Consider the following 72,089-nt stretch of genomic DNA (forward strand, 5'->3'; position numbering starts at 1 on the left):
ATTATTACTAATATTAACATTTTTAACCAGTTTTAATTTTTACTATCTTTATTGTGATTATTATTATCAATGATTACTATTAATTTCTATTGTATTTCATAATAATAATAATTAACAGATTTGTTCCTGATATCGAGCTGGGGGAGGACGATGTCAGGTGGGGAAGCTTCGTGCAGGTTCCCCATGACAGGGGGAAAAACAACGGAATCCAAATACTGGTCCTTACTTGGGAAGCCAAGAAGGTCACTGGGAGGATGAGAAGGTTGGCACATGAGAGAAGGTGCAGAGGTGGAAAGGGCACAAGAGTTCCATTTATTTATCACAAAACACAGAACAGGACTGGGCCAGAGACTGAATTCTGTCTGTCTCCTGGGGAAAACCGGGTGCATGGCCTGAACTTTTTCTCTTCTGCAGGCAACAAGACCCGCAGAGGAAGGCTCCCAAGACCTTTTCTTGGAAACCTTCGGAGAAGGCGCTGCCAAATCGAAAAGCATCCACGGAATCTTGGATTTATCTGAGGGTGAGTGTCACCCTGGGTCCCTGTTCTTTGCTCCACTAGGTCACTCTGGTTGATTTACTTTCAGGTTCCCGTGTGTGTGAGGGGATCGGGGAACCCCTCTTCCCTGCCTTCTTGGGGTCAGGGACTCCACGATCCTTCCAGGTCCATTTCATTCCAGGTGAAGGCATCTGAAGATGCCGCATTTCCTGTTGCTTTCTTTCTGTGCAATGATGGCAAGCCTGCCAACAACATCTTCCTAGTGGCGTGAGGAAATTAGTCCCTCAGAGGCCCCAAACATGGAGGAGGCTCACCCCAGGAACATGCATGTTTTCAGAAAAGACGTCCTGGGAACCCTTGAACCACCAACCTGCCTTCAGAAGGGCATTAGTCCGTCCCACTTCATGGAAGGCTGAGTGGAGGCGCTTTGATCCAGTGAATGCCAAAGATACAGTCTTTAGAAAAATAGTGTTCTTAGATCATAGCTGGAGAGTGCATTTTTCATGGGTCTTGTCCCGATCAGCACTCACGTTGAGGATCTGTCCCTATTTCCAAGGACCGCCTGTCCATACCGTATTAAGAATTTCCTGCTGTGTGCACCTTGTCTTTGGATGTGGTTGATTTCCATGTTGGCTCCATGCCGAGGAACTTCTAACGTGTGTGATCTCCTTTCTTTCAGGTTGTAAGCAGGCCAATGCCGGTCAACACAGCCAATAAGAGGCCACACGTGGACCCTGCCCTCACTGATGGCTCAACTACCAAAATGTCTGACACCGTATCCGTCTTGGCTTCACTATCTCCTCTCAGAAAAGCCAGTCTGAGCTCCTCGTCAAGTCTCCAACCAAAGGCACGACAGACAGGGGCTGTGGCCGACATCCCTCAGCCTGGAGTCAGGCAGCAGGGCCCAGAGCCTCTCGTCGTGGTGAAGCCGACACACAGCAGGCCTCAGGGTGGCTGTCGAGAAGTTCCGCAGGCTGCCTCCAAGCCCCACGGCCTGATCCGGGTCATCAGCCCCCAGGCACAAGACAAACGTCCTGCGGTGACCTCACAGCCCTGTCCACCAGCCGACACACACAGCCTGGGCCTCGGCTCCAATCTCAGTTTCAGGCCAGGAGCCAAGAGACCTGCCCAGGCTCCGACTCAGGCTTGCCTGAACTTCCCCAAGAAACCGAGAATGGGTCCCTTCCAGGTGCCCGAAAATGCCATCCAGGGAGGTGAGCTGGGGGCCCCGGAGACTCTCCAACCTCCGCCAGCTGCAACCGAACTCAGACCAAGTCCGTCGCCCCAGATGAGCAGGGGGACAACCGCCCAGGTGCCCAGCAGCGACCGGCAGCCTCTGCACAGCAGACCTTGCCTGCCTACTGCCCAGGCCTGCACCATGTCCCATCACCCAGCGGCCAGCCACGATGGGGCCCAGCCTCTCAGAATGCTCTTCCGGAGACTAGAAAACGGATGGTGGAGCTCCAGCCGCCTGACAGCTCCCTCGTTTCCCTCTTCTGAGAAGCCGGGAGCCTTCCTCGCTCACAGCCCTCATGTCTCAGAGAAGTCTGAGGCTCCCTGTGTTCCCGTCCCACTGAGTGTCCTCTATGAGGACCTTCAGGTTTCCTCCTCCTCAGAGGACAGCGATTCTGTCCTGGAGTGAGGCTACAGGAGGCCGGGGCTCCATTGCATCCAGCTCCCGTGACTTGGAGGAGTATGTGGGACTGAGGCGCACAGAGCAGAGAGCAGACTGTGTGTGGTGACTCCCAAGCTCCCCAGCTGTGGTGCTTCTGTGGATGTTGGAGCCCAGGCCAGGCAGGGACCAGATGCAGAGACTCTGCCTCATCGAATTCTGGTGAGGGACATCGTAGTTTGCAGGGCTCTCCGGAAACCCGCCACCAGAAGCTTCTGTGCCACTGATTCGTTGCCTCAGAAACTGGGTGACGGCGACGTGCGGGAGTCAGACTTCAGCTGTGATGTCAGTAGGAAACTGGGGAATGACTGTGTGTTTGCTCTCCAGATGACTGAATCAGGGAACAGTTAGGGAACCCTGAGAGATGCAGGCCTTCAGCTGTGCCCCGCCCTGACAGCAGTGTTTTGGACGCTGTGAAGCGTTCTGCGCAAAGCGTTCTTCAGGTGTTTCCTCAGCCTGGAAAATTGGGCTCTGGAATGCCGTTGGAAATAGGTGTGTTTAATTTGTTTTGAAGTGAATAAAATTCTCAAAAAGATGACGTATTCCCTTTTGACTTTCATTCCGTGTTTGTGTGTAACTGATTTTCCAAGGGCTTGAAAATGTCTTGACTTGTCAGTAATCCAAGTCATTATGTCTCTGCAACAGAGTTGATTGAGGGGACCGCAGGTCTTCGCAGGACCTGTGACTTCTTAAACATCCACAGGGGCAAGAGAACCTCAGCCCCACTCTACCAACACGCACCTAGTCAAATTCCGCCAAGTGAATCTCACGCACGCTAACACGTGGGGAGCGTTGCTTGCACCACGAGTCCCCATTTGGCTCACCGCGATGCCACGTGTGGGGTTCAAACTGTTACGGCCCCCATTAAGTGGTTTCCGGATGTGCGTATGAACGAGGCACACTTTCATTCGCCAAGTAGAACCCAGTAAAGCTGAAGTAAACTCCCAGATTTGGGATGTACTTCAGAGGTAGAATATTCATCCCGTCTTCTTTCTGGATGCCTGAGCACCGGGCCTTTCCATGCTTCTCCCCCGATCCTAAGTGTAGCTGAGGTCGAGATTCACTGAAAGCTCTAGGTAAAGATATCCCACCATGCACAGGCTATCTCCGTTCTCTGACCTGGGAACAACTCTGACCAGGATTCCACATCTAGGAGGCCTCGGAACTGAGTGGGATTTTCTGAGCGACAGCAAATGGCTGCTCCCTTTCCGGCGCCGTTGAGGGTCGTTACCTTGATTATCCAGATCACCTAGAAAGTATCAGTATCCAGAATCAACAAGATCAACTCTCTGCTCCTCTGACAGCAGAAGGAGCATGACCAAAAGGAACCAAAGAGCGTGGCAGCAAACGATATGACCGGAAAGCTCGGAGAACAGCCACAGGGGGATGTAAGCAGGCGTTCCCACCTGATCATGAATAATTAATGAAGCGCAAATCCAGGGGGAATCGAGTTTCAGCAGGTGCAACTCATCCAACGGGAGATCGCCGGAGGGCCAACAAGATTCAGCAACTGAGAGTCGGGTGTAGTATCAAGTGGGACGCGACTGGTTCCAAAGCTCTAGAAGCCCATGGGGTCACTTGGACCACGTGAGAAAATGCCCCCAGTATGCTGGTTCAGCATTCTGACTCCTGCCTGTCTCTTCCCGCCCAGGGAACTTGGACCCTAACTTGGGCAGGTGCAGATGACGAAGGGCAGAATGAGGGGACGAGGCACCCAAGTTCCCCGACAAGAGAGTTCCGCAGAAAGTCCGCTGGATCTTCGCAAATCCAGAGAAATGGCAACGGGACCCAAGGAAATAGAGCCCCACCAGTGTCCTGGAGACTCTTCAGGCATAATGCCTGGAGCCGCAGGACCAGCTGAAAAAGGAGCCAGGCAGCGAAGGACAAAGCGGTGTTGACGTTCTTCATGTGGGTTTCCCAGTGCAGTCCAATTCACGGTGGTTTCCAAGGGCCTCCTGGAGGAGAAAGCACGTGAGGGTGTGGTCAGGGTTTTCTGCTGACACACTTACTGTGGGGAAGAAGGAGAAGCTCTGAAGATGGATAACGGCCGAGATTGCATGTCAAGGTGCACCTCCTTGATGACACTGAGGCCTACGTTGAAATAGAGTAAAAATGGTCCAATTACACTGTGCCTATTTTAGCACCTTGTTTAAAAAAAAAAAAGATGTAAAACAAGACAGGGGTACATGCACCAGTGCTACATACCTGACGCGAAACATCTATTCTTCAAAGCTTGCGGCTGTACAGGTAGGTTTTAGAATGTCTGTCCCTAGTGAACATCGTCTTAGAATGGGCTGGGCAAATAGACCTTTCCAGGTCATGTAATTGGATTAAGTTGATTAGGTTAGGGTCCGTTTCGCGTCAGGGGTCCAGAGGCAGTATAAAAGGCAGCCTGGAAAGCAAAGGTCCCTCTCTGCCCCTTCCTTCGGCTTCCTGAAGGCTGCACCGCTTCCAGCAGGGCTGCTCCAGCACCTGCCCATCTGAGCGCCAGCGCACCTGTCCATCTGAGCACCAGCCGAGGAAAGAAAGTAGACCTGTAATTTCAGGTTAGTTTCCCTGAACGACTGTTTGTTTCACGTAAGCCCTGAGGGGTTGGGGGAAAAGAGACAAAGGAGAGTGAAAGAAACAGATCACACTGGGGCTCGCTGGTGGGGTAGGATGTGTTCTCCTTATCCGTAATTCTTGGAACAGAAAGCGAGAAAACATTTCCATCTTCGTGCCTGGGATAAGAGCCAGATGGAAATGCAAAAAGAAATTTACTCCAGCACGCTGAATTGGCGGGTAAATGGAAAAAGAACTTTGGAAAAGGGTTGGTTTGCCCTTTAGCCTTGTAAGAAATTCATATGCCACTTGTTCAGCATTTGTTTAGATGAATTCGTATGGCGTGTGTAAAATACCAGAAAAATAAATAAAGAGGGGCTGGAGCTAAAGCCAAAAAGACAGAGCAGGAAAGACCATCACCTGCTAGTGTGGTAGAGAGGGAGTTAACTTCTCTCGATGAATTTGTGTTTGGAAGTTGCCAAATGAAACGGCAAGAGTAGCGATTCGAGTTCTGATAGGAAGCATCCCTTATCCCTGACTTCAAGCAGACTTGCCAAGGGGTGACATCGGCCATGCCCTGTAGCTTCGATTCTTTTGTCCCTCAGGGGAGAGAGAATCACTGTGTCTTCTACTGGAGTGAATGGTGAGAGACCTAAGTCCAGTCTCCAGAATCAGTTGTTTGGTTGGGATTGAAATCTCAACTCCAACTCCACATACCTAGGCCGTGGGCCGTGTGGCAGGCCAGGTTTACTCTTGGACCAGGTAGTCACGGCAGAGGAACACACAATATCTGAGGATGCACACACCACATTGTGATCCACAGATTTGACCGACGGGTGGTGAGGTGTCCTCATGACCACACCGTCATGGAATTAGCTGGGGGTTTCTTGTGGGTGTGTGAATATCCAATGTGCCTAACCATCGCTTTGCGTGTGTTTGTGTGTGATTCAGGTGACCCAACCATCAATCCCTGAAAAAGGCGGCCATAAAACGTCCAGGAGATGCAGATGATGGCACGTCGTGACCCCAAAAGTGGGGTAAACAGACTCGTGAGAGCCCAGACCCTCCAGAAGCAGCAGAGGGCCCCAGTTGGGCCAAGGGCTCCCCCACCCGATGAAGAAGATCCCAGGGTACGTGTAGCCCTGGAATCTTTTGGGTATTGAGGGGGGAGAAGGGGGCGAGTGTCACACGGTCCTCAGAGACTGGGTTGGATTCCAAAGAATTCTGCCAGCACCACCCGGGTTGCTTTTCCCATCCAAGGTGGATCTGGCTTGGGACCTCCTCCCCGGTCCGACAGGTCCCTTGAGACACTCTTGGGAACAACCTCCCTATCCACTCAGAATCCTGTGTAGCCAGGTTGGGCTGTGTTGCGGACATCGAGTTCACAATCGTCCCTGCTAGAATCCTGAGTCCTTCTTTTGAGAGTTCCTCCGTCACATGGGCTTTGGGAGGGAACATCGTAACCAAACCCTCCCTCCACTTAAGGGCCCCCATGCCGGTGTCCCCTCTTTGGAATCCTCACTCAGTTCTGAATTCACAGTCCGTCTCAATGTTGACATTGGATCACTGCCTGTGGCTTCAGCTCATTCACTGATATCACTTCCTTTCCACCCACAGGTCAAGTGCAAAAACTGCGGGGCCTTTGGGCACACGGCCAGAAGTACCAGGTGCCCCATGAAGTGCTGGAACGGAGCCCTGGTTCCCCAGACCTTTGGGAGAAAGGAAGGGAAGGAAAACCGGAAACCATGGAAGCCTCAGGTTCGAGGGAACCCTGAGCCCTGGAACAAGGAAAAGGGAGAGAAGGAAGAGAGACCGAGGTGAGCAGTGGGAGGGGTTTTCACCATCCTTAGGGTACTGCCACCTAAGGACACGGTGTCTCTGCACCTGCACACCGTGTGCCTTTCCGTCTCCAGGACAGGGAAGGAACGCTGCAGAGAAAGAGACCAGAGCTCCGTGTCCTCCCGGGTTCCCCACCCAGGAGCTCCTTTGGCTCTGGGAGATTCAGGGACGGGGGCCAGGTGGGGGCGCTTTGTGCAGGTTCCCCATGACAGGGGGAAAAGCAACGGAATCCAAACGACAATCCTTACTTGGGAAGCCTAGAGGGCCACCGGCAGGATGGGAAGGTTGGCACATGAGGGAAGGTGCAGAGGCGGAAAGGGCACAAAAGTTCCATTTATGTATCACAAAACACAGAACGGGACTGGGCCCCAGACAGGGTTCTCCCTGTCTCATGGGGAGAAGCGGGGAGCAGGGCCTGAACTTTTTCTCTTCTGCAGGCAACAAGACCCGCAGAGGAAGGCTCTCCTCCAGATCTTTTCCGGGACATCTCCGGAGAAGCAGCCGCCAAATCGAAAAGAATCCATGGAATCTTGTGATTATCTGAGGGTGAGTGTCACCCTGGGTCCCTGGTCTTTTTCTCCTCTAGGTCACCCTGGTTGATTTACTTTCAGGTTCCCGTGTGTGTGAGGGGATCGGGGAACCCCTCTTCCCTGCCTTCTTGGGGTCAGGGACTCCACGATCCTTCCAGGTCCATTTGATTCCAGGTGAAGGCATCTGAAGGTGCCGTATTTGCTGTTGCTTTCTTTCTGTGCAATGACGGCAAGCCTGCCAACAACATCTTCCTAGCGGCCTGAGGAAATTAGTCCCTCAGGGGCCCCAAACATGGAGGAGGCTCACCCCAGGAACATGCATGTTTTCAGAAAAGACGTCCTGGGAACCCTTGAGCCACCAACCTGCCTTCAGAAGGGCATTAGTCCGTCCCACTTCATGGAAGGCTGAGTGGAGGCGCTTTGATCCAGTGAATGCCCAAGACACAGTCTTTAGAAAAATGGTATTCTTAGATCACAGCTGGAGAGTGCATTTTTCATGGGTCTTGCCCCGATCAGCACTCACGTTGAGGATCTGTCCCTACTTCCAAGGACCACCTGTCCATACCGTATTAAGAATTTCCTGCTGTGTGCACCTTGTCTTTGGATGTGGTTGATTTCCATGTTGGCTCCATGCCGAGGAACTTCTAACATGGGTGGTCTCCTTTCTTTCAGGTTGCAAGCAGGCCAATGCCATTCCACACAACCAATAAGAGGCCACGCGTGGACCCTGCCCTCACTGATGGCTCAGCTACTAAAATGTCTGACACGGTATGCGTCTTGGCTTCACTGTCTCCCCTCAGAAAAGCCAGTCTGAGCTCCTCGTCAAGTCTCCGACCAAAGGCACGACAGACAGGGGCTATGGCCGACATCCCTCAGCCTGGAGTCAGGCAGCAGGGCCCGGAGCCTCTCGTCGTGGTGAAGCCGACACACAGCAGACCTCAGGGTGGCCGCCGAGAGGTTCCCCAGGCTGCCTCCCAGCCCCACGGCCTGATCCGGGTCATCAGCCCCCAGGCACAAGACAAACGTCCTGCGGTGACCTCACAGCCCTGTCCACCAGCCGACACACACAGCCTGGGCCTCGGCTCCAATCTCAGTTTCAGGCCAGGAGCCAAGAGACCTGCCCAGGCTCCGACTCAGGCTTGCCTGAACTTCCCCAAGAAACCGAGAATGGGTCCCTTCCAGGTGCCCGAAAATGCCATCCAGGGAGGTGAGCTGGGGGCCCCGGAGACTCTCCAACCTCCGCCAGCTGCAACCGAACTCAGACCAAGTCCGTCGCCCCAGATGAGCAGGGGGACAACCGCCCAGGTGCCCAGCAGCGACCGGCAGCCTCCGCACAGCAGACCTTGCCTGCCTACTGCCCAGGCCTGCACCATGTCCCATCACCCAGCGGCCAGCCACGATGGGGCCCAGCCTCTCAGAGTGCTCTTCCGGAGACTGGAAAACGGATGGTGGAGCTCCAGCCTCCTGACAGCTCCCTCGTTTCCCTCTCCTGAGAAGCCGGGAGCCTTCCTCGCTCACAGCCCTCATGTCTCAGAGAAGTCTGAGGCTCCCTGTGTTCCTGTCCCGCTGAGTGTCCTCTATGAGGACCTTCAGGTTTCCTCCTCCTCAGAGGACAGCGATTCTGACCTGGAGTGAGGCTACAGGTGGCCGGGGCTCCATTGCATCCAGCTCCCTTGACTTGGAGGGGTCTGTGGGACTGATGCGCACAGAGCAGAGAGCAGACTGTGTGTGGTGACTCCCAAGCTCCCCAGCTGTGGTGCTTCTGTGGATGTTGGAGCCCAGGCCAGGCAGGGACCAGATGCAGAGACTCTGCTTCATCAAATTCTGGTGAGGGACATCGTAGTTTGCAGGGCTCTCCGGAAACCCGCCACCAGAAGCTTCTGTGCCAGTGATTTGTTGCCTCAGAAACTGGGTGACGGCGACGCGCCGGAGTCAGACTTCAGCTGTGATGTCAGTAGGAAACTGGGGAATGACTGTGTGTTTGCTCTCCAGATGACTGATTCAGGGAACAGTTAGAGAACGCTGAGAGATGCAGGCCTTCAGCTGTGCCCCGCCCTGACAGCAGTGTTTTGGACGCTGTGAAGCGTTCTGCGCAAAGCGTTCTTCAGGTGTTTCCTCAGCCTGGAAAATTGGGCTCTGGAATGCCATTGGAAATAGGTGTGTTTAATTTGTTTTGAAGTGAATAAAATTCTCAAAAAGATGACGTACTCTCTTTTGACTTTCATTCCGTATTTGTGTGTAACTGATTTTCCAAGGGCTTGAAAATCTCTTGACTTGTCAGCAATCCAAGTCATTATGTCTCTGAAACAGAGTTGATTGAGGGGACCGCAGGTCTTCGCAGGACCTGTGACTTCTTAAACATCCACAGGGGCAAGAGAACCTCAACCCCACTCTACCAACACGCACCTAGTCAAATTCCTCCAAGTGAATCTCACACACATTAACACATGGGGAGCGTTGCTTGCACCACGAGTCCCCATCTGGTTCACCGCGATGCCTCGTGTGGGGCTTCACACGTATGTGTTGCACCGCAGTCCATTTCACAGTGGTAGAATAAATGTATTGGCTTTCTGTCGGTTTGTTGGCGGCAAAAACCTGTGATGTTGTTGCTTTTTGGTGGGAGAGTTTCACTCTGGAAAAGCAAATATTCTGAAGATGGAGGTTGTCCTAGATTGTATTTCAAGGTGAATCTACTTGATGCCAGTGAAGCATATTTTGGCATATAATACATATGGTTATATTATATTTTGTCTATATTACCTCATTTTAGAAAACCATTTTGTGAAAAATATCAGAGTTAGATATGCCAGTGTTAAATTTCTGATCACGTGTCCAGAAGCACTGTAAAATGCAGCCCAGAATGCAAAATTCCCAGCCACTTCTTTGTTGAACTCTCTGTAGAGCGGCATTGCATCCAGGGGTTCTCAAGGTGCACTAGTGTGGCATGAGCTGGTCTTTGGCTTCCTGTTGAAGTTGGAATCCTGCAGATTGTTTAGGGGTGGTGTCTGCTTGTCCCATCTTTCCAGGTCATCATTAACATTTCCTTGGCACCCACGTGGACTCAGAACTTACCTAGAGTCACAGGCAAGTCTGGAAAGCTGCCCTTGAGACTTCGTGCAGTCCATGATGGTTCCATGCCTCTGATCTGCTGGGGCACATTCTGCAGAGGGATGGGCTGGCATAAGCTGTCCCTGCCTTTCTGAAAATCACGGAGATTCCTGGTACCTGAAGCCACATAGAAATATCTGTGGAGTCTCAGGCAGGACAGGGATGCCATTCACACGCTCCTGTTCTTCCACTTAATGGCAGTAAGAGTGATTCCTGGGTTTCCTAAATGACTTCAAAACAATTTTGTTGACTTTGTTGTGTCAATGACCACTCCTGTTTCTGTGGCATCCAGTTCACCTGTAAGGTTTTTGGGGATTATGTGGAAACTCGTGCATTTTTCCAGAGCTTCACTTCATCCTGGATGCTCTCAGGCATGCACAAGGGGATTCCTGCCTTGGTGGCATCTTGGAGCATTGCAGGAGACCCCTTAGGTCTAGGAGGCACTAGGAGGTCCATCAGGAATTGGGAGGACATGTGTCTGCCCATCTGTAGTGTGAACTTCTATTCACCTTCAGAATGCAGATTCTTCCTGAACTAATAAATTATCTTCATCTTGGTGTAAGTAGCCACAAAAGAATAATTCATATTAACTCCATTAATAAAAATAACTGAAAATCAACAACGAAGATAATAACGACAATGTTAATTAGTATAATATTGATAGTAAAAATAAAACAAAGGCATTAGAGATTAGAGATTCCCTTAAGTGAAGGACAATGGGAAGATATAGGGATACATGAGTTGTTTGGACTCAGAGTCCAATGAAACGTGTTCCTCAAAGGCAAAGACAAGAAGCATAAGGAAAATACAAAGTTCATGGATGACCACCTGGGCTACCTTGGAACTCATGTGGGAACACTGCAGGCAAAGTGTATCTCGTCCTGGGACTGACCACCATCCAGCCCCCACTCACCTTCATGAGGTAGGATAGCAGGATAATGGGGATGGAGTCCATGAAAGGGATGCAAGACTTGTGTCACACCTGATTCAAAGAAGCACTGCTTATGACAGATGTTTCTCTCCTAACACTGTGTCACCTCTAACTGCCTGGCTGCATGTCTGTCCTCTGTTCTTCTTAGGTCACAGGAGGGACAGACATTACTGTCCACCCATCTGCATACAGAGCCATTGGAGGACGTTACCCTTGTTGCTTCCTCTTTGGAAAGGGGCAACATACATGGCAGATGCCATTCTCTGTCTCTTTGGAAAACGTTGCCAGCACATTTAAGGTTTACTTCAGCCACAGAAAGCCACCTGCTTCAAAGTCTCACCCTCCACAAGTGGCAAGCACACAATTATTAATGGAGGCAAGGGATGCATAGGCTTTGCCATTTGATTCAAATGGGACAAATAGGGGAGGTCTTCTTAGCTGAACAGAAGAAGTTGACAAAGTCAGGCTGCATTGCCATTAGACTTGTCCCTTTGCACATAAGGCTTCCCTCCAATCCTTTCCACAGATGTGGATCCTGACATTACTTCCTAATAAACATCCTGCACACTAAACTTCATCTATATCCAGCTCCCTGGGAACCAAACCTGTGACAAAAGTGAAAAGTTTCTAGGGAAAATACGGTTTCCTTATCAGACAGGAATCAAATTCTGCTGAGCTAGAAAATAAGGTAAAGTCTGATGCCATCTCATGATTTTTTTTATTAGGACATTACCACTGCCAGCAAGAATTATGTGCATCAATTCATGGGGACAAAAATCATATTGGAGTGGGATGAGGTTGTTGTGAGTTGAGGAGAAATTTTGACGAATGAACTTCACCCTCAACTTGAGTTCAGGAGAGGAGATGAAGATGAAAACAGCTGGAAATAAAAGTGTCCAAAAACATTTTTCTGGTTTTTCAAAAATCAAATTTCAGGTTGGGAGACACTATGTTTAAATTCTAAAAGGATGTAGCATACTGAGAGGAAATAACTATAGATAAATTATCTTTTTTGTAAATAATACACTTTATGGTATGACAGGAGACCAAGGGACACAACACAAATTTGGAGTTAAAGAAACTAACAGACATTCTCGATACTCAGTTGTTATGGCAGAGATGCCAGAGTGATGGATGTCCATGTAGCAATACTTTTTTTTTTTTTTTTTTTTTTTGAGACAGAATCTTGATCTGTAACCAGGCTGGGGTGCAATAGTGTGATCTCAGCTCACTGCAACCTCCACCTCCTTGGTTCAAGAAATCCTCCTGCCTCAGCCTCCCAAGTAGCTGGGACTACAGGTGCGCACCGCCACACTCAGCTAATTTTTGTATTTTTAGTAGACATGGGGTTTCACCATGTTGGCTAGGATGGTCTCGATCTCCTGATCTTGTGATCTGTCCAACTTGCCCTCCCAAAGGGTTGGGATTAGAGGTATGAGCCACTATGCCCGGCCCATGTAGCAGTACTTTTGAACTTAATGGCTGCAAGCATCCACCTCCAAACTTATGTATTATATTTGCAAAAGAGTACAAACCATGTAATGAATTTTAAAAGGAAGACAAGCCTGTGGGAATTCAACAGCCATGGCAATGTTTTGAACTTCTTTTTATTAAACATGTAAGAAGTAAGTGAAGTTCAAGACCTAACAGAATTGCCAGGAATTATTTGAAGAATTACCAAGATAACTTAGAGACTATGAAATCCTTTCGACGCCCTCTGGTGGAGTTTCCTCCTGGAGCCAGTGATTTTAAGCCAGAGGCAAATGTCTCTGCAGGCATAAGAATTCGACTCAAATGTATTATTCAATTTTAAATGAGATGACAATAAAATTATCTGCTATATAGTAACAACCTTTTTTTTTTTTTTGGACAGAGTCTTTCTCTGTTGCCTAGGCTGGAGTGCAGTGGGGCACTCTTGGCTCACTGCAATCTCTGCCTCCTGGGTTCAAGTGATTTTCCCACCTCACCCTCCTAAGTAGCTGGGATTATAAGCATGTGCCACCATGTCTGACTGATTTTTGTATCAGCAAAATTATTTCTGGGGTGGAGAGCTAGGGACCTTTATTCTCCCACATCCAAAAACATGTTCTCCAAATGATCTGTCAATAGAAATAACTGATACCTATATTTGCTAACTTATCTTTTTCTGTCTTTAAATTCAGAACTAGAGTGTGGAAAAGTTATATTAAGAAGGTTCTCTCAATTTTCAACACAAGTGATGGGCTAGGCACTATTCTAGGTGCTACAGATACACATTCACACACCCACAATAGTTTTGCCTTATTATCTCCTACATTCTAATAATGGAACAAAAGAAAAGTATAGATTAGCTTTTTATTTTTCTGAGATGAAGGTTAATTCTGTCACCCAGGATGGAACGCAGAGGCGCGATCTCAGCTCACTGCAACCTCTGCCTCCTGGGTTCAAGCGATTCTCCTGCCTCAGCCTCCTGAGTAGCTGGGATTACAAGCATGTGCCAACATGCCCAGAAAATTTTTGTATTTTTCAGAAAGACGGCTTTCATTATGTTGGCCAGGCTGGTCTCAAACCCCTGGCCTCAAGTGATCCATGCACCTCGACCTTTCAAAGTGCTGGGATTATAAGCATGAGCCATAGTGCCCAGCCAAAGAGAATAGCTTTAAATAGAAAGCATGAAAACAAAAGAAATGTATGCCCATCAATTTTATACTGTATTTGGCCAGGTGCAGAAGATCGACTTGTAGTATTATGGGGGAATAAGGTCAATTCACATCTAATTGTTTGGACAAGTCACCAGAAACCAAAAGTTGGAAGAGTTGTATCTTTTGAGGTGGGTTGCACAGGCAAGGAGCAAGTTGCTATCTCTCCAAAGTCTTAAACTGTTCTATTTCTCCTACTGTGGAAAAATGCATCTTCTACTTGATTTCAATTTATATAGGAAAATGCTTAATAAAACTAATAAGGGCTACATTCTAGGGACACAGCTAGACCACACATATACTGAACCTTGATTCTGGAAACACATCTTGTTCAATGTAATTGGATTTTCATGACAACAAAAATGTAACCCTGACACAATATTGGAGAGTCAAAAGGAAAGGACATTTTGGATTGAAATTTTTTATTTTAAGAATATGTCCTTGAGTTCTATTAACAATAGCTAAAACCTGGGAACAACTCTAATGTCTATCGAGAGGAAATTGATAAACAAATTATATGCATATTATAGAGCAATATTGGGCAATAACGGGGGATAATCCACTCTATTAATCAACATCTTGGATCAATATAATCTTTCTCACCCTGAGTGGAGAAAGCTAAGCTAAAAAGTGTCCTATAATATAAACAAATGTGTACAAAATTCTAGAACAGACAAGCCTAATATAAGCTAAAAAAAAATTAGAAAAGCCAGGTTCAGTGGCTCATGCCTGTTATGCCAGCACTTTGTGAGGTGGGTGGATCGCATGAGCTCAGGATTTTGAGACCAGCCTGGCCAACATGCTGAAGCTACTCCGTCTTTACCAAAAATACAAAAATTAGCCCAGTGTGGTATTGTGCGCAGGAACAGAAAACCAAATACTACATATTCTCCATTATAAGTGAGAGCTAAACATTGGGTTATACATTGTTTAGCTCTCACTTATATGGAAACAATAGACACTGGAGATTCTTAGAGGGAGGAGGGAGGGTTGAGTACAAGGCCTTAAAAGCTGTCTACTGGGTATTATGTTCACTATGTGTGTGATGAGATCATTCATACTCTAAACCTCAGCGTCACACAATACATCCATGGAACAAACCTGCACATGTATCCTCTGTGTATAAAATTAGAATTAAAAAACTAAAATGAACAAACAGATATGAGTAGGAATTTCTCAAAAGAGGAGATACAAATGGACGACATATATATAAACAATTCTTACCCTCTCTAGTCATCACAGGAATGCAAATGAAAACTACCATGAAATATCACCTCACACCTGTTAGAATAGCTATTATCAAAAAGATGGATGATAACAAGTGTTGGTAAGGATGTGGAGAAAAGGGAACCTTTGTATACTGGTGGTGGGAATGTAAATTAGTATGGCCAGCTTGGAAAATAGTATGGAGGTTTCTCAAAAAATTAACAATAAAAATATCATTTTGTTCCAGCAATCCCACTTATTTTATATATATATATATATATATATATATATATATATGAAGTCATTGAAATCAGTATGTAAAAGGGATATCTGTACTCATATGTTCTTTTTAGCACTGTTCACAATAGTCAAGATATATGAAGAAGACACACATGTTATTCATTCACAGATGGATGAATTAACATTTTATATATATATATATGTATGCACAATGGAATATTATTCAGTATTATATAATAATGAAACCCTGTCATTTGTGACAGCATCCATGAATCTGAAGGGCATGAAGTCATGTGAAATAAACCAAACACTGAATGACAAATATTGTAGATTACACTTGTATTTGAAATCTCAAATAAACTCAGAAGCAGAGAGTAGACTGGAGGTTGCCAGGAGCTGTGGTGCAGGTAAATGAGTAGGTGTGATTATAGTACAAAGTTTTAGATATACAAACATAAATAAGTTCAGGAGGTTTAATCTACAGCATAGTGCTTATAGCTATGAATGCTGTATTGCATACTTAAAATATAATAGGAGGGTGAATTTTATGTTAATTGTTCTTACTAATAGAAATAATAATTCGGATGGGAGGGAGAACTTCAGGAGGTGATGATTATGTTTACAATCTTGATAGTAGTGATGCTTTCAGAATGTATCCTTATCCTCAAACTCACTGAGATGTACATATTAAATTGGTACAGCTTTTTTAATGTACTCGTATCTCAACAAGGTGTTTTTAAGGGGGGGTTGGTTAAATAATTTAAAAAGGAAGGGTAGATGTTCCTTTGCCCTTCTCCCACGCCTTTTTTCTCCCTGCTGTCTAGAATTCAGAAATAATAGGTGGGAATTTGGCAGCCAAACTAGGGTATTTTCTAAAGTATAGCAGAGCAGATACCTGGAAGGGACCTGCATCCCTAATGACATTAGAAAGTATCTGTACTAGCCCTGAATGGTGTAACTACAGGTTAATTTTAAGTGACAAAGAAATCAACTTCTGCCTTGTTTAAGCAACTTCATTCAGGCATTAATTTTATAAACATGTAGAGAATACACACTCCTTATGAGCAGAAACAATGTTTATAAATAAAACAATGGTGATAAATAAAAGAAAATAAAAAGCAGTGAAACAAAGTGGTTTAATAGCTATACATAGTTATTTTGTTAAAAGATTCTGCTGCTAATATTATTCAATATTTTTGTATGTTGGTGCAAGTAAGGAAATTTACATTGTCTAATAAAAATTATTTATCAATTTATAAAACAGTAAACATTTCATAGAATGGGGCTAAGATTCTGCACTGCAAAATAACTTTCAGTTGATTTCATGCACAGTAATTATTGAGAATCCCAACAGATCTGGACCTACATAGGTGCTATCAAGACTTAAGGAAGAAAATTTTCCTGACTCTATCCATACCTCCAGTTAGTAATAGATCTAGAGATTCAGAACCCAAATCCAGACCTCCTGCTTCCATGTGCAGTGGCCTTTCACTGTCCTGTTTCGCTTCACTTGTTGAAGAGGATTTGAGAATAAAGGACCACATGATTCAACTCTCTCCTGAGCTCTGAGGAATATAGCCCTGTCCTGGCAAACAAGAAGCTCACACAGTAGTAGAGGAGGCAACTATACATTCACTAATCTAGCATACAAGCAGTAGGCACTGTACCATAAACAAGGCACTGTGGGGGTTCAGACCAGGAGCAAAGCAGGGATTAGCAGGGCTAGTAAAGTCTGGGAAGTGTTCACTAACAAAATGTTTAATCGTTAACTAAACCAAATGGTTTCTCAACATGGCCTAATTAATTGTAACTTAATATAAATGGTTGGTTGTTCATAAACCTTAATCTTTTGCCAAAATATTTGTAACTTATTTTCCCATTTAACAAGGTTTTCTGATCAAAACTGCACCCAAATCGTTCTAACGAACTTAGTGTCCAATAAAACATGGACTTTCTCAGTCATCCCACGAAGGTGATTTTGCGTGCATAGTACATCTCTGTCTGTGAATATGCCTAATGAGGTATGAAAGGACACTTATTATCCAAACAAAGACATTCCACTGGTGCTAGAGAGCTACAGAGGGAAGTTTTTTCTGCCTACTGGAAATAAAGCCAAGCTTTCTTCTTCCTTCAGCAGTGAGGATTGCTCTCCTCCTCTTTATCGTTCTCTCTCTCTCTCTCTTTTTAACGGACCAAACTCTACCAAATAACAAGATAAACTTTCGGTAAGCCTTGGTAAGAGGAGAGTGTCTGACACCTTATGGTGCTATAATACTCAAAGCAAAAGCAAAATCACCTATGACCAGAAAAGGGAGTCCCAGGAAATCTAGAAGACTTATTGGCCAAGAGACCTGCAGCCTCCTAGTTCATTAGCTCTCCATAAGAACTCTCACGTGAAATGAAGTCAGTGGTGTTTCAAGTGCTTGAAACCCTCGTTACTCTTCCTCTAAATGTGAATTGGCCGGGCGCGGTGGCTCAAGCCTGTAATCCCAGCACTTTGGTAGGCCGAGACGGGTGGATCACGAGGTCAGGAGATCGAGACTATCCTGGCTAACACGGTGAAACCCCGTCTCTACTAAAAAATACAAAAAACTAGCCGGCCGAGGTGGCAGGCACCTGTAGTCCCAGCTACTCGGGAGGCTGAGGAGGAGAATGGCGTAAACCGGGGAGACGGAGCTTGCAGTGAGCTGAGATCCGTCCACTGCACTCCAGCCTGGGCGACAGAGCGAGACTCCGTCTCAAAAAATAAATAAATAAATAAATAAATTAATTAATTAATTAATGTGAATTAATTAGGCAAGTTTACTAGCAGTTACTAGACCTCAAAAGCAAGATAATCAGGCATTATTCTACTAAATATTGGTCTCCATAACTCCTCTATTTTCTTTAGGAAAAGTTAGTTAGCCTAAGACATTTGGCATAAGGGCTATGCCAAAGCTATGTTGGGGTCAGCCAGGAAGGATTCATGGAGGTCTCCTTGAAAATATTACAATCATCGAAGAAATCTTCAACCTATTGCCCCTCAGTACTGTTGGTCCCTTGTACTTGATTTTTCCCCTTAAGTTTTATTCCAATTTCTAACATTATCATTTCCTCTTCCTTCTCAATAACTAGTCCTCCAAAGTAGAACTTAAACAATGACCAGACATGGCCCTGCAACACAGCATATCCTTCTACATTTAGCATGCAATCATGAATCACAGGTATAAGGCCCCTTGAACAGACATGGTTTTGGTGACTACATGTAGGACTTATTCCTTTTACCCAAGAAGAGGATCAGGCATCCTAAGTAGCTCAGAAATTTTTCTGGAGCTCTTGAATGTGTATAGGCAAGAAAGATTAAGCAACCTGTTGCCTTACATGAGACATACTATCTTCTTATGTTTTCTTTTGAATTCAGGATTTCAAGGTTGGGGAAGGAGTGGGAAAGTAGCCATGGACATGTGAGAATGTGGATGATCCTTTTACATTGTCAGGAACGGTCAAACTCTATGCTTTATGTTGTTTGCTAAAAGACACTTTCCAAAGCTTTCAACAGAAAATATAATGGCACACATGCCTATTCTTGGTGAACCCAGACTTTTTATCTAGTCTGTGATAGTCAATATCGAAGGACTGCTTAGGGTAATGAATCCTTCAAGTTGTAAAGATGAAGGACAGTTTTTGGACAATTCCCATTTTGCTGTAGGAAAACTAATCTGGAAGAAGTAAAAGGGAGAGATTGAAGTGGAAGAGAACGGAGGTGGAAAATGAGTTCAGTTGACCAAACATTTGTTTAGCACCCACTGTATGTCGGGCCCTTACAAGGAAGCAAGCAAAGAACAAAAGCATGTGATGGCCTTGCTCCTAAGAAGCCAGAGGCCAGTAACCTGGATTGCTATAGACCAGAAAAACGTCCACAAGCCCCTACAATACAGCACTGGCATAGGATGAAGAAGAAGTTTCTTTCTATGAGATAAATAGCATACAACCAAATAAGAAAGTCAAAAGTTACACAAAGTTCACAAACCTAAGGCACCAACCTTTAAGAGATCTGATTGTCGGTGGTGACTTTGGAAGGAAAGTTATTATTAGGATTATTTTAATACTAAGAGTTTTGAGCTGTCTATCCAATATTTTCATGTGCACCTCTGCCTTGGTAATACTGTGTGTGTGTGCGTGTCTGTGTGTGTGTATGTGCGTGTGCCTTTTCATGTGTTTGAAATATATTATCTATCCCACACTCCACATAGGTTTGGGGGTTAATTACATACAGGCTGATCTGAATCTATACTCTTAGGAATGGGGTTAAGCTACTCTACCACATTGTGAAGAGTTGATATGTAAGGGACTCTGAACATCTTGTATATTATCTTTAAAATGTTTCCTTTTTTGTGAAAGGAAGAATAAGTATTTGTAAACAAATGCAAAAATATCTTTAAACAAAAGAACAGTTAGTTAACCTTGTTGTGATTAGCAGAGAGGATAGCTGCAGACACTAAAATCACTCAGCAACAAGATTTGACAAAACCTTAAAGATGGCTCTATTTTTCCTGTTTTATACAGGAAAATATTAAGGCCCTGGGAATTGAAGTACTTTTCCCAACAGTGGAGTAAATGTCAGAGTCGAGGCTGTGTTTTACATCTCGGTTTCCCCACACATCCCCCCCTATGGTTCTGTTGTGCTGTTCCTTTGTGTGACTCCTCAAAGCCTGGTTAAGGGTGATACCGTATCAAATTGTATTAACTCAGTAGCACGAAACACCAGGGAATTGATTTATAAGAGTAATAACCTTGTGGCATTACTGAAGACCCATCTGATTAGTAGTTATCGAGTATTCACCCTGGCTAAACATATGGGTTTGATTTTTAATTTTGAAAATGAAAAATATTTTAAAATCTATGTCTTACATCCATATCCCCAGGAAATTTTAATCAAGTTTTAAAACTTCCAAATTTAGATAAACTCATGTTTTTTGTTGTTTTAATTTTCACTCAATGAAAATAGAAAAAAACTAATTGGATAGAACAGCACAGCAGAAGCATTACTTATAGCCAAAAATGGGATGCAACAAGACTGAAGAAGAAAATGCAGGACAGTGCTTAAAAAAGCAGTCTAAGGAAAAGTGGGTTCTCCTCAGGATGTCCTTAGGTAGACATTGCAGCAGAACTGCAAAGTTTTCTTTAGAAGGCTGGGGAAGAGAGGAGGAAACAGAGAAGGGGCAAGAGTGGAAAATAGAATGAGGCTCAGAATACCAAGCGTTAGTGCTGTCCCTATCACCTTCCTCACTTGATCACTGGGTGATCTTGGGCAAGTTTCTTCCTTTCCCTCAGCTCATTTCCTCATCTGGAAGGTAAGTTACTAGACAAGATAGCCTTTGGTGTTCATTGTAACTCTAACTAATCTTCCCCAAGCAAATAGCTGGGAAAGACCCTGTGCCCACAATATGCAAGACACAAGGATTACAAGCAAAGAACCAATCAAAACAAAAGATGTTTTAAAACCCCTAATGTCACTTGAATTCTTACAAATAAGCAATGGTACATCATACTTTTACAAAGCCCTTCTGTGATTTCATTTTTAAAATCATTTCAAGTTTTATTTTACTTCATATTAAGATAATGGGAGATAAAGTGTTAAATGGGTTCATGCAGGAATATATGTAAGAGACACAAAAATCCAAAATAGGTAATTGTTATGTTAGTAGTTCCCTTTACTGAAGGGGGGCAGACAAAAGAAAGTTAGGAAAAGCTTCATAAAGTGGATTATATAGAATGTGCTTTGAAAGAGTTTGGTATTTTATTGAGTGGGAAAGAGCAATACGGGGAGTTATTGTTCAAGGGTTGAAGCTATGCAAAATGAGTCAATTACAGAGATAGGCTCTAAAACATAGTACCTATAGTTATTACTGAGGTATTTTGTATTTAACAATTTGTTAAGAGGGTCGATCTTAGGGGTTCTGACAACAACAACAACAACAATAAAGGGACGTAGGAAACATTTGGAGGTGATGGGTATATTATTACCTGGATATTGGTTGTGGTAACAAGAGTAATATATATGTGCAAATTTGTCAAACTATATCCATTAATTACGTACAGTTTTTGTATAACAATTTTACTTCAGTTCCTACTATATTGCCTGGCAAACAATACTTTATACTTAAAGTAAGAGCAATGATTATTGCATGTGCATGTTGAAAATAATAAAGAAAGCAGGTGACAATAAGACATCCTGAGTCTTTTGGAAATAAATAGCATTCACCTGCTTTCTCATCCATTGAGATATCACCACATTTATATACTTGTGTGTCCCTGGAAGTTTCTTGTGGGAGATTTAGTTATTCTTTTTTCGTTAGTCTCTACTAACCAAGAACAAATCACAGACTCAGACAGCATCACAAAAAGGCCCAGACCCACGATGTCCAGAGACTCCAGGCTCAACCCACATTGATGCTGGCCCTTCAGCCATGAGACACCATTTACTTCTTCTTATTCTCCTTCTTTTTTCAATTCTTTTATCCCCAGGTAAGTTGGTAGCTGATTACTATAAGGTTCTGCAGATTAGAAGGCTATATCCCTGGCTAGACAAGATCCTAGAATCAGTCCTGTGGGTTCAAGAACCTAATATTTACAGCTTCACTAGGATTATAATAGGGAAAAATAGAAAAGAGACTCATTTAGCAGTAGCTCCTGTTGATAATTCAATCCATGTTTTTTGATCTAGTGAGTGGATATAATAATAGATGCTGCTGAAATTCAATCCTGTCAGATCAAACTGCCTACATATCAATTTCCATGCCCCACTAAGGCATCTCAAGATACAAAGTAAGGATACAACAGAACGTGACCTCAATGAGATGCCTTTGTGGGACCTGGAAATTTATATGCAGGCAGTTAGATCTGACAGGATTTAATTTCAGCAGCATTTATTATTATATTTGCTCACTAGGTCAAAAGAGATGGATGGAATTCTATCAATAGGAGCTACTGCTAAATAAGTGTTGACAAATCTGAAAGTTTTATTCAAAGAGACAAACAGAAAACTTATAATCCTAGAATAAGTGAAAATTATATGAGAGACTTTTCAAAATAAATTCTATTTTACGTGGCTATGAATAAAAAATGATTTGCAAAGTGAAACTTAGGACTAGAAAGGAGAGTTAAAGGAACTTCAGACAAGTGAATTAATAATAAGTAAAGACACCAAGAAGTGCCGCTCGTGGTATATTACAGGTAACCACACAGAAATGGGTAACATCACTTTCAATACTAAACCGGCTAAAATTTAATGGTCTAAGCATGCATTTTGAGGGCTTTTGGAAAAAAAAAGCATAATAAACCTAAACAAGATAAAGGGAAAGTTATAAATACAAAATATAAATTAATGAAACGAATGAGAAAAAACTAGTAATTTAAAAAATGTTTTTCATAAAGTCTAATATACTTTATAATAACCTGGCAACACTGGACAAATGAGAACATGCTTAAAATAACTATTGCAGGAATGAAAAGTTAATGTCAAAACAGATGTTTCAGAGATTCACATCATTTTTAAAAAAATGTATTTGTGTATTATATTCCCTCTTTGCTGTGTACCTTGGGGATTTTCCTGTTGCAGTTCACTATATCATGTGTCATCAGTTGTGACTGTGTCATCAATTTTTATGCTAGTAAATTATTACCATCAGCATACAAATATACTGTTAAGTATGTCCTTACTTTTCTTCTGATGCCAGCTGTCATCCTATTTTTTTGCTCTAGTTTTCAGTAAAAATCTTAAAAGAGTTGTCCATACTCTCTGTCTTCAATTCCTCTCCTCTCATTGTCTCTTAAATATATCCCAGTCGGGCTCTCTCCCCTTTTTTCAATCATGTTATTGACACCACTTTTGTCAAAGTGACCAATAATCTCCATATTGCTAGGTCCAATGATCATTTTTCACTACAACTTTAATTGGCCTATTAGCAGCATTTGACACAAATAATCACTTCCTTCTTCATAGTATACTTTCTTCACTTGGTTTCCAGGACAGCACATTCACTTGATTCTCAGCCTATCTCACTGGAGCTACCACTTCGGCTTCCTTTGTTTCTTCCTCATCTTTTCCCATCATACTTCCTATTGGAGAGCTCGGAGCTCAGTGCCTGATTCTTTTCTCTTCTCCCTCACCACACACTCTGGAGGGGCTCAGCAAGTCTCATCCTTTTCAATTCTCCTTTTGGACCTCCTTTTGAACTGCAGGCTTATAATAAATTATCCAACTGCATAACTGGTATATCTACTTGGACACTGAATTTCAAAAGTCATAGATATCCAAAATTGAACTCATGATTTTCCCTCATAAACCACTACATACAGATTTTCTCTTCTTGCAGAATGCCATGGTCAGCACTGGAGCCTCTCTTAGCTCTCCTGTACACTTTCATCCTCAGCAAGCCTCTATCTCTGAACCTCAAGAATCTCTCAGGGCTCCCATCCCTTGCCCAGCCTTGGGCAGTAGCTGCCTCACACTCAAAGAAAGACCAGAGAATCTGCTTCTCTCATCTACCTGCCCTGCCCTGCCTTCAGACCTCATCAGGCCCCTCTGCTTATGCACCTGTGAGAAAAGAGAGTGAAGGGGGATTGTCTCAGCTCCTTCACACACTCCCCAGTAACAGAGGATTTTACCTGATTCTCACAGTAAGACCTTTACCTTGCTCTCACCTCAAATTGCAGCAGTTCCTACATGGCTGTCCCTCAAAAGTGCATCTGGTAGTTCTGCTCTCCATCCGATCTTACCCAGGAGCACACAAGATAGGTCATGAAAAAACCATTAGTGGGGCCGGGCGCTGTGGCTCACGCTTGTAATCCCAGCACTTTGGGAGGCCGAGGTGGGCAGATCACGAGGTCAGTGGCTAACACGGTCAAACCCCGTCTCTACTAAATACAAAAAATTAGCCGGGCATGGTGGCATGCGCCTGTAGTCCCAGCTACTTGGGAGGCTGAGTCAGGAGAATCGCTTGAACCCTGGAGGCGGAGAATGCAGTGAGACAAGACCGCGCCATTGCACTCCAGCCTGGGCGACAGAGTGAGACTCCAAAGAAAGAAAGAGAGAGAGAGAGAGAGAGAGAGAGAAAGGAAGAGAGGGAGGGAGGGAGGGAAGGAGGGAGGAAGGAAGGAAGGAAGGAAGGAGAAGGAGAGAGAAAGAAAGAAAGAAAGAAAGAAAGAAAGAAAGAAAGAAAGAAAGAAAGAAAGAAAGAAAGAAGGAAGGAAGGAAGGAAGGAAGGAAGGAAGGAAGGAAGGAAGGAAGGAAGGAAGGAAGGAAGGAAGGAAAGAAAGAAAGAAAGAAAGAAAGAAAGAAAGAAAGAAAGAAAGAAAGAAGGAAAGAAGGAAAGAAAGAAAGAAAGAAAGAAAGAAAGAAAGAAAGAAGGAAGGAAAGAAAGAAAGAAAGAGAAAGAAAGAAAGAAAGAAAGAAAGAAAGAAAGAAAGAAAGAAAGAAAGAAAGAAAGAAAGAAAGAAAGAAAGTATTAGTGAGGGAGAGTGAGTGAGAGTGCGTGTGTTGGGGCCCCTACTGATGATGCTAAACTATCACAAGCCCACACTCAGCCTTTCAACATTTGCTGGAGATTCACTTGTTTCCTTGTTATCTCCATCAAGGGCAGCTTCCTCCTGCTTCTGCTGCTGCAACTCAGCTAGGCACAAAGCATCTGTGGATCCGTTCTTTTTTCAGCAGGGCTTCATCACTCTGAATTTAAGTTAATTAGCTTTGTTTGAGACCTCAGTTCTATGTTTCAAAATGAAATCTATGATCTATAGATTATCCAGCTTATTCTCTTTGTCAGGGCAAGAGCATTTTTCTACAACTTTCTAAATTCTAAACAAAAGTAAAAGTTCACTTCTTTTCAGAATCCCCACGTGTCAGAAAGTGTTACTATTATCATCAGTTTAGTGATATTTATGGAATTCCAAGTTGACTCTAGTATCAGCTTTTGGGTTAAATTCTTTCTTTCTGATATGTAGCCTTTGAAATTTTATTTGCTGCAGATCTCTTGGTAGTGAACAATTTTAATTTTTATCTGTCAATTTCATATTGTTATTTTTGATCTTGAAAGACAGCATTACTGAGTACCCAATTCTGTATTAACAGTTATTTTCTCTCGACATTTGTTGATACTAGTTTACTCATTTTTAGTGAATGAGTGAACAAGTGAATCTCCAGCAAATGTTGAAAGGCTGAGTGTGGGCTTGTGATAGTTTAGCATCATCAGTAGGGGCCCAAACACACTCACTCTCACTCACTCTCCCTCACTAATGCTTTTTTCTTTCTTTCTTTCTTTCTTTCTTTCTTTCTTTCTTTCTTTCTTTCTTTCTTGCTTGCTTGCTTTCTTTCTTTCTTTCTTTTTTTCTTTCTTTCTTTCTCTTTCTTTCTTTCTTTAATAATCAGATAAATATTATTTCATTATAAATTATCCTTTTTTCAATGTTTGTATGGTCTGGTGTTTGGTTTTAATGTTTTATAATTTAACTAAAGTGAGTTGATTTTTATATCATCTGTTAGAAATATATTATTTGAATCAATGGATTTATACCTTTTCTTAATTTCTTTCTGAGAATCTCTTGAAATGGTGAATCCTTTTACACTTCTCTCCCCCCATATTTGAATTAAATAAATGTTAGACCTTGTGTTTCCATGTTACATTCTGGGTATATCATTTAAACAGTTTTTTCTTCACTGGTTATCCTCTTACCTGTGTCTAATATATCATTAATAACCTGCATTATTTTTAAATTATTTTTTATTTCAGACCTGCCTTTTTTTTTTTTTTTTTTTTTGGAGATGGAGTCTCACTCTGTTGCCCAGGCTGGAGTGCAGTGGTGCGATCTTGGCTCACTGCAACCTCCACCTCCTGGGTTCAAGCGATTCTTCTATCTCAGCCTCCTGAGTAGCTGGGACTACAGGCACCCGCCACCATGCTCGGCTAATTTATATATATATATTTTTTAGTAGAGACAAGGTTTCACCATCTTGGGCATGCTGGTCTTGAACTCCTGACCTCGTGATCCACCCATCTTGGCCTCCCAAAGTGCTGGGATTACAGGCATGAGCCACCATGCCCAGCCAGACCTGCCCATTTTTTCTATCATCTATATTGTTTTACTATTGTTTTTAAATCTTTGTAATAGTAGATTGTTTCTTTAAACAATTGATACACACCTGCTTAATTATTTCTCCACATTGATGATTTCAATATATTTAGTTTTAAAGGGTCTAGATATGCTATTCATTTCATTAACTTGTATTCATGGTTTCTTGCTTACCTGATCATTTTTAATACTGAACTCATTGTTCATCCTTAACCTGACATCATTTTATGGTCTGAAATGAGAATGCTATTATCCAGACTTCCTCTGTGAAGCTGACACAATGCTTTAACTCAATATAGAAGTTTCAGCATTAACAAACTGGAATTTCTGATGGCCCAAGAGTCAGTAGTACCATCATTAGCATTACTGATCATAGCAGATCTTCCCAGAAGATCTGGGAAACCCTCACCCCCCTCCATCAGCTATCCAGTACAAAGTGCCCACTGCTCAAGCTCCAGTTCACAGACTATTTTTGTGTTTGCAAGAGGAGATATTTTAGGAACTTGCCTAACCCTTTTCAGGGATAGAAGTGTTTCAAAGAGATCCTCTACTATATATTTGTTCTATAGCAGCAGTCACTTGAGAGCAGCTAACTTGCAGTCATGGCCAAAAGCCTAAATCTTTCTTTCATTCTAGTCACACCTATTTTGTACCTTTTGGGGATATCTCAGATTCAGATGCATTCATAGTATTCTATGATTTGGGACACTACTACAGATTCTTCAAAATGTTACAACATTCCAATGGTATTTTGGGAGGTATAGAAGGAGAGGAAAAACAATGGGCTCAAGTCTCCTCTGACTTCTCTTCTTACAATATGTTTCATTGTTCAAAACTTTTAGAACAATATTAATACAGCATTGACAGTGGACATTCTTCTTTTCATTCTGACTTTAATAGGATTGAAGGAAATGTTTTGCTATGAAATTGCTATATGGGTTGTATTCAGACAAATTTTGACTTTGTAAAGGCAATATTCTCCTCATTATTTTTAAATGCTTACCAGGATTCACAGTATTATTTTCAGTTCTCCCTGTTTAAAGGCATATTTAAATAACTTGATGACTTGGATATATTATATATGTTACTCTGCTACAGAAACAGAAAAGCCACCACCAAATTATATTCTAAGATACTTGGTACACCAATTGCACCATCTTTTTTTATCTAAGACATTCAATTCTTCCACAGGTGGGAGCACATGAATTAGCATCATTTACTACTTGTAGCTTTCACTACAGACTTTCAGACTTATGGTGCCTAAAAGAAATAGAATACTTCTAGCTGGGTTTAAAAGCTACAAATAAACAGAGGAAATATACACTATTTTGAAAGTACCACTTGAGTGTTATGCATGTATTTCAATATTATGTTGCTAATTTTAATTGTTCGAAGTTAAAGAGCTTAAACCTCCCCCTCATGCATTCCTGAATCACCCATTACTCCCACACATACATTGTTTGATACAGCATAAACCTAAGTAAATAAAGATGTGGCAAAATGAAAAAAATAAAATAACGTTATACCATTCTCATCTGTGAATGGCATCAGTAGACAGATGTGAATAAAAGTAATGTGATTATAATTTTAAAAATCATCTTTAATAGGATCCATTTACTATTAAATGAACATTTGGTTACTTAATGAATAATAAATCTTTGACACAATGAAAACTCTTAATGCAGAGTGAGACCAAAATGAAGGTAATAACTGATTTTTTCCTAACCCTTGCTTTAGTTGGTCTTTCCACTAGACTGTCACTTTATTTTAAGGATATTATAATAGCACAAAGCCATCAGCTTTACCATTAGAGAGATCTTCATTAAATTATCTTTGTTGTAATAAAGGTCATCTGGAGGAAATACTGGTCTGGACACAATAATAAATGTTAAGCTTTCTAATATTTTCCACTTTTAGACACAAATTGAAAGGATCATTTATAATGTCAAAAATATACTTTTTTTCTAACTAATCTATCCTATGACTAAGACACTATTAGCAATTAAAGTAGACAGAGCAAATCTAAATGTGGAGAGAAAAAGTAATTTCCACTTACGTTTGGACAGATGAAAGCACGGATAAATTGAATGCCTGAAATATTAGCTTGGGGGAATGAAATCACTTGGGGGAGCAAGAGCAGGATACACCAGCCTTTAACTCTATACTTCCCCCAAGAAAAAATATATAGATAGCTATGTGCAAACCAAAATAGCACTGGGAGGGTTCAAGGGACCACTTAAGAAACTATGGCAACACAGTGAAGCCAAAAAAAAAAAAAAGAAGAAAAAAGAAAAGAAAAAGAGAGAGAGACAGTGAAAGAAAAAAAAAAAAAAACTGAATAGCCATATAGAAAAAACAACTGCTGAAATCAGCATACCTGAGACTGCAGAAACATCTTTTTTGGCTAGGAACGAAAAAAAGCAGAAAGGGACTATCAGTATCAGCCACAAGGTGGAACCACCATGGCCCTCAGTAACCCACTCTGGCAGAAGACACTGGCATTTTTGCCCTGCGGTAAGCAACAGCCATTTCTGAGAGAAAACTTAGAGGAAAAGATGAAGATGTACCATCCCCTCCCACATCCCTTTTCCCCCACCAAAAAGACCGTGACTGTTGTGCCAAACCAGGATCGGAACTACTACCTTTCTTAATCTGCATGTGTCTCTGACATGTGAGCAGCAACCATTTCAAAAGCTCCCACGTAAAAATGCTCATACTAAATTTATTCTCTTACTTAAGAGTGTTTATGGATTTACATTCCATTTGTGGACTATGTAGATCTCACTGGATCTTCTTTCCTGCAGTGAGAGGTGGTTTGGGTGCTGCTGAAGGTCATTGTCTCAATTTGTCTGGTGTTTGCAGAAGAGATGTCTGCAAAGTAGTAGAAGATCAAATTGGTGCCTGCCGAAGAAGGATGAAGTGCTGTAGAGCATGGTGGATTTTAATGCCAATTCCAACACCACTTATCATGTCAGATTATCAAGAACCCCTTAAACCTAAGTTGAAATGAAACTGACGTAAAATAAAAATACATCAAAAGTGAAGTTCTTTGCATCTAAGAATATTGAAATATACATATTAAGTACTTCCATCTTGATAACCATCTTGTATTTTCACTTATCAACATGAATGAATAAATACTAATTTCAAATATACCCAATATGTTTTCTTTGTGAGTCATTAACAGATCTTAACAAAACCTTTAAAAATGAGAAAACTGTTATTTTTGTTTTCCAAGATGGTGGATTGAAGGCATTGTTAGCCTGCCTCATGCACTTGGAAAGACAAAGTGGTGTGTAGAGATTCACACTGAACTTTCTTTCAAGAAGCAACAGAGGAACTTAACAGGAAAACTGAAATAAGCCACAGACCATTTGAAAGAAGCAGCAGGATGCAGGTTACACTATAAGCTAGGCAGAAAATTTTGGGTTTCGAGGGTGTGAGAGGGGGATAAACTGACTGTAAGATATACACTTCCATTGGGAAACCTATCAATCTAGGCCATAGGGGAAGGCCTTAATCCTACTCAGGGCTGGAGTTGATTTAGTGAAGAGTGACGAGTATATGAGGAGTGGTATTGGGATGTGCTTTGAGTCTCCAGCACGTTCCCAGTTTCTGGCAGGATGGAGGGAAGCCATTTCTGATTCTACCTCAGGGAGGACCTCCCAGAAGTCTGCCAGCTAACTCAAATGGTGGTCACAGGTTGAGAGAACCTTCCAACTGAAATGTTTGATATAATCTTGTGAGGGGACAAACTCCCCAGGCCAGAACTGAGAGGTGAGTGGGACGTGTGATGCAGCAACAAGCACAGGAGCTGGATGCCCCTGCTCAGCAGGTGGATCAGGAGGGGTGTGGCCTGAAAGCTGCAGTTGCTGTCTCAATACGAGAGGCTTATGGTATGGGTCAGCTTTGAGCTCTGAGTTCAGACTTCTTGAAACTTAGCTAGCTACTCCCAGTGGAACACTGTGGGTGTGAGACCTGCCTTGCCAAGGGTGTGGGAGCTGGATGGGGCTTACTGCCAAGCTGCTACTCCCCATTCTTCATATGGACTCTCCTTGTACAGAGGCAGAGGCAGCTTCACTTCTCTCTGGAAAATTACCCCAGTGGCCCAAGAACTGCCTTCCAATTCCCACTGGAGCCACTGCTTGTCCCACATGTAGAGAGCCAGAGCATCACTTTACCTGACCTAGTTCCCACCTGGTTTTGCTCAACCACCTACCCTGGTAGATTAACACAAATAACAGAAGAAACTTTTAGAAGCCCTTTGGCTCTACCCATTCCCTGAGACACCAGAGTATCTACCATGGGTAACATAAGGCAAGTCCAAATCTCACCACTACCACCGCAGCTGCCAGTCTTTTTCAAGCATCACCTCCTGGCTGAAGGCCAACTGACACAGTCCATTAGAGCATCTTGAATTCAGAACATTCAATGTCATGGCAGGCCGGGGAGCCTCCTCTGCCCTACTTTGGCCCTCTATCACACATTCACACACACACACACACACGTCACACACACACATCAACCTACTGGCAAACCGAGGTAAACACACACACACACACACACAAACACACCCCTGCTCAATTCAGGCCATTATCCCTGATGAACATCGATGCAAAAATTCTCAATAAAATACTGGCAAACCGAATCCAGCAGCACATCAAAAAGCTTATCCACCACGATCAAGTGGGCTGCATCTTTGGGATGAAAGGCTGATTCAACATACACAAATCAATAAATGTAATTGATCACATAAACAGAACCAAAGGCAAACACCAGACAATTATTTTGATACACGCAAAAATGCCTCTGATAAAATTCAACATCCCTTCCTGTTAAAAACTCTCAATAAACTAGGTATTGATGGAACATACCTTAAAATAATAAGAGCTATTTCATACAGCCAATATCATAAAGAATAGGCACAAGCTGGAAGCATTCCATTTGAAAACTGGTACAAGACAAGGAAGCCCTCTGTAACCACTTCTATTCAACATAGTATTGGAAGTTCTCGCCAGGGCAATCAGGCAATAGAAAGAAATAAAGGGTATTCAAATAGGAAGAGAGAAAGTCAACTTGTCTCTGTTTGCAGATGACATGACTTCATATTTAGAAAACCCCATCATCTCAACTGAAAAACTTCTTGAACTGATAAGCAACTTCACCAAGGTCTCAAGATACAAAATCATTGTGCAAAAATCACAAGCATTCCATTACACCAACAATACTCAAGCAGAGAGCCAAATCAAGAATGAACTCCCATTCACAATTGCTACAAAGAGAGTAAAATACCTAGGAATACAACTAGGAGTACAACGGATGTGAAGGACCTCTTCAAGGACAACTGCAAACCACTGCTCAAGGTAATAAGAGAGGACACAGGTGAATGGAAAAACATTCCATCCTCATGAATAGGAAGAATCAATATTGTGAAAATGGCCATACTGCCCAAACATTATAGATTCAATGCTATACCCATCAAAATACCGTTGACATTTTTCACAGAATTAGAAAGAACTATTTTAAATGTCATATGGAATCAAAGAATACCCCATATAGCCAAGACAATCATAAACAAAAATAACAAAGCTGGAGGCATTACACTAACTTCAAACTGTACTAGAAGGCTACGGTACCAAAACAGCAGGCTACTGCTGCCAAAACAGACATATAGACCAATGGAGTAGAACAAAGACTTCAGAAATAACACCACACATCTATGTCCACCTGATCTTTGACAAACCTGACAAAAACAAGCAAGGGAGAAAGGATCTCCTATTCAGTATATGATGCTGGGAAAACTGGCTTGCCATATACAGAAAACCAAAACTTGACCCCTTCCTTACACCTTATACAATAATTAACTCAAGATGGATTAAAGACTTAAATGTAAAATCCAAAACCATAAAAACCCTAGAAGAAAACCTAGGCAATACCATTCAGGACACAGGCAAGGACAAAGACTTCATGACAAAAATGTCAAAAGCAATTGCAACCAAAGCCAAAATTGACAAATCGGATCTAATTGAACTAAAGACCTTCTGCACAGCAAAGAAACTATCATCAGCATGAGCAATCAACCTACAGGATGGGAGAAAATTATTGCAACCTACCCATCTGACAAAGGTCTAATAACAAAAATTGACAAGGAACTTAAACATATTTACAAGCAAAAAAACAAACAACCCCATCAAAAGTGAGCAAAGGATATGAACAGAAACTTATCAAAAGAAGACATTTACCTAACCAACAAATGTATTTTTTATAAGCTCAACAATACTGATCATCCGAGAAGTGAAAATCAAAACTACCATGAGATACCATCTCACACCCATCAGAATGGTGATTATTAAAAAGTTAAGAAACAATAGATGCTGGTGAGGCTGAGAAGAAAGAGGAACGCTTTTACACTGTTGGGGAAACTGTAAATTAGTTCAACCATTGTGGAAGACAGTATGGTGATTCCTCAAGGATCTAGAACCAGAAACACCATTTGACCCAGTAATCCCATTACTGGCTATATACCCAAAGGAATATAAATCATTCCACTATAAAGACACATGCACATGTATGTTTATTGCAGCACTATATACAATAGCAAAGACATTAAACCAACCCAGATGCCCTTCAGTGCTAGACTGGATAAAGAATATGTGGTACATTTACACCATAAAATACTATGCAGTCATAAAAAGGAATGAGATCATGTCTTTTGCAGACACATGGATGAAGCCATCATACTGAGCAAACTAACACAGTAACAAAAAAATCAAACACCGCATGTTTTCACTAATAAGTGAAAGTGGAACATTGAGAAAACAAGGACACAGTGAGGGGAACAACACACAACACGGCCCGCTGGGGTCTGGGGGTGAGGGAAGAGAACTTAGAGGATGAGTCAATAGGTGCAACAAACCACCATGGCAAAGGATACCTATATAACAAACCTGTACGTTCTGCACATGTATCCCATATTTTTTAAATTTAAAAACAGGAAATAATTATGTACATACATACATACATACATACATACACACATACATTCTTCCCGGATCTTCATTCCTGGTAAGCCAAGGAACCTGGAGAAACACCAGAATTCTGTCCCTCTGAAAATGCAGGACAGGTCTACCTTCATCAGCATAAAATTTTGGACCAAATGTGGTAACTGCAGGTCCACCCCACAATGAGTAACTGAAAATTGAGGCAGTATTTCAGATCCTAAAAAACTGATGAAGCAATTCGTGACACATTTGGGTTGTTTTTGCCTTTTCCTACTATGAAGAGTGCTAGTAGGAAGAAGGAAGAATGGTGTACAAATATCTGTTTGATTCTCTGCTTTCAGAATCCTTTGTTTGTTTGTGTGTTTGTTTGTTCTTTCTTGAGACAGGACATCACTCCAGTCAGCCAGGCTTTTCCAGTCTGTAATTTTTGTTGTTTCCTTTTGTCAAGTTTTAGAAGATTTTTTTTTAATTTCTATTGAATTTTAAGGCATTTTTAGATATGTATTAAAACATTATCTCACATGCTGTGTGTTACGTTTCATTTATTTTCATCGTACATTTTTTATTTTATTATTTTATTTTATTATACTTTATATTCTAGGGAATACATGCACAAAGTGCAGGTTTGTTACATATGTATACATGTGCCATGTTGGTGTGCTGCACCCATTAACTCGTCATATACATTAGGTGTATCTCCTAATGCTATCCTTCCCTCCTCCCCCAACCCCACAACAGGCCCTGGTGTGTGATATTCCCGTTCCTGTGTCCAGGTGTTCTCATTGTTCAGTTCCCATCCATGAGTGAGAACATGTGGTGTTTGGTTTTCTGTTCTTGCAGTAGTTTGCTGAGAATGATGGTTTCCAGCTGCATCCATGTCCCTACAAAGGACATGAACTCATCCTCTTTTATGGCTGCATAGTATTCCATGGTGTATATGTGCCACATTTTCTTAATCCAGTCTATCGTTGATGAACATTTGGGTTGGCTCCAAGTCTGTACTGTTGTGAATAGTGATGCAATAAACATATGTGTGCATGTGTCTTTATAGCAGCATGATTTATAATCCTTTGGGGATATAGCCAGTAATGGGATGTCTGGTTCTAATGGTATTTCTAGTTCTAGATCCTTAAGGAATCACCATGCTGTTTTCCACTATGGTTGAACTAGTGGACAGTTCCACCAACAGTGTAAAAGTGTTCCTATTTCTCCACATCCTCTCCAGCACCTGTTGTTTCCTGACGTTTTAATGATCACCTTTCTAACTGGTGTGAGACAGTATCTCATTGTGGTCTTGATTTGCATTTCTTTGATGGCTAGTGATGGTGAGCATTTTTTCATGTGTCTGTTGACTGCATAAATGTCTTCTTTTGAGAAGTGTCTGTTCATATCCTTTGCCCACTTTTTGACGGCATTGTTTTTTTTTTTTTTCTTGTAAATTTCTTTGAGTTCTTTGTAGGTTCTGGATATTAGCCCTTTGTCAGATGAGTAGATTGCAAAAATTTTCTCCCTTTCTGTAGGTTGCCTGTTTATTCTGATGGTAGTTTCTTCTGCTGTGCAGAAGCTCTTTAGTCTAATTAGATCCGATTTGTCAATTTTGGCTTTTGTTGCCATTGCTTTTGTTGTTTCAGACATGAAGTCCTTGCCCAAGCTTGTGTCCTGAATGGTATCGCCTAGGTTTTCTTCTAGGGTTTTTATGGTTTTAGGTCTAACATTTAAGTCTCTAATCCATCTTGAATTAATTTTTGTATAAGATATAAGGAAAGGATACAGTTTCAGCTTTCTACTTATGGCTAGCCACTTTTCCCAGCAGCATTTATTAAATAGGGAATCCATTCTCCATTTCTTGTTTTTGTCAGGTTTGTCAAAGATCAGATAGTTGTAGAAGTGTGGTATTATTTCTGAGGGCTCTGTTCTGTTCCATTGGTCTATAGCTCTGTTTTGGTACCAGTACCATGCTGTTTTGGTTACTGTAGCCTTGTAGTATAATTTGAAGTCAGGTAGCGTGATGACTCCAGCTTTGTTCTTTTGACTTAGTATTGTCTTGGCAATGCGGGCTCTTTTTTGGTTCCATATGAACTTTAAAGTAGTTTTTTCCAATTCTGTGAAGAAAGTCACTGGTAGCTTAATGGGGATGGCATTGAATCTATAAATTACCTTGCACAGTATGGCCATTTTCACTATATTGATTCTTCCTATCCATGAGCATGGAATGTATGGAATGTTCTCCCATTTGTTTCTGTCCTCTTTTATTTCATTGAGCAGTGGTTTGTAGTTCTCCTTGAAGAGGTCCTTCACATCCCTTGTAAGTTGGATTCCTAGATATTTTATTCTCTTTGAAGCAATTGTGAATGGGAGTTCACTTATGATTTGGTTCTCTGTTTGTCTGTCATTGGTGTATAAGAATGCTTGTGATTTTTGCAAATTGATTTTGTATCCTGAGACTTTGCTGAAGTTGCTTATCAGCTTAAGGAGATTTGGGGCTGAGATGATGAGGTTTTCTAAATATACAATCATGTCATCTGCAAACAGGGACAATTTGACTTCCTCTTTTCCTAATTGAATACCCTTTATTTCTTTCTCTTGCCTGGTTGCCCTGGCCAGAAGTTCAACACTATGTTGAATAGGAGTGGTGAAAGAGGGCATCCCTGTCTTGTGCTAGCTTTCAAGGGGAATGCTTCCAGTTTTTGCCTATTCAATATGATATTGGCTGTGGGTTTGTCATAAATAGCTCTTATTATTTGGAGATATGTTCCATCAATTCGGAATTTATTAAGTTTTTAGCATGAAGAGCTGTTGAATTTTGTCAAAGGCCTTTTCTGCATCTATTGAGATAATCATGTGGTTTTTGTCTTTGGTTCTGTTTATATGCTGGATTACGTTTATTGATTTGTGTATGTTGAACCAGTCTTGCATCCCAGGGATGAAGCCCACTTGATCATGGTGGATAAGCTTTTTGAAGTGCTGTGGATTTGGTTTACCAGTATTTTATTGAGGATTTTTGCATGGATGTTCATCAGGGATATTGGTCTAAAATTCTTTTTTTTGTTGTGTCTCTGCCAGGCTTTGGTATCAGGATGATGTTGGCCTTATAAAATGAGTTAAGGAGGAGTCCCTCTTTTTCTATTGATTGGAATAGTTTCAGAAGGAATGGTACCAGCTCCTCCTTGTACCTCTGGTAGAATTCGGCTATGAATCTTTCTGGTCCCGGACTTTTTTGGTTGGTAGGCTATTAATTATTGCCTCCATTTCAGAGCCTGTTATTGGTCTATTCAGGGATTCAACTTCTTCCTGGTTTAGTCTTGGGAGAATGTATGTGTCCAGCAATTTATCCATTTATTCTAGGTTTTCTAGCTTATTTATGTAGAGGTGTTTTTAGTATTCTCTGATGGTAGTTTGTATTTCTGTGGGGTCAGTGGTGATATCCCCTTTATCATTTTTTATTGCATCTATTGGATTCTTCTCTTTTTTCTTCTTTATTAGTCTTGCTAGCTGTCTATCAATTTTGTTAATCTTTTCAAAAAACCAGCTTCTGGATTCATTGATTTTTTGGAGGGTTTTTTGTGTCTCTGTCTCCTTGAGTTCCGCTCTGATCTTAGTTATTTCTTGTCTCCTGCTAGCTTTTGAATGTGTTTGCTCTTGCTTCTCTAGTTCTTTTAGTTGTGATATTAGGATGTCAATTTTAGATCTTTCCTGCTTTCTCTTGTGGGCATTTATTGCTATAAATTTCCCTCTACACACTGCTTTAAATGTGTCCAGAGATTCTGGTATGACGTATCTTTGTTCTCATTGGTTTCAAAGAACATCTTTATTTCTGCCTTCATTTCGTTATGTACCCCGTAGTCATTCAGGAGCAGGTTGTTTAGTTTCCATTTAGTTGAGAAGTTTTGATTGAGTTTCTTAATCCTGAGTTCTTGTTTCATTGCACTGTGGTCTGAGAGACAGTTTGTTATAATTTCTGTTCTTTTATATTTCCTGAGGAGTGCTTTACTTCCAACTATGTGGTCAATTTTGGAATAAGTGTGATGTGGTGCTGAGAAGAATGTATATTCTGTTGGTTTGGGGTGGAGAGTTCTGTAGATGTCTATTAGGTCTGCTTGGTGCAGAGTTGGGTTCAATTCCTGTATATTCTTAACTTTCTGTCTCGTTGATCTGTCTAATGTTGACAGTGGGGTATTAAAGTCTCCCATTATCATTGTGTGGGAGTCTAAGTCTCTTTGTAAGTCTCTAAGGACTTGCTTTATGCATCTGGGTGCTCCTGAATTGGGTGCATATATATTTTGGATAGTTAGCTCTTCTTGTTGAATTGATCCCTTTACGATTATGTAATGGCCTTCTTTGTCTCTTTTGATCTTCGTTGGTTTAAACTCTGTTTTATCAGCGACTAGGATTGCAACCCCTGCCATTTTTTGTTTTCCATTTGCTTGGTAGATCTTCCTCCATCCCTTTATTTTGAGCCTATGTGTGTCTGCATATGAGATGTGTCTCCTGAATACAGTAAACTGATGGGTCTTGCCACCACCAGGCCTGCCCTACAAGAGCTCCTGACTCTTTATCCAACTTGCCAGTCTGTGTCTTTTAATTGGAACACTTAGCCCATTTACATTTAGGTTAATATTGTTACATGTGAACTTGATCCTGTCATTATGATGTTAGCTGGTTATTTTGCTCATTAGTTGATGCCGTTTCTTCCTAGCATCGATGGTCTTTACATTTTGGCATGTTTTTGCAGTGGCCGGTACCAGTTGTTCATTTCCATGTTTAGTGCTTCCTTCAGGAGCTCTTGTAGGGCAGGCCTGGTGGTGACAAAATCTCTCAGCGTTTGCTTGTCTGTAAGGATTTTATTTCTCCCTCACTTATGAAACTTAATTTGGCTCGATATGAAATTCTGGGTTGAAAATTCTTTTCTTTAAGAATGTTGAATATTGCCCCACCCCTCTCTTCTGGCTTGTAGAGTTTCTGCCGAGAGATCCACTGTTATTCTCATGGGCTTCCCTTTGTGGGTAACCCGACCTTTCTTTCTGGCTGCCCTTAACATTTTTTCCTTCATTTCAACTTTGGTGAATCTGACAATTATGTATCTTGGAGTTGCTCTTCTAGAGGAGTATCTTTGTGGCGTTCTCTGTATTTCCTGAATTTGAATGTCAGCCTGCCTTGCTAGGTTGGGGGCGTTCTCCTGGATAATATCCTGCAGATATTTTCCAACTTGGTTCCATTCTCCCCCTCACTTTCAGGTACACAAAACAGACGTAGATTTTGCCTTTTCCCATAGTCCCATATTTCTTGGAGGCTTTGTTCATTTCTTTGTACTCTTTTTTCTCTAAAGTTCTCTTCTCACTTCATTTTATTTATTTGATCTTCAATCACTGACGCACTTTCTTCCAGTTGACTGAGTCGGTTACTGAAGCTTGCGCATTTGTCATGTAGTTCTCTTGTCATGGTTTTCAGCTCTCTCAGGTCATTTAAGGACTTCTTTACATTGGTTATTCTAGTTAGCCATTCAGGAAATATTTTTTCAAGGTTTTTAGCTTCTTTGCTATGGGTTCGAACTTCCTCCTTTAGCTAGGAGAAGTTTGATCGTCTGAAGCCTTCTTCTCTCAACTCGTCAAAGTCATTCTCTGTTCAGTTTTGTTCCATTGCTGGAGAGGAGCTGCATTCCTTTGGAGGGGGAGAGGTGCTCAGATTTTTAGAATTTTCAGTTTTTCTGCACTTCTTTTTCCCGATCTTTGTGGTTTTATCTACCTTTGGTCTTTGATGATGTTGATGTACAGATGGGGTTTTGGTGTGGATGTCCTTTCTGTTTGTTTGTTAGCTTTCTTTCTAATAGTCATGACCCTCAGCTGCAGGTCTGTTGGAGTTTGCTCAAGGTCCACTCCAGACCCTATTTGCCTGGGTGGCAGCAGTGGAGGCTGCAGAAGAGTGAATATTGCTGAACAGCAAATGTTTCTGCCTGATTATTCCTCTGGAAGCTTCATCTCAGAGGGGTACCCTGTTGTGTGAGGTGTGAGGTGTCAATAGGACCCTAGTGGGGGTGTCTCCCAGTTAGGCTACTCCGGGGTCAGGGACCCACTTGAGCAGGCAGTCTGTCTGTTCTCAGATCTCAAACTCCATGCTGGGAGAACCACTACTCTCTTCAAAGCTGTCAAACAGGGACATTTAAATCTGCAGAGGTTTCTGCTGCCTTTTGTTTGGCTATGCCCTCTCCCCAGAGGTGGAGTCTACAGAGGCAGGCAGGCCTCTTTGAACTGGGCTCCACCCAGTTCGAGCTTCCCCACCACTTTGTTTACCTACTCAAGCCTCAGCAATGGTGAGTGCCCCTCCCCCAGCCTGGCAGCCTCCTTGCAGTTAGGTCTTGGACTACTGTGCTAGCAATGAGGGAGGCTCTGTGGGCGTGGGACTCTCCAAGCCAGATGCGGGATATAATCTCCTGGTGTGACGTTTGCTGTGACCCTTGATAAAGGACAGTGTTAGGGTGGGAGTAACCCAATTTTCCAGGTGCTGTTTATCACGGTTTCCCTTGGCTAGGAAAGGGAATTCCCTTCCCCCTTGCACTTCCTGGGTGAGGTGATGGCTCGCCCTGCTTCGGTTGTTGCTCTGTGTGCTGCATTCACTGTCCTGCCCCCACTGTCCAACAAGCCCCAGTAAGATGAACCCGGTACCTCAGTTGGAAATGCAGAAATCACCCGTCTCCTGTGTTGCTCACGCTGGGAGCTGGAGGCTGGATCTGTTCCTATTCGGCCATCTTGGAACTGCCTCTCATCGGTCCTTTAATGAACAAAAGGTTTTAGCTTAGATATCTTCCTGTTTGTCAAGTTTTTCTGATTTTGACTTTTTAAAATATGCTGTCATATACAAGAAACCCTTGGATATAAAATTCCATGAATATTTATCTTTTCTTGTAGTCATAACTTCGGTGGATGTCATCAATTAATCTCTGGGTTATAGCATGTTTTCTTGAAAGTGTTCCGCAGTCCATTTTGGGCATTGAGAATTTCATCAAACTTAAGTGAATATTTCTACAAATTGAAGGCATAGTCCCTTTTGATGCTTTATTATTTGCATATATTGCTTCCACAAGACCATTTCATGCAAAGACTTGTTTTGACCCCACAGCCAGATCATTGCAACATGATATAGAATCAATTGGTCAAAAATGGGAAGGTTATCTCTGGAATGTCTATTTGACTCCATTGATCTCTCCATTTTAATTAAGACAGAATATGCTGTGTTAATTACATAACATTGTTGCACATTCTCAAATCAGAAAGTGTAGTTCCAACTTCTTGTCGTTCAATCGCGGAAAGAATGATCTTATCTCCCAGATGCACATGCTTGGAAGTACTTCTCAACACACACACACACACACTCACATCCAGACACAAAGACACAAATACACACACAGACACAAACTGTTTAATATGTACACAATTGTTAACTGGCATTGTTTTACATGAAATAAGGCAAATGTGTAGCCACTGTCCTAACCCACTTCCACTCCTATCATATTTGCCCATAACACTGATTAGTAAATCTGATTCAACTGTTCTATAATCACAATTTAAGCTGTGTTCATTAAATTCCCTGAGGAATGCAAAAGGATACAACCTAAGACACAAAACTTAATTGACTGCTGATATTTCATTGGTAAATTGGGTAATTGATGGGTAAATGTAGTGGAACCGGTGGGTGGGCATTAGTTATATAAGGGGTGAAGCAGCAAGATACTTCATTATTAAAAGGTGTTTGAAAGAAATTGAAACACAGGAGTGTGTATATTCAGCTGAAATAAAATTAGAAAACCCAGAAATAAATCTCACTTGGGGTGTAAAAAAGTGGCATTAGGGGAGATTCTGGGTCAATCGTCCAACTGTGCAAACTGGATCTTGGAAGCAGGATCCCTTTCCTGCAATGAGACTTGTTTATTGGTGGTGGTGTTTCAGTGGAAACGATTTTGGAGAATGGCCCCTTCCTTTTGTGTATCTGCTGATTAGATTTCATGGCTGATTAGATTTCATGGGAAGTCCGGGGTTTTAAACTCTATTTAAATGTTAACATAATTCATTCAAATGGCAAAAAATCAACAGGTTCTTTGATGTGGAATCATCACGGATCAATTTCTTCTTAGGTACAGTTATTAAAGTTGACCTACCAGAGTGAGACAATTGTTTAGAATGGCCCCTTCCTTTAGTGTATTTGCTGATTAGATTTAATGGTACATTTATCATTAGGTATAGTGATCAAAGTTGACCTACCCAAGAGTAGAGATGTCCAGGACAGAACTCAGGACTCTGTAGAATCACAGAATCTTGGGTGCAACACTGTTCAAGCACATAAATATGCTCATTCAGAGTGTTTTGGTGTGACATGTGTGTGAATTGCAGTGTAATGAGCATGACACGCAGACAGGTTATCAAGTGGACTCACCTCAAAATCAGTTATGGACATTACAGAACACTGATGCCAAGTTCCCAGATCCAGAGGAAAGAAACTCCAGCATCCTGTGTAAAGCCACGGCATCTGGATTTCTCATGCTTCTGGGGATCATGCTCCTGAAAACGGTGACTCCTTCCTCCTTGTGGAGCATCTTTCTCAGCAGCGCCCATTTCTTCTTCCAGGACTCTGTCCAACAGAAAGGGGAAGCCTTCTGATAGAGCACACCTGACCCATGAAAAGAAAAGGGAAAGAAAGGAGGCCAAAGGTCACACTCTCCTCATTCCACCATCCTCCCTAAAATCATCCTGATTTCATGGGCCCTGAGACCGGGGATGCTTCTGTACACCTCGAGGCCTTGGCGCCTGGCCCAAATTCTATTCTCTTTCTCATTATCTGAAAAATTTTAAGAAAATCCCTAGAGCCAGGATCTTTATTCCTAGTAAGCCGAAAGTCCCAAAGAAACACCCAAATTCTGTCCCTCTTAGTTTGGGAAACAAGTCTACCTTCATCAGCATGACATTTTCCACCAAATGTGGTAACTGCAAGTCCACCACACAATGCTTAACTGGAATTGGAAGCAACATCTCAGACGATGACAAATACATGCAAGAATCCCTAAGACAAATGGTTTATTTTTCCCTTTCTTACTAAAACAACTGCCAGTATTAACAATGGTATGCAAATCTCTTTTAGACGCCCTGCTTTTAAATCTCTATGTTTCTTCCTGAGACAGGGACTCACTCCCATCACCCAGGCATTTACAGTGTTTAATTCTGGTTATATGCTATTCTCAAATTTACAACTATTTATTTCAGCTCTCTCAAATGTTGATCCATTATCACATACGTATTAAAATATTATCTCCCATGCTGCGTGATATGTTATTTTTATATTCATCCTTCCTTAAATGAACCAAAGGTTTTAGTTGGATTAGATTGTGATTAGTCAAGTTTTCTAATTTCATGATTTCTTAAATTGCAGTCATATGACCTCAATCACTGGAAATAGAATGTCATGAGTATTTCTCTTTACTTGCAATCATAAATTCAGGGAATGTCATCAATTGGTATGTCGGTGATTGCATGATTTCCTGAAAGTCTTTCACAGTCTAATTTGGGCACTGAGTATTTCTCTAAGTTCAGTGCATGTTTCCAACACTTGATGCTTTATGATTTGGGTATATAGCTTCCGCAAGAGCATTTCCTGCAAAGACATGTCTTGGTCCCCACTGGTAAGTCATTTCACTCGAACACAGAATCAATAGGCTGAACATGGAAAGGTTTTTGCTAGAATACTTATTAGACTGCACGGATCTATTCTTTGATATTAAGGAAACAAATACACTGTGTTATTAACTGTACTTCATTGATGATTCTCACATCAGAAAGTACAGGTCTGACTTCCTGTCATTCAATGCCTGAAAGGATGATCGTATCTGCCAAAAGCACATAGTTAGAAGCACATCGCAGCTCAAACACACACACACCCAGACATATAAACAAACACAAAGAAACACTCACATGGGCATGATTCTGCGTGCCCACAAGCTCACGCAAGCAAAACACACACACACAAGCACACACATTGTTTCGTAAGGACAGAATTATTCCCTACCACTGTTTTAAGGAAACTAACGCATTCCCCAGGAGTTTTAAGTGAACTCCCTGGGGAATACAAGGGGACATACCCTATGACTCATTCCTTAATTGGGTGCTGAGATTTGATTGGTGGACCGCGTACCTGATGGGTGGGTGGGGTGTTCGCAGTAGGCGGGGGTGAGTTATATAAGGGCTGATGCGGCCAGATGGCACATCATTTGAAGACTCTCTCAGAAGAGATAGCGTCTTTCTGCAACGTGCGGTCCCAGCAGAGAAAGCTTGTGATCCTTGCTCCTGGCGACATGGAGGCCGATTCACTCCACTTGGGAGGTGAGTGGCAGTTCAACCACTTTTCAAAACTCACATCTTCTCGGCCAGATGCAGCTTTTGCTGAAATCCAGCGGACTTCTCTACCTGAGAAGTCACCACTGTCATCTGAGACCCATGTCGACCTCTGTGATGGTTTGGCTCCTGTGGCAAGACAGCCTGTCCCTGGGGAGAAGCTTCCTCTCAATAGCAGGAGACCTGCTGCGGTGGGGCCTGGGCTCCAGAATATGGGAAATACTTGCTACGTGAATGCTTCCCTGCAGTGCCTGACATACACACCACCCCTTGCCAACTACATGCTGTCCCGGGAGCACTCTCAACTTTGTCATCGTCACAAGTCCTGCATGCTGTGTACGATGGAAGCTCACATCACACGGGCCCTCCACTGTCCTGGCCACGTCATCCAGCCTTCACAGGCATTGGCTGCTGGCTTCCATCGAGGCAAGCAGGAAGACGCCCATGAATTTCTGATGTTCATTGTGGATGCCATGAAAAAGGCATGCCTTCCCGGGCACACGCAGGTAGATCATGACTCTGAGGACACCACCCTCATCCACCAGATATTTGGAGGCTGCTGGAGATCTCAAATCAAGTGTCTCCACTGCCAGGGCGTTTCGGACACCTTTGACCCTTACCTGGACATCGCCCTGGATATCCAGGCAGCTCAGAGTGTGAAGCAAGCTTTGGAACAGGTGGTGAAGCCCGAAGAACTCAATGGAGAGAACGTCTATCATTGTGGTCTTTGTCTCCAGAAGGCGCCTGCCTCCAAGACGTTCACTCTACACACTTCTGCCAAGGTCCTCATCCTTGTATTGAAGAGATTCTCCGATGTCACAGGCAACAAACTTGCCAAGAATGTGCAATACCCTGAGTGCCTTGACATGCAGCCATACATGTCTCAGCAGAACACAGGACCTCTTGTCTATGTCCTCTATGCTGTGCTGGTCCATGCTGGGTGGAGTTGTCACAACGGACATTACCTCTCTTATGTCAAAGCTCCAGGAGGCCAGTGGTATAAAATGGATGACGCCGAGGTCACTGCCTGTAGTATCGCTTCTGTCCTGAGTCAACAGGCCTATGTCCTCTTTTACATCCAGAAGAGTCAACTGGAAAGATGCAGTGAGAGTGTGTCAATAGGCAGGGAACCAGGAGCCCTTGGCACTGAACACAAAGACAGGCGAGCAACGCAAGGAGAGCTCCAGAGAGAACCCTGCCTCCAGGTACCCGACTTGGAGGAGCACTTGGTAGAAAGAGCCACTCAGGAAAGCACCTTAGACCACTGGAAGCTCCTCCAAGAGCAAAACAAAACCAAGCCTGACTTCAACGTCAGAAAAGTCGAATGTACCCTGCCTCCCAACGTGCTTGTGATTCATCCATCAAAATACAAGAGTGGGATGAACAACCATCATCCTGAACAGCAAAGCTCCCTGCTGAACCTCTCTTCAAGGAACCTGACACCTCAGGAGTCCATGAACACTGGCACACTCACTTCTCTGCAAGGGAGGACCAGGAGATCCAAAGGGAGGAACAAACACAGCAAGAGGGCTCTGTTTGTGTGCCAGTGATCTCAGGAAAAGTCTCCACCCAAACGCAGGAGTGCATACACACATACACTGACACACACACACATACACGTACACACACACACACCCACCAGGGGTTCACTCACACACACACACACACACCCCATCACATACACAGTCAATCCGACATAAAGTAATGAGGAGCCCAGGTTTCTGTCTACACAAGAGGGACAATTGGATAGTGATGGCTGGGTTTCAGGATGAGCCCAGACATGGGAAACATCGAGTTTTGCAGTCGTGAGTCTTCTGAATCTGTGGAGGGATTGTCTGTGTGTTTGTGTTCATGGTAGATGACATTCAGTGTGAATTTCTGAATATGACATATTGTGGTGTAGGGTTGCGCGTGAGGTTATTGCAGGGGACGGGGTTGACTATTTTCTCTTGGGGTGTGTTTCATTCGTCAGTTGTTGGTGAGCACCAGAAGTTGAAATTTTGCGAACGTGGGACTTCTGTGGATCCTTATCGCTACCTTGAGTAGTGGAAACCGGAATGCATTTGAAGAGAGGAAGGGTGTTCTTCTTTTGAACCTGCCTCGCCGTTTTTACATTGCTTGTTGAATGGATGTCAGGCGCCCTAGGACTTGTGCCCTTGGTGGAACCCACAGAATGCTGGAGATAGACAGACAGACACACTTGCCTATTGAATGGTGTCCATTTCCAATGAATTGAAGCAGAAAATCATCCCACTGGTACGTGAGTCATTTGGAATTAAGTCGTATTGATAATAAAGGAAATCAAACACACAAGCGCGTGTGTATTCAACTAAAATAAAATCAGCAAACACTGAAATAAATCTCATTTGGTGTGTATAAAAATGGCATTTGGGAGATTCCGGGTCAATCGTCCAGCTGCGAAAGGTGCATCTCTGAAGCACAGTCCCTGACCTGCAGTGAGACTTGTTCATCCGAGGTGGTGTTGCAGTGGAAATGATTGTGGGAAACGGCCCCTTCCTTTTGTGTATTCGCTGATTGGATTTCAGGCTCCGTTTCTCGTTCGGTACAGTGATCCAAGTTGACCAATCCGAGAGGAAACGTGTCCAGGGCATAACTCAGGGCTCCGTACAACCACAGAATCTTGGGTGCAACCTTGCTCAAGCACACAAATGTGCGTATTAACAGTGTCTCTGTATGACGTGTGTGCAAAGTACAGTGTGATGAGCATGACTGGCAGACAGGTGATCCATTGGGCTCACCTGAAAATCAGTTATGAGCATGAAAGAACACCGACGCCCAGGTCCCCACTTCAGACATAACACCCTCCAGCGTCTTGTGTGAAGCCACGGCATCAGGACTGCTCATGCTTCTGGGGATCATTCTCCTGAAAACGGTGGCTCCATTCTCCCTGTGGAGCAAAGCTCTACGCAGCGCTTCTTTCCTCCCCCAGGACTCTTTTCATCGGGCCCGGGACGCCTTCTGATTCAACACACCTGCCCCATGAAAAGTCAATGGAAAGAAACGGGGCCAAAGGTCACAGTCCTCTCATTCCACCATCCTCCCTAAAATCTTCCTGATTTCATGGGCCCTGAGGCCAGCGTGTTTCTTTACACCTCGCCGAGGCCTTGGGGCCGGGCCTAAAATCTGCCCCGTTTCTCACTCTCTAAGACATTTGGACAAAATCCCTGGAGCCAGGATCTTCATTCCTGGTAAGTCAAAGGACCTGAAGACACAACCAAATTCTGTCCCTCCTAGTTTGGGGTGCATGTCTACGTTCATCAGCTTTAAATTTTGCACCAAATGTGGGAACTGCCAGTCCACCACACAATGCCTAACTGGAAACGGAGGCAACATCGCAGATCCTGAACAATCCATGCAAGAATCCATGAGATAAATTCTTTTCGCCTTTTCCTCCTGAAACAAAGGCCAGTAGTAACAATGGTGTACAAACCTCTGTTTCACTCCCTGCTTTTAAATCTCTCTGTTTCTTTCTTCTTGAGACAGGGCGCCCCACTCCCATCACCCAGGCTTTTCCAGTGTTTAATCTGGTTGTTTGCTTTTGTCAAATTTACAACTTTTTATTGCATCTCTCTCAAATGTTGATCCATTATCACATACATATGAAAATGTCATCTCCCATGCTGTGTGATATGTGGTTTTTATTTTCATCCTTTGTTAAATGAACCGAAGGTTTTAGTTGGCATAGCTTCCGATTACCCAAGTTTCTTGATTTCATGATTTCTTCAATTGCCCTCGAACGTCCCCAACCACCGGAAATAGAATGTCATGAGTATTTCTCTCTTCTTGCAATCATAAATTCGGGGAATGTCATCAATCAGCCTCTCGGTGATTGCATGATTATCCGAAAATCTTTCACCATCTAAATTGTGCACTGAGTATTTCGTCTAACTTCAGTGCATGTTTCCAACACTCGATGCTTTATGATTTGGGTATCTAGCTCCCACCAGAGCGCTTCCTGCAAAGACTTATCTTGTTCCCCACTGGCAAGTCATTTCACTCGGATATAGCATCAAGAGGCTGAACATAGAAATGTAATCTCTGGAATATCTAATGGATTACCCGGATCCCTACACAAACACACACACACAGGTGTACAGTCATTCCTACATAACATAATGTGGTCTTCAGGTTTTTGTCTATGCAGAAGAGACAACTGGTTAGTGATTATTGCATTTCAACATGATCCCATATCTAATATGTTGTTGTGGAGTTGTGAGTATTCTGATCATTTGAAGGGACTGTCTCTGTTCATGTGATTTCACAGTGGATGACATCCTATGTGAATATCTGTATACTACATTTTGAGGTGTAGGTTTCCCCCTCAGGTTACTGGATGGATTTGAGTTTATTATTCTGTCTTGGTTTCTTTTGATTAGTCAATTGGTAGGTGAAAGTAGGTGAAATTTTGCTAACGTGGGATATATGTGAATCATTCTCATGAATATGAATAATTGAAACTGGGATGCATTTGTGACATTGGAAGGGTGTTCTTATTTTTTATCCCAACTTTTTTTGCATTTGTTTTCAACCGACATCAGGTTCCCTGGGTAGAACCTAGGTAATTCTTGGAACAGACAAACAGATGCTGTTAATTTTATGGTGTCAGTTTAAGTTTAATTTAAAGGGAAATTTTTCTCACCAGTATGTAATTCATTTTCAAATAACTTATACTTATCATAAATGGAATAATACACAACACCCTGAAGTGTGTGAGTATGAAACTACAGTCAAATTAGAAAGTTCTTAAATAAAGTGCATTTCATGAGTAAAGGATGGAATTTTCTAAAATTCTAGATCAACCATCCAGCTGTGAAATCTATATCTTTGAAGCAGTATCCCTGTTCTGAGAGTTGTTTTTCTCTGGTGGTATTTCAGTGGAAACTAGTTTGGGGAATAGCCCCTTCACTTTTTATATTTGCTTGTTACTTTTCATTGTAAATCTGTGTTTTTAAACTGTATTTAAATGTTAATAGAATCCATCCCAATAAAACATAACCAACAGCTCTTCTCATTTCTATTCATCACAGATCAATCTCTTGTTAGTTATGGTGATCGGTTTACTTACCTGAGAGTAAATGACACCTGGGCAGAACACAGGGCTCCATAGAAGTACAGAATCTTGGGTCCAACCCTGTCCAAGCATCAAAATGTGTATATTAACAATGTGTCTGTGTGAATTGTGTGTGAAGTAAAGTGAGCTTAGTACAACTTGCAGTAGATTATTAATTTGATCACTTTGTAATCAGTGAATGAGCTTTAAAGAGTATCAATGACCAGTGCCTACCCCCCAGAGATAAGAACTTCCAGTGTCTTGTGTGAAACCACGGCATCTGGATTGCTCATGATTCTGAAGATAATTCTGTCCCCCATGGTTTCAGAATCATTGCAGGAGGTGGAAACAGATAACACATCAGTCCCTTGCTCTCTCTGCTCTCTTCACTCAGGAAAAGTCTCACTGGGACCAAGGAAAATCCTATGGTTTCCTAGGGAGAAGGATTTTTCTCAGGAGAGAAAATGGTGGCTCCTTCCTCCCTGTTGAGCCTCTTCCTCAGGATTGCCCTTTTGTCTCTCCAGGACTCTGTTCATCAGACCCAAGATGCCCCCTGGTTGAGCACATCTGGCCTATGAACAAATAAGGGGAAGGAATGGTTCCAAAGACTGTACTATGCTCACTCCACCATCCCCTCTGAAACTATCCTGACTCCATGAGCCCTGGGTCAGAAGCTGTTTCTTTATATCTCTAGGATTTGCCTCACAACCTAAATCCTGCCCCATTTCCTACATCTTGTAAATTTTGACAAAACCTGTAGAGTCTAGATCTTTTTTCCTGACAGGGCAAAGGGAGATACACCAGAGTTCTGTCCCTCTGAGACTGCAGGACATCTCAGCTTCCATCAACATGAAATTTTGCTTCAAATATAGTTACTGCAGGTCCACCTCACAACGAGTAATGGAAGGTGAGACAACATCTCAGACCCTGTACAGTTTTTGGCCAAGCTCATGTAGTTTGGCAATGCTTTTACTCTATAAATCAGTTGTGAAAACACTTAGGATTCATATTATTTAGTCTTTTAATCAGTCTGTTATTATTTTCAATGTATTTACTACACTTCAGCTTAATATTTCTGATAAACTTTGTTGCAAAATTCTCAATATAATAATGGCAAACCAAATCCAGCAATACATCAAAAAGCTTATCCACCAAGATCAAGTCGGCCTCATCCCTTGGGTGCAAGGCTGGTTCAACATATGCAAATCAATAAATGTAATTCACCACATAAACAGAACTAAAGACAAAAACCCCATAATTATTTCAGTTGACTCAGAAAAGGTCTTTGATAAAATTCAACATTCCTTTATGCTAAAAACTCTCATGAAACTAGGTATTGATGGAGCATGTCTCAAAATAATAAGAGCCATTTATGACAAACCCACAGTCATTATCATATTGAATAGGCAAAAGCTGGAGGTATTCCATTTGAAATTTGGCACAAGGCAAGGATGCCCTCTCACCACTCCTATTCAATATAGTGTTGGAAGTTCTGGCCAAGGCAATCAGGCAAGAGAAAGAATAAAGTTTATGCAAACAGGAAAAGAGGAAGTCGGACTTTCTTTTTTTGCAGATGACATGATCCTATATCTATAAAATCCCATCACCTCAGCCCAAAAGATTCTTAAGCTACAAGCAACTTCAGCAAAGTCTCAAGATACAAAATCAGTGTGCAAAAATCTCAAGCATTCTTATACACCAACAATAGACAAGAAGAGAGCCAAATCACAAATGAATTCACATTTACAATTGCTACAAAGAGTATAAAATACCTACCTAGGAATACAGCTAACAAGGCAAGTGAAGGACCTCTTCAAGGAGAACTACAAACCACTACTCAAGGAAGTAAGAGAGGACACAAACAAATGGAAAAACATTCCATGCTCATGGGTAAGAAGAATCAATATCATGAAAATTGCCATACTTCCCAAAGTAATTCATAGATTCCATGCTATTCCCATAAACTACCATGGACATTCTTTACAAAATTAGAAAAAACTACTTCAGAATTCATATGAAATGAAAAAAGAGCCCATATACCCAGGACAATCCTAAGCAAAAGTAACAAAGCTGGAGGCATCATGCTATCTGACTTCAAACCATATTACAAGGCTACAGTAACCCAAACAGCATGGTAGTGGTACAAAACAGACACATAGACCAATGGAATGGAATAGAGATATCAGAAATAAGACTGCACGTCTACAACCATTTTATTTTGGAGGAAAACAAACAATGGGGAAAGGATTCCCTATTTAATAATGAATGGTGCTGGAAAAACTGGCTAGACATATGCAGAAAACTGAAACTGGACCCCTTCCTTATATCTTATACAAAAATGAACTGAAAATGGATTAAAGATTTAAATGTAAAACTCAAAACTATAAAAATCCAACCCCATATAAAAGTGGGCAAAAACTGGGTGCAGTAGCTCATGCCTGTAATCCCAGAAGTTTGGGAAGGTGAGGTGGGCAGATAACTTGAGGCCAGGAGTTCAAGATCAGCCTGGCCAACCTGGTGAAACTCAGTCTCTACTCAAAATACAATAAATTAGCCAGATGTGGTGGCAGGTGCCTGTAATTCCAACTACTCAGGAGGCTGAGACAGAAGAATCACCTGAATCTGGGAGGTAGAGGTTGCAGTGACCCGAGATTGTGCCACTGAACTCCACCCTGGGTGACACAGCAAGACTCTGTCTTAAAAAGTGAAAATAAAAATATTTTTAAAAGTGGGCAAAGGATATGAACAGACACTTATGCAGCCAACAAACATATAAAAAAAAAAGCCCAACGTTACTGATCATTAGAGAAATACAAATCAAAACCACAGTGAGATGCCATCTCATGCCAGTCAGAATGGTGATTATTAAAAAGTCAAGAAACAACAGATGCTGGTGAGACTGGGGAAACAGGAACATTTTTACACTGTTGGAGCGAATGTAAATTCAATCACTGTGGAAGACAGTGTGGTGATTTTTCAAAGACCTAGAATCAGAAATACCATTTGACCCAGCAATGCCATTACTGGGTATATACCAAAAGGAATATAAATTCTTGTATTATAAAGATACTTGCATTCATATGTTCATTGCCACACTATTCACAATAGCAAAGACATGGAATCCACCCAAATACCCATCAGTGACAGACTGGATACAGAAAATCTGATACATATACACCATGGAATACTATGCAGCCATAAAAAGGAATGAGATCATGTCCTTTGCAAGGACATGGATGAAGCTGGAAGCCATTATTCTCAGCAAACTAACGCAGGAACAGAAAACCAAATACACACGTTCTCACTTATAAGTGGCAGATGAACAATGAGAAGACATAGACACAGGGAGGGGAACAACATACACTGGAGCCTGTCTGAGGGTGAGTGAGGAGGGAGTGCATCAGAATAAATAGCTAATGCATGTGGGGCTGAATACCTAGGTTACGGGTTGATAGGTACAGCAAACCACCATGCACACACTTACCTATGTAACAAACCTGCACGTCCTGCACATGTATCCTGGAACTTAAAATGAAATAAAATAAAATTTTTAAAAACTTTATTTTTTCTAAGTCCTGTTTACAATTTTCAACGTGAACTTTCTAGTAGACATTTATCATATATAGAATTATATAGTTGATTTTTGAACAACTATGGTTCTGCCATTCTTTAAAATGCAAATTCTTTATGAGTGTGTGTATGTATGTACACATATGTGTGTATATATATTTGTGTGTATATATGTGTGTGTATATATATGTGTACATGTGTGTGTGTGCAGATAGATAGATAGATAGATAGACAGATAGATAGATAGATAGATAGATAGATAATGCTCCTGGTCTTCTGTTTGAGTAGGCTGAGAAGGAGGAGGGGGAGGAGTGATTGTTCTTGCAGTCTCAGAGGTAGCTAGGTGGAAGAGAATCTGTACAAATGAACACATGAAGTTCTCATTTGTAAGTGTGAGTTAAATAATTGTACACCTGGACATAGAAGTGGAATGACAGACACTAGATATCTGGAAGGGTGAGAGGGTGGGAGGGGCAAATAATAAACAATGGTTCAGATATCTGGATTCCTTGATCCCAAATGGTGCACAATTATTTCTCTTTAATTGGTGTCCATTTACCAGCAAGTTTGAGAGGAGTGAGCCAAGCTCAGAAAGGCATTCAGCCCTAAAATCAGATGTGCATGGCAATGGGCAGAAGTACCCTCTCCCTTTCTCAGAACAAATCCAAGCTTCCTTTATACCCCTTACCCACAGGAAAGTTATCTTCCAAAATGTATTTCTGCTGGAGGCAAAATGTTTTATATTTTATGGAAAAAAACCTTGTAACTTGGTAAAACTTAGAAATTAATATTGGAAAAACAGTAGGGCACTCTCTTTGGGACATAATCTTTGAGACACTTCAGCAGCATATACAGAATTCCTCCTGAGAAAATCCAGACAGCATAAACTTGAGCATGTTCATGAGAAATGGAGAAGTACACATTTATTCACATATTTTACATTAAAGTTTATCAAGGGTAGAAATTCAAAAATCTGTTTTACTATGAATGTTCATATGAAAGTACAGACATTCACCTAAATTTTCCTGAAATTATTTAAAAATTCATTTGTCATTGGTAACAGAAACTTCCAAACATCTCCATTTTACAAGTCTCATTATCCATATTTTCTCTAAAATATTCAGAAATAGAAAACAAAAATATAGATTAAAATAGCTCATACTTTTCGAATTTAAAATAATTGTTCAGTAACTGGGAAGAAAGGTTTACACAAATTGGAAATTCTGTATGTATATAGAAATTAATAAGATGAGAAAATTATGGCAAACAATAGGGGGCTTCACTAAGTTCATGCAAAATAACAATTATGAAAAAACTATGCATGAACTTTTAGCTTTTGCATCAAAACACACATATACTAGTTTATTTTAACTTTTTTCTCTTTTTGAGACAGGGTTTCACTCCCCTCACCGAGGTTGCAGTGCAGTGGAGCAATCTTGGCTCAAAGTAACCTCTGCTTCCCATGCTCTGCTTCTCCTGCCTCAGCCTTTCAAGTAGCTGGGACCTTGTCTGGTTAATTTTTGTATTTTTTGTAGAGGCTAATTTTTGTATTTTGTGTCGAGGCAGGGTTTTGCCATGTTGCCCAACCTCCCAAAGTGCAGGGATTACAGGCGTGAGCCACCATGCCCGGCCCTGTTTTAACATATCTGAAAAGGATTTAAAACATCAGTCTGAAAAGAGCCACATGAATTCTGCCAAATTGAATTCTGCCAAACCTGAAACAAGAACAAACATCAAATTTATGGTGAAGCTGGGGTACAAAAAACGGTGAAATAAATTATTCTTTATGAAAAGTCTATGGGAAAAATGACCTGAAGGATCAGTCGTTTACAAACGGATACCTGATTCTAAGAAGAGATAAGACAATGTTGAAGATGAAGCCCACAGAGGAGGGGCATCCATTCCAATTTTTGAGAGAAAAAAAATTGTTTCTATGCCCTAATTGAGGAGGTCTGACTATTAACAAGAGATATTATAGCCAACACCACAGACATCTCAATTGGTTCAGCTTACACAATACTGACTATAACGTGAAAGTTGAGAAACTTTACATTTGATGAGTCCCGAATACTCTTGTGCCTAGATCAGCTAAGGACAAAAGCAGAGCTATTAGTGACTATTTTGAACAAGCAGAATCAAGTTCCTGAAGTATTATTTTGAAGAATTATAATAGGGAGTGAAACTGACTTTATCAATAGGATCCTGAAGGCAAAGCACAATTAAAGCAATGGTTACCAAGAGGTAGAAGTGGTCCAGTCAAAGCAAAAGCAAACTTCTCAAAAGCAAAAGCCATAGAGGTTTTGGGGCTGTTCAAGGCATTTTGCTTGTTGACATTCTGTAGGATCAAAGCACCATATCTTCTTAGTAGGAGAGTTCTTAGAGAAAATTAGCAAATACTTTTGCAGAAAAGTGCCCTGTAAAGCTTCACTAGAGAGTCCCTCTGCACCACAACAACACTTCTGTTCCTTCCTCTTGTCAAACACCAGTAATTTTGCAAGAGTTTTCATGGGAAATTATTAGGCTTCAACATTACAGTCCTGATTTGGTTTCTTCTGAACTTATTTTTCCTAATCTTAAAATAACTCTAAAGGGCACCCATTTTTCCTTAGTTAATAGTAGAAGACTGCATTGACATGATTAAATTCCCATGACCCTCAGTTCTTTAGCAATGGACTGAATGGTTGGGATCATCCCTTAATGCAGTGTCTTGACCTCAGTAGAGATTATACTGAGAAATAAAGTTGATATATACTTTCATTTTTAAATCAATATTTCACTGACATTTTAAAATCCCTTCACAATTCACATTTGTCTCAAAAGTATTTAAATTTAGAAATCATATCCAGTGAGGTTGGTGCCATGATGGCCAAATAGGAACAGCTCCAGCCTCCAGCTGCCAGCGTGAGCAACACAGAAGATGGGTGATTTCTGCATTTCCAACTGAGGTATCGGGTTCGTCTCACTGAGACATGTTGGACAGTTGGTGCAGGACAGTGGGTGCAGCCCAACGAGTAAGAGCCAAAGCAGGGCAAGGCATCGCCTCACCTAGGAAGTGCAAGGGGGAAGGGAATTCCTTTTCCTAGCCAAGGGAAACAGTGACACACAACACCTGGAAAATTGGGTCACTCCCACACAATACTGTGCTTTACCAAGGGTCTTAGCAAACGGCACATGAGGAGATTATATCCCACACCTGGCTCGGAGGGTCCCAAGCCCACAGAGCCTCTCTCATTGCTAGCACAGCAGTCTGAGATCTAACTGCAAGGCGGCAGCAAGGCTGGGGGAGGGGCGCCCACCATTGCTGAGGCTTAAGTAGGTAAACAAAGAAGCCAGGAATCACGAACTGGGTGGAGCCCACTGCAGCTCAAGGAGGCCTGCCTGCCTCTGTAGACTCCACCTCTGGGGACAGGGCATAGCTAAACAAAAAGCAGCACAAACCTGTGCAGATGTAAATGTCCCTGTCTGACAGCTTTGAAGAGAGAAGTGATTCTCCCAGCATGGAGGTTGGGATCTGAGAACTGACAGACTGCCTGCTCAAGTGGGTCCCTGACCCCCGAGTAGACTAACTGGAGAGCCTAACTGGGAGTAGCCTAACTGGAGTGGACCTCAAGCAAAGTCCAACAGACCTGAAGCTGAGGGTCCTGGCTGTTAGAAGGAAAACTAACAAACAGAAAGGACATCCACACCAAAACCTCATCCATACATCACCATCATCAAAGACCAAAGGTAGATAAAACCACAAAGAGGGGGAAAAAGCAGTGCAGAAAAGCTCAAAATTCAAAAAATTAGAGCACCTCTCCCCCTCCAAAGGAACGCAGCTCCTCGCCAGCAACAGAACAAAGCTGGACGGAGAATGACTTTGACAAGTTGAGAGAGGAAGGCTTCAGTTGATCAAACTTCTCAGAACTAAAGAAGGAACTACGAACCCAGCACAAAGAAACTAAAAACCTTGAAAAAAGATTTGATGAATGGATAACTAGAATAACCAATGCAGAGAAGTCCATAAACGACCTGATAGAGATGAAAACCATGACACAAGAACTACATGACAAATGCACAAGCTTCAGTAACCGACTCGATCAATTGGAAGAAAGAGTATCAGAGATTGAAGATCAAATGAATCAAATGAAGTGAAAAGAGAAATTTAGAGAAGAAAGAGTAAAAAGAAATGAACAAAGCCTCCAAGAAATATGGGATTATGTGAAAAGACCAAATCTACATCTGATTGGTGTACCTGAAAGTGATGGGGAGAATGGAACCAAGTGGGAAAACACTCTGCAGGATATCATCCAGGAGAACTTCCCCAATCTAGCAAGGCAGGCCAACATTTAAATTTGGGAAATACAGAGGACTCCACAAAGATACTCCTCAAGAAGAGCAACTCCAAAACACATAATTATCAGATTCACCAAAGTTGAAATGAAGGAAAAAATGTTAAGGGCAGCCAGAGAGAAAGGTTGCGTTACCCACAAAGGGAAGCCCATCAGACTAACAGCAGATCTCTTGGCAGAAACTCTACAAGCCAGAAGAGAGTGGGGGCCAATATTCAACATTCTAAAAGAATTTTCAAACCAGAGTTTCATATCCAGCCAACTAAGTTTCAGAAGTAAAGGAGAAATAAAATCCTTTACAGACAAGCAAATGCTGAGAGACTGTCACCACCAGGCCTGCCCTACAAGAGTTCCTTAAGGAAGTACTAAACATGAAAAGAAACAATCAGTACTAGCCATTGCAAAAACATGCCAAAATGTAAAGACCATCGAGGCTAGGAAGAAACTGCATCAACTAATGAGCAAAATAACCAGCTAACATCATAATGACAGGATCAAGTTCACACATAACAACATTAACCTTAAATGTAAATGGATTAAATGCTCCAATTAAAAGACACAGACTGGCAAATTGGATAAAGAGTCAAGACCCATCAGTTTGCTGTATTCAGGAGACCCATCTCACGTGCAGAGACACACATAGGCTCAAAATAAAGGAATGGAGGAAGATCTACCAAGCAAATGGAAAAAAAAAATGGCAGGGGTTGCAATCTTAGTCTCTGATAAAACACAGACATTAAACCACAAAGATCAAAAGAGACAAAGAAGGTCATTAAATAATGATAAAGGGATCAAATCAACAAGAAGAGTTAACTATCCTAATCAACAGAATACACATTCTTCTCAGCACCACATTGTACTTATTGCAAAATTGACCACATAGTTCGAAGCAAAGCACCCCTCAGCAAGTGTAAAAGAACAGAAATTATAACAAACTGTCTCTCAGACCACTGTGCAATCAAACAAGAACTCAGGATTAAGAAACTCAATCAAAACCACTCAACTACATGGAAACTGAACAACTTGCTCTTGAATGACTACTGGGTACATAACGAAATGAAGGCAGAAATAAAAATGTTCTTTGAAACCAATGAGAACAAAGATACAACATACCAGAATATCTGGGACACATTTAAAGCAGTGTGTAAAGGGAAATTTATAGCACTAAGTTCTCACAAGAGAAAGCAGGAAAGATCTAAAATTGACACCTTAACATCACAATTAAAAGAACTAGAGAAGCAAGAGCAAACACATTCAAAAGCCAGCAGAAGGCAAGAAATAACTAAGATCAGAACAGAACTGAAGGAGACAGAGACACAAAAAACCCTTCGAAAAAATCAATGAATCCAGAAGCTGGTTTTTTGAAAAGATCAACAAAATTGATAGACCACTAGCAAGACTAATAAAGAAGAAAAGAGAGAAGAATCAAATAGATGCAATAAAAAATGATAAAGGGGATATCACCACTGACCCCACAGAAATATAAACTACCATCAGAGAATACTATAAAAACCTCTTTGCAAATAAACTAGGAAACTTATAAGAAATGGATAAATTCCTGGACACATACACTCTCCCAAGACTAAACCAGGAAGAAGTTGAATCCCTGAAGAGACCAATAGCAGAGTCTGAAACTGAGGCAATAATTAATAGACTACTAACCAAAAAAAGTCCAGGACCAGACAGATTCACAGCTGAATTCTATCAGAGGTACAAAGAGGAGCTGGTACTATTCCTTCTGAAACTATTCCGATCAATAGAAAAAGAAGGAATCCTCTCTAACTCATTTTATGAGGTCCACATCATCCTGATACCAAAGCCTGGCAGAGACACACCAAACAAGAGAATTTTAGACCAATATCCCTGATGAACATTGACACAAAAATCCTCAATAAAATACTGGCTAACCGAATCCAGAAGCACATCAAAAAGCTTATACACTATGATCAAGTGGGCTTCATCCCTGGGATCCAAGGCTGGTTCAACATACTCAAATCAATAAATGTAATCCAGTATATAAACAGAACCAAAGACAAAAACCACATGATTATCTCAATAGATGCAGAAAAGGCCTTTGACAAAATTCAACAACCCTTCATGCTAAAAACTCTCAATAAATTCAGTATTGATGGAACATATCTCAAAATAATAAGAGCTATTCATGACAAACCCACAGCCAGTATCATACTGAAAGGGCAAAAACTGGAAGCATTCCCCTTAAAAACTGGAACAAGACAGGGATGCCCTCTCTCACCACTCCTATTCAACATAGTGTTGGAGGTTCTGGCCATGGCAATCAGGCAAGAGAAAGAAATAAAGGGTATTCAATTAGGAAAAGAGGAAGTCAAATTGTCCCTCTTTGCAGATAACATGCTTGTCTATTTAGAAAACCCCATTGTCTCAGCCCAAAATCTCCTCAAACTAAGACGCAACTTTAGTAAAGTATCAGGATACAAAATTAATGTGCAAAAATCACACACATTCTTATACACCAATAACAGACAAACAGAGAGCCAAATCATGAATGAACTCCCATTCACAATTGCTTCAAAGAGAATAAAATACCTAGGAATCCAACTTACAACAGATGTGAAGGACCTCTTCAAAGAGAACGACAAACCACTGCTCAATGAAATAAAAGAGGACACAAACAACTGGAAGAACATTCCATGCTCATGAACAGGAAGAATCAATATTGTGAAAATTGCCATACTGCACAAGGTAATTTATAGATTCAATGCCATCCGCATTAAGCTACCAATGACTTTCTTTACAGAATTGGAAAAAAAAACTACTTTAAAGTTCATATGGAACCAAAAAAGAGCCCACATTGTCAAGATAATCCTAAGTCAAAGGAACAAAGCTGGAGGCATCATGCTACCTGACTTCAAACTATACAGTAAGGCTACAGTAACCAAAACAGCATGGTACTGGTACCAAAACAGAGCTATAGACCAATGGAAAAGAACAGAGCCCTCAGAAATAATACCACACATCTACAACCATCTGATCTTTGACAAACCTGACAAAAATAAGAAATGGGGAAAGGATTCTCTATTTAATAAATGCTTCTGGGAAAATCGACTAGCCATAAATAAAAAGCTGAAACTGGATCCCTTCCTTACTCCTTACACAAAAATTAATTCAAGATGGATTAGAGACTTAAATGTTAAACCTAAAACCATAAAAACCCTAGAAGAAAACCTAGGCAATACCATTCAGGACATAGGCATGGGCAAGGACTTCATGTCTACAACAACAAAAGCAATGGCAACAAAAGCCAAAATAGACAAATGGGATCTAATTAAATTAAAGAGCTTCTGCACAGCAAAAGAAACTACCATCAGAGTGAACAGGCAACCTACAGAATGGGAGAAAATTTTGGCAATCTACTCATCTGACAAAGGGCTAATATTCAGAACCTACAAAGAACTCAAACAAATTTACAAGAAAAAAACAAACAACCCCATCCAAAAGTGGGCAAAGGATAAGTACAGACACTTCACAAAAGAAGACATTTATGCAGTCAACAGACATGTGAAAAAATGCTCATCATCACTAGCCATCAGAGAAACGCAAATCAAACCACAACAAGATACCATCTCACACCAGTTAGAATGGCAATCATTAAAAAGTCAGGAAACAACAGGTGCTTGAGAGGATGTGGAGAAATAGGAACACTTTTACACTGTTGGTGGGACTGTAAACTAGTTCAACCACTGTGGAAGACAGTGTGGCGATTCCTCAAGGATATAGAACTAGAAACACCATTTGACCCAGCCATCCTATTACTGGGTATATCCCCAAAGGATTATAAATCATGCTGCTATAAAGACACATGCACATGTATGTTTACTGCAGCAGTATTCACAATAGCAAAGACTTGGAACCAACCCAAATGTCCATCAGTGACAGACTGGATTAAGAAAATGTGGCACATATACACCATGGAATACTATGCAGCCATAAAAAAGGATGAGTTTGCGTCCTTTGTAGGGACATGGATGCAGCTGGAAACTATCATTCTCAGCAAACTATCACAAGAACAGAAAACCAAACACCGCATGTTCTCACTCATAGGTGGTAACTGAACAATGAGATCACTTGGACACAGTAAGGGGAACATCACACACTGGGGCCTGATGTAGGGTGGGGGGAGGGGGAAGGGATAGCATTAGGAGATATGCCTAATGTAAATGACGAGTTAATGGGTGCAGCACACCAACATGGCACATGTATACATATGTAACAAACCTACACATTGTGCACATGTACCCTAGAACACAAAGTATAATAAAAACAAATCATATCAAGTGTGAAATAAAGAAAATTATATAGGGAGAGGGAGAACAGAATCTCCAGACCTGAGACGTCACAATCCCTACTCCCACTAACCTGACAAGGGAGCTATGCATTGCCTAGAGACAGTCCTTGGCCTGCAACCCCGCGACGGGGTCCAGGGTCTGTGTCCATTTCTGGTTAAAATTGCTCTAAGGCTGGTCGCTGTCTTGGCCTTCCCTGCTTCCTGTCTGTTTAATTCTCCCCTCCTCACCCCATATGAAGCTTTTACTCAGGAGATGGATTATCGCCCCTCTTGGAACATCAAGGACACCACCAGGACACCGCACTGTCTCCTTGACTCTGGGATTCTGCAGACCTCAGTCTTCTCCTGAGGTCCCCTCACTCCCTACCTCATTTTTTCCATCCTTCTGGGGCCTGGGTCTGCTATACCTCAGGCTTCCTCTTCACAGTCACAGACAGAGGGAGCCCCCTTCATCCTTGGGCTCTGGCCACAGTTCACCTGCTGCAGGACACTCAGTGGCTTTCAGTAGTTCATCCAGACATCCAGATGGAAGTGGGATGTCCTGGAAGAAAAGCAGGACCCCAGAATTACACTGAATTCTAACTCAAGAGCCCAGAGTCCCCTTCTGCATGGGACATTAAGCTGCAAACACTACATAGGCACTTAATGCTCAGCTGCCCTTTTAACATCTGGTCCAGTTGTGTCCCTCCTCCTTGGAATATCTCAGAAAATGTATCTCCACCTAGAGTTGTTTAAACGTATCATCCTATGTGATTCCAGACCATCAGGGGGTACAATGGGTCCTCACCAGAACTTCCACACAGCTTGGAAGACTTAGAAAATCCTGAGGCTGCTCAGAGGGTCAGATTCCCATTTCTGTGTTTCAGAAAAACTTCAGTCTTCAGTCTTCCCCAGACAAGTGAGGAGACAGAAAATGTCTAGTCTCTGGCACATCTTTTGCAAGCAATGGTGGCTCCCAGGAATCAAAACTATCAATGAATATATTTTTGAGACTCTGGTCAAAAAAAGAGTCATTCTGCAATTTGAGGTAAGATGGAGTGGTTCTGTGGCTCCTGAGGTGATTTTGAAAAGATCTGGACTCTCAAAAGGACCATGGAGGACATTTCTGGCATTTCCAGACCAGGAGGAGTGACTGATAGACCTCTAGTGTTACTAGGAAAACTTTTTGTTGGACAGCTTTGCTTTGGATTTCAGGCCTTCACATAGGTTGCGTAGATCATGGAAGTGTTTCTGCATTTCTGCATAGGCTCAGGATGCCTTCTCAAGTCGTCCCTGCAATTATGAGACAGTTTCTGTCTCCAGAAGTCACTTAGAATAACACAAGAGGCTTCACCTTCAAAGGGACACCAGACAATATAGCCACAGTTCAGCCAAGATTATCTGTGTTTACATACCTGTAAAGTAACACTCCTAGTTCCCTCCATTAACGTGGACATCTTTCATGAATACAGAAACTCTAGTGATTGTTATGTAACAGCTGCCACAAAAATTAACCAATAAAAATAAATGATAAATGAAAAATAATTAATAATTATGATAATGAACGCAATGACCTAAATAGTAAGAATTTTAATACTGGTGACAATATGAACATAAGGATACAAAAATCAATGTGGAGATTCTCCTAAATATATGAAAAGTTCACAAATTGGGTCCTCCTTGTTTAATCTGAAGTCAGAGTCAAAGAATTTCACTATGAAATGTGTTCCATGACGGCAAACATGAGAAACAGGAGGTGAAAGGAAAGCAAGCCACAGGAGAGCATGGGCTAATAGGACCACTTGTGTGCAAACCTTTCTAGTCAAGGACTACCAGCCAGAGGTGAAGAGAGTTTGGCTTGTGTCTTGCCTACCACTGGGCACACAAAAGCTTTCAGTAGTGCAACCAGATGGCTGGTTTGGCTTGGCTCCCTGCAAAGAAGACATGTATCTGATCCCCACCAGCCCATCAGTTCTGGAACTCAGAATCCTACATGCAGTAAACATGAAGCTCCAACTCCATAGCTGACTTCACCTCCTTACTGTCCTTCTGCCATCTGGTGTTTCAAGTGCTCTCCAAATCTGGACTTCTTGGCTCCCCTACCTTTATCAAGTGAAGTCAGGATGTATCATTCTCAGAGTTCTCCTGCCAGTCCAAGGTGAAACTCACCAATACAGGCATACCTTGGATGGACTTCCCTGGAATATTTAGAAAACAATGAGCTTGCTTGGGGGTGGTGTGAGCTCTAGGAGTAGAGTTACAGTCTCCCATGGAAACGTGAGAGGACTTAGAATAATCCCAGAGGCCTAAGGAGTCCAATCTGCCCTGGAAACATCAGGAATGATATATTTGGTCTTCCTGAGGCTCCAAACATTTTCTAAATAAACTCAGAGGTTACAGAACCATTTTTCTCTCAGGAACTGAAGTGGGGTTATTTGCCTTCTGCCAGCATCTCACTTTTTTTATTTTCTAAGTTAGCTTTTGAGCCCAGAAGTACATATTCCTTGTATTTGATTTACACAGAGAGCTTCCTAGAATGCCCATGCGTCTGGATACTTTCTGCATTCACTCAGGTATTCACAAAATGCTGCAGTTCTGCTGAAAATCTATGAGATGACCATTTGATCACCCAAGCAACTTTAGAATGTGTCTTCTATGGAAGCCCTGGAGCCTCCCTTCTGGTATTTCATCCATTGCTGGTACTGAGTACCCAGGGTGAAACCCTCCATCAGACATTGTCAGCAATTCCAGTATGGAGATGGCACTTACGTGATGGGGCTCAAGAATCAGATGGTAGAAGACCAGCCAGGAGGTGAAGTCTCAGTAGGCTTGGGGGCTTAATGTTCGATGCACACCAGACTTCTGAGACTCAGGAAGCAGGTGTGGATCTGTCTGCCTAGTGCTTCTCATCTACAGCCTGGACCAGCCATTTCTTGGGGTGAACTACTGAAAGCTTTTGTATGACCTGCGTCAGGCAGGACTCTGGCCAGACCCTTTTCCATAGTCCATTTGTAATGTATTTCCACGTGGCACAGGCATCTCACTTTTGCCCAAGCCCTCATGTGGCTCAGAATTATTCTCCCTACTGCCACTCTTCTTTGCCATCACAGAAGATATTTCAAGATGCAGCCCCAAGCCTCTCCCTGTAATCAATAACATGAGGGCTCATATGGGAACAATGTCACAGGCTTACAGGAATATGCTCTTAAATATCTGCTTTTTTATTATTCTCTTCATTAAAATGACATTTATATCATCACCATTGTGATTGTTATTAATGTTATTATTATGTGGGTACAGTTCTTTATCATGGATATATTTGTGGTAGTTATTATGCAATGTTGAATGTTTTTTTTTTATGTTCTGAAGACTGTTTTTGCTGAAGATGATTAAAAGACAACTTTAAAACATACATACCACAGCAACCCCAAGACTCCTACTCTGGTGTCCTGTAGAAGAATAGGCTTCCTGAGTTATTCTTTTATTTTTTGGGCAAGTACCTATGGGCAAGTACCTATTCATACCAGTATAGGAGATGGATGAAGTGCACCCTGGTCTTGCCATGGGCTCAGAAAGAATTCATACATATGCTTTATGTGCTAGCAACTCTATGTGTAGGCCTGTGAGCCCTAGAATGCACTTTCTTTCACCAACTAGTCCACCTAAAAGTTTTCTAAGTCAAATTCCCCCTCCATGCTTGGATAGGTCGTGAATGGCTTTCTGTTACCCACCTAAGATGAAGGGATACTGCTAAATCAGGTTTGTGGTCAAGAAACCTTTACCTGGAGTGGCAGGAGAGGGACCACCTGTTCACCAGAGTCTCTGGAACATTTTCTTTTTCTTCTTCTTCTTCTTCTTCTTTTTTTTTTTTTTTTTTTTTTTTTTTGCGATAGAGTCTCACACTGTCACCCAGGCTGGAGTCCAGTGGCACAATCTTGGCTCACTGCAACCTCCGACTCCCAGGTTCAAGCGATTCTCCCGCCTCAGCCTCCTGAGTAGCTGGGTTACAGGTGCATGCCACCACGCCCACCTAATTTTTGTATTTTTAGTAGAGACGGGGTTTCAGGCTGGTCTCAAACTCCTGACCTCGAGATCTGCCCGCCTCAGCCTCCCAAAGTGCTGGTATTACAGGCATGAGCCACCGCGCCCAGCCTCTGCAACATTTTCTAAGTCAGTACAGTAGTTCTTTGAACCACCTTTTCAGTCAAAGAACTCATGAAAAAGTCCTCCAAGAACTTATGACCTCCTGGAAATTGTCAAAATCTCTACAGGTGTTCAGAGTCATCCAGAGCTGTATTGCAAACCACTGACTGGGTTCCACCATTATTAAAGCAAATGCAAAATATGCCATGCCCACCAAAAAGAATCCAGAAGCCATGGTATTTAGCTCTTTCTATCTTTCTTGCCTCCTGCAGGTGGCAGAGTACTGAGTATGATGCCCTCCTACAGCCTCTGGAGGACATGCCAGTGCCTAGAGGTACCAGTAGAGAGGGGCCGTGAAAGAGCAGATGACAGCCAGGTGGCTGGGAATGACATTGTCCTGGGGTTTATTGCTTGTCATGAACTCTGCCACTGGGCAACATGTACGGGTCTGGACACGTACCTTCTCTGGATCCCTGCCCCATCAGCCAGCTATCTTATCTCCTGAAAGCTGGTAGGTGTTGGTCAGGATGGTGTTGCAGGACCAGGGTTATATTAGCATTCCCTCTTAGGCTGAAACACCAGAAGTTAACACAGGAGTCCCCAGGTGTGCACATGCCAACCTCCAGATTGCTTTTCTTCTCGTTCTAGATGTTCATCCTTGCTTTCTGGGACTTGAAATAACCCTACACCACCAACTATTTATGCCTATTATCCACTTAGGGAAAACTTGTATGTCCCAAGCCCATAGGGTTAGTATTATTATCAGTATTATAACCACTAGTACTAGTATGATGATGATCATCATTCCTGTTAATTTTCATCAATATTTTTATTACTACCATTAATATGGATTCTTCATTATTGTACAGCAAGGAATATAGTTTATCCATTCACAAATGGTGTTCAGTTACTAAAGATGACTACAAGGCATGCTCTGCAGACATATACACACACAGCTGTCCTGGAGACCCAGCTTTGCCACCAATTGCTCTTTCATAAGATGAGCTCCCCCAATAACCACCAGTTTTTCAGGACTCGGCCTGAGCTGGTTGGGCTGGACCTGGAAAAGTTTCCTATTCTCAGCTGTACCTGGAAAAATTTTAAAGACTCTTCCAAGTCCCAGTAATAGCTTTTGGCACCTTCCAAGACCAGGGAGGGTTTCTTGGCCATTCAGCGCCATTCAAATATTCTAAGTAAACTCAAGGAACCAGAAACCCCACTTGCAGTCATGAAATACCAGTGAATGGCCTCTGTGAGTCTCTTCAAGTTTTTCAAAGATAACTGCCTGGAAAGGTTGGCCAGGAAGTCACCCAAGCCCACCCCTTTGCAGGATGTTCTATGTCAGCCAGGGGCCCAGTGAATTGCCATTGAACAGAAGGGAGGAACTGAGACAGCATGCCTGAGCTTCTGGAAACATTCTAAGTGCCCTTGTTGGCCCAGAAAAGACTGGTGCTGCCATACGAGGCACAGATATGGCAACTTAGCCACTCTAGGAACCACACAAGGTTTAAAGGCTCCCAGGAAGTCCAGGAAGGGCAAACATGGCCTTTTAGAGCCATCAGATTTTATTCTAAGTCTACGTGGGAGACAGTGCACTTGGCTTCATAAAAACACCAGTGGAGGTGTTATCACTTGCCCCAGTGTCCGGTCTTTTCCACCTCATCTCAGAGCCAGGCAGCCACCATTTCCCAAAGCCGCTGTGCAATGAAAGGGGAATATTCTAGGTGCTCTCCTGTGCCCACGAAATTCTGCGGCTGCACTAAAGGCAGGAGTTGTCCTCCGGAATGCTCTTCAGGAATCTGACAACACTAGTCAAGATTAGAGAAGTTCAATTCAACGTCATACAAAACCAATCACCAAAAAAAAAAAAAAAAAAATGCATAGTGAGACGAAATGATGAACACACCTGCTAATAATCATGGATGACAATAACAACAATGATGATCTTAGTGATAATGCCACCAACACTGTTAATGGCAATAACAATAAACCTGAGGTAATGGATGTTAGGGTCCCGATTCACCGATGTGAAGGATGGCGCCAATTTCTGGCCTTACAGAAATAAAGGAAAAGTAAACACCTGAAGGAGGAGGAGGTGAACCTGGAGCTCTCGCCGGCCTCTGGGCGCTCCTTGGTGGAAGGAGAGGGACTTGGTCCTGAGCCTGCCCAGGATCCACGCGCACCAGAACCCGGGAGTCCCAGTCCCTGGATGGGGTCAGTCCCACCCGGGCCAGACACCCGGGAGCCCGGGAGCCCCGGAGCCCGGGTCCTCCAGCCCTCGCTGCCGCCGTTCCTCGCGGAGCCCGTGCCCCCCGCGCCACCTCAGCCTCAGCGCGGCTCTGCTAGGGCAGGGCCAAGGAAGCTCCGGGCCCAGTGGGGGCATCCGGCCCCAACGGGATACTGACGCCCTGAGGGCGCGGAACAGCGCGGTCTGCGCAGGGCCTGCCATCTTGGGCCTTGCAAAAAGAGTGGCCTCTTCTACGCCCCCACCCGGAACCTCCCCGGAGGCCCCAGCCCCAAAGCCAGGGCGGCGGCGCCTCCCTCACCCTGGGTAAAGAAAACTCAGGTCCTCCCAGGAGACCCAGCTCGCCGCGGGAAGCAGACCTCACATGAGCCTTGCATGGCCGGAACGATGGGTTTCATTGCCCTCTGCCGGCCATGAGGTGGCAGCACAGGACGTTTGGCTTTTACTGCTTAGCGGTGGACCTGAGTCTGAATCACTGAAATTCAGGTATGGATTATTCAGTACCTTTTTTTTTGGAAGATCAAATGGAAATTGAGTACGATATCTTGTGTTTTAATTAAAGAAGATGGGAATAAAGAAACAAATTCGAAAGTTAGTATACAAAAGTCGATTGATTCCCTCTATGTGAAGGGAAGAAGAGCTTGAATAAGAGAAGCATTCTGTGTTATGCTTTAATGCTGGAGATCTGCTACCATGCATTTGTCAAATCCCGTAGAATTTCACAGCACGAATAGTACATCTTCATGTGGCTCAGGACTACATATAATGTCAGCCACAGTTTGAGGGTAAATTACATATTTAATTAAATAGATTAAACAATAAATAATGTTGCGAGCTCTACCTGGACACAATCCTTGCCTCTCCAACCAGTTTGCCAAGGGCTCGAATTTCTTGCTCGTTATCCTCACACTTGACATAAACCCTGGCTGCTGAGTAAAATCAATCACTTGTGGAGAGTTTTTAATGTAATGATCTGTCAATTTCAACCATGGATAAGGCTATTTAGCCTTAGTAAGGCCTATCGTATTAAGATTGTGCCTGTTTTGCAAAATATCAAGTCATCATCCCACTTATTATTCAGGAAACGTTTTCTCTTGAGTTTTAGGTTCAGTACTGAGGCTCCTTGATGGACAATACATTTTCCAATTCTGAGGACAAGGCAGAGGAGGTCCCATCTGTGAGAACTTTCATTTTGCTTTTGGAAAAGTACATTGAATCAAACATAGGAAAGGCTTGCATGGTGGCTGACAGGTTCGGCTGTTTTATCGTGCTGGTGTTTTATCTTCTGGACAGAAGTAACAGGAACACAGCTGTGTCTGTCTCTCTGTAATAACTCAGAACTTACCTGAGTAAACTCTGGGGTGTCATGAGATGAACTGCTACCTCCACTTAGAGAGGCTTCAGGGACAAAATTTCAAGAGATTTCTGAGGAATAGAAGAGCAGGGCTGCCTTATTCTCTGATCCCAGGTAACTACTCAGAGACAGAGGCAAGGACTGGGGACACCCAAATGCATATACTAGGTGTCTTTGATCCAGCCTCCGTTTCCTTGCTAAACCTATGCAATGACACACTGAGAAATCTGGCAAGTGGGGCTGAAGATCCCTGATGTGTCAGTTCCAGGGTTGGATGGAAACAAGTGGTTTTAGTGGACATTGAAGTAAAGGGAGGTGAGCTGTGAGGAAAGAGCCATTGAAGACTGGGGAGACTCAGAAGTTGGGGTAGAATCTCGACCCATAAGCCAAGGAGTGCAGACACAAATCGATTTGTTAGGGCTGCATAAATGAAAGAAGGACTTCACCAACACACTAAGTTTTTTCAACAACCGATTGTATTCTTTGAATATTTGTAAGTATTGATCTTTTGGAAATGTTTAATGAGATTTCTTATATAATTCTGCATTCAATTTATGCCCAGGTCACTTTGCTATTATACATTTATGTGCTGCATTTTTATGAGTAGATATTTTCTCAAATTTCTGAATTATTTTGCTAAACTATGTGTTAAGAGTTTTTTCTAGAGGTCCATCTTCTTGACTCACTTTTCTGATGAGAAATCTATCAGGTTTCTCCACAGTGATTTTCAAGTTTGATAGCTCCTCAATGTGAGAAACTTAACGTCAACTAAGAAATGAATTACCACTAAAGAATCTTCTCCTTTCAAGATGCTAACCGTGTTTTGTCCAGTGTGAAATCTCACATGTGCCACAAGCGTTTCTCTGTGAAGAAAGGATTTCTCGTGATTTTTCAAGGCATAACTTCTCCAGTAAGAAGTGTTTGGAATTCCAAGAGAATTCATTGCCCTTGGAAAGACTTTCCCTTCTTACTTAGCTTATAAAGGATTTCCTCTCTTATTTTCCATTTTAGCAGCATTTTATCACTGTGTTTTCTTGTGAACATCAAGCCTAGTGCTTGGCTGAATGTTTATTCACAGAAAATACAAATAAAGGGTTCATCCAAGTAAAGTTTTCTTACGTTATTTGACAACAAATTGCACATAAAAACATTTTCACACTGAACGCAGAGCTAGAGATTCTCTACCTGAAAGTCCCCCATATTTTAAGTTATTAAAACTGTTGCTGAAGACTTTTAGTTTATTATGTTGACAGTTTCAGCTCTCTCATGTCATTTATGATCAGATCACTAACAAGTCTTTGGTACATACATGTCATACAATTTCTCTTCCATATGAATTTATTGATGTGGACTGAAGAATAAAGGTAACTGAAGTAACGTCCATGTTGATTATAGTAATTCTTCAAAATGTGAGTCCTTTGGCATGTTTAAATGTTACAACTACAGCTGAAGTCTCTTCCATATTCCTTACATTCATCATTCCTAACACCATGTCGTCTAAAGTCAGAATATGTTCTGAAGACATTTGTAATTTTCTCTCCAGGGTGAATTTTCTGATGTTATTTAAGATTAGTACACTGACTGAAGGCTTTCCCACATAAATGGCATTCATAGGGCTTTTCTCCAGTGCATGTTCTGTCATATCATCTAAGGTCAGAAGATAGACTAAAGGCTTTCCCACATAGAAGACAAGCATGTGGTTTCTCTTCAGTGTGAATTCTTGCGTGTCCTCTAAAGCCAGAGCTTTGACTAAAGACTTTCCCACTTTTATCACATTCATAACGCTTTTATCCAAGGTGAGTTCTCACGTCTTCGAAGGTTAAAGGATTGAATAAAGCCTTTCCCACAGTGATGACACTTATACAGCCTCTCTCCCATGTGAGTTTTCTCATGTCTTCTAAGGTGAGAACACAGAGTGAAGGATTTTCCACATAGATGACATGCATATGGCCTCTCTCCAGTGTGAGTCATCTTGTGCCGTCTAAGGTGAAAGTAATTAGTATAGGCCTTTTCACATATATTACTTTGATATAATTTACCTTTAGTATGAATTTGTTTATGTGGTTTGGGGGACAACTGATTACTAAGGGATTTTCCACACTGTTTGCTGATATAGGGTTTCTTTCCAGTCTGAGTTAACAAACACTGAGTCATTGTGGAACTGTGAGTGCAATCTTCTCCCAAATCATTACATTCAAAGGGATCCTCCAGAATGAGAGAGTTCTCCTTTAGGGACAAAGATTAAAAGCTCTTAATGATTTACCAACATACATCTATACATTCATTTCACCAACTTTGAATCCTAGACCAACCATTCAGTGGTAGAGCCCAGTTGAAATCTTTCCAATGTTACTTGTGAAAGGAAATTAAATTTTGGCACCCCAAACTCATTGAACCAAAGGGAAAAATCAAGCTGGGAACAGGGTCACACAAACCTGCCTCCCCGTTCTGGTTCCTAAATAATATGGCTACAAGATGAAAAGCTACATGCCTCCCCCATATTTTGCCCACAAGGAAATTCCTCATGAGCTGTTACAATTACACCATGGCAATGCAAACTGATAGCTTGTCTTTACAGGCGCAGTCATCCCCAGTTCACCAGACACAAATACATATCCGATTGTTTCCCTGCCCCATTTTGCCTATATTGTCTTATATAAAATGCAGCTCTCCTGCATTATTCCTCTGCCTCATTTGTTTATGTCATCTTATGTAAAAAATCCAGATTCACTGAGCCAGAAAAATGGATGAATTACTATTTTTTCTACCCACCTTTTACATGAAAATTGTGTACTTCTCAATATCCCATCCTTTCCCCCTTTAAATTTAGAGAAAATCATATTTGGAGAAAGGTATACACCTGTCCCCCAGGTGCATGTCCTTAACTCTGGCAAAGAAATCTCTTAAAATTATTGAGACTTGTCTCATCATTTTTCTCGATTAACACTTGCGTACACATGATCTGCAGACACAGATATTTTCTCTTTTGTAAGATCCCAACTGCAGAGTTATTCCATTAATTGTGATGATATCAATATCTTTCAAAGTCTGAGCATGAGCAATGTAAATGCACTTGTTCTATTTTAAAGATCTCATGTTATAGTTTAGAACACAGGTCACTTTTTTCACTGAATTCAAACTATCAAATTGTTTTTTGCTTAGAAAGCACTTAATGCCAGCCTAATTACACTCAGGTGACTGTGCGTCTTTACTAACTTAATTCATTACCAGATCTTTAACTTAGATGACTGGTGTACACAGCTATAGAACTCACCATTGTCATACCGGTGGATGCGTCTTTTCTGATAGGATGCATGGATATTGTGTGTTTTTTCTTAAGGGCACTTTCCT

At 42.1% G+C, this 72,089-nt stretch overlaps 1 protein-coding gene across 1 annotated transcript; it reads left to right on the forward strand.

Moving 5' to 3' along the window:
* Window positions 1–21,690: 21,690 nt before the first annotated feature.
* Window positions 21,691–29,357, forward strand: LOC144340143 (beta-defensin 109-like). Its single transcript, XM_077997970.1, has 2 exons — window positions 21,691–21,748; window positions 29,152–29,357. Exons 1-2 carry the CDS (start codon window positions 21,691–21,693, stop codon window positions 29,355–29,357), a joined length of 264 nt encoding a protein of 87 aa, XP_077854096.1.
* Window positions 29,358–72,089: the final 42,732 nt, after the last annotated feature.

The sequence above is a fragment of the Macaca mulatta genome, chromosome 3 (assembly GCF_049350105.2).
Source record: "Macaca mulatta isolate MMU2019108-1 chromosome 3, T2T-MMU8v2.0, whole genome shotgun sequence".
NCBI classification, from domain to species: domain Eukaryota; kingdom Metazoa; phylum Chordata; class Mammalia; order Primates; family Cercopithecidae; genus Macaca; species Macaca mulatta.

Coding starts and splice junctions, on each gene's coding strand:
- LOC144340143 (XM_077997970.1), top strand. CDS start 21,691: ATGAGACACCATTTACTTCTTCTTATTCTCCTTCTTTTTTCAATTCTT. Junction 21,749..29,151: donor TTCAATTCTTTTATCCCCAG/GTAAGTTGGTAG, acceptor TCTTTCCTGCAG/TGAGAGGTGGTTTGGGTGCT.